This window comes from Salvia hispanica, chromosome 5, assembly GCF_029641045.1.
Source record: "Salvia hispanica isolate PSC_SH4W2 chromosome 5, Shi_PSC_v1, whole genome shotgun sequence".
Taxonomy (NCBI): Eukaryota; Viridiplantae; Streptophyta; class Magnoliopsida; order Lamiales; family Lamiaceae; genus Salvia; species Salvia hispanica.
This window is the reverse complement of record NC_142696.1, coordinates 42463706-42535586: the sequence shown is the minus strand read 5'-3', so window position 1 is coordinate 42535586 and position 71881 is coordinate 42463706. Positions and strand designations below refer to the sequence as shown.

Sequence of the window (71881 nt, the reverse complement as noted above, 5' to 3'; positions counted from 1 at the left end):
CTATCAGGCATATCGAAAATGAGTGAGTGTTTGAAGTGGCATAAAAATTCTGGACTTTTTTAGCGAACAACACAACTATCAGTCAATCAAAATACACCATTGTGCTAATTAGATGACAAATTAGACAAATCCATCTTAAACCATATAGAGAATTTAGAGACAATATTTTTCAATTGGATACAAATTAGGAAGGTCAGATTAGTTAGGAAAAAGGGTCCATTGCTATTTGCTGTAATAAACCACATGATGTTGAATTGAATATCAAAGTTCTATTTTAGCAAACACTCAAGGATATGTATACTTATGCTAATATAAGGCTGGAAGCAAACAAAAAATATTCCAGAACAATCGAACATTCAAGCAATTTCTGGTCAAGCTACTGCCACAATCTCATTCTCGAGTCATTCGCCAGAATGTACCCAAACATGTATCACGGTCCTCAAACATATTTGCAACACATTTTCTAATATATTTATTATTTATTTATTCTCTAAAACACATTTGATATCTTATATCTAATATTTTTATTGTCGATATATTCTCCTGAAAACATCCCATAGGTTATAGCTATGGAAAGCATAAATTGCCGTGACAGTTGACACCAATAATAGAGAAATCAAACGGCCATCTCTATAAGACCTGGGAACACATACAAGCAACGCAAGGAAACAGAAGCATAAGTCTTTACTTGATAAAAGTGGATGTTAGTTAAGGTGAGAAAATATTACTAGAACTATTCAGATTTTCCTGATTCAAGATATAATGGGTGCATAAGATGATGATGTCTAAACTAAATGAAATAGTATGTTATATACATTCACCAAATACCAACTCAAGGAGGGTGGTTGCGAAGTTCAGAGACACAGACAGCTGACCTTTTTATCGAGATCAATCGCTTGGCTACAATCTGCTTCAGCTTGGATGTAGCTAAATAAGATGAAGAAACAAATACATAAATCACCAAGCAAAATAAACAATGAAAATGCCCATTTCAACTCATACCTTCCAATTTCCAAGTAAGCTGCAGCCCTGTTACTATAATAAGTTGCATTAGTACTATTGAGCTTGATGGCTTCTGTATAAAATCCAATAGCTCTCTGCCATTGTTTATCTTTGAATGCTTGATTGCCCTAAGAAAAGAGAAAATTAACAAGATGTCAGATTGCTTTTTAAATATAAACCAGATGTATAGGCAAGAGACTTGAAATTTATTCTTTACCAACCTACAAAGATCACACAGAAGCAAGAGAGAATAAAAGAAGACCCTCAATCCAGTTTGCCAAGAAAGTGAATTTATGGATGACAAATGAGGTTGGCAGAGGTCATGGTACAAGTTAGAAAGACATATCCGAACAAATTCATGCAATGGGTAATTAACAAGACTGTAACATATACAATTTGGTAATGACGTAATGCTAGTAACATCAAGCGTGAATGTCTGTTCTCTATCAAAAGTTCAAATCAAAAGACTTAGCAACAGATCGTCTCTCTAACATGCTGAAACCCATCAGATGTCTGATTTTTTATGTAGACAAGAACCAAATTACCAGTTTCCCTTCGGACTGAAACCAAACTGTCATTATTGACTATTTTTTGTTTTGAGTTTGGTTCAGGAACAGCCAGTTGTGGCAGTTTATTTATATTACTACCTCCATTCCACTTCACTTAGCCTATGCCATTTCAGCTCTAGTGTAAAGGTGTGTGTGACCCACATATTTAATGTAGTGTAAAGTGATTATCCAAAAAGGAACCAGACCAAATGTTATGGGACAGCTTGAAAAGGAATTCCGGCCAAGTGAAGAGGGATGGAGTATTGCGTTTCCTATATCTTTTGTTTAGACTTTCAACACAACAAATAAAATTGTATTATTTGAGACTTCTGAGTAAAACTTAATGGAATAATTTAATAGGTTTGGCAAGAAATATTTTAACTTTAGGATTAATATTTATTTGAATCGGCAGTTATGAAAAATGGTCACTTCATATGCACCACTCATATATGACGATCAAGTGATCAACAATCCTGGCCACAAGTAATCCAGCAGTCAAACAACCGGATTTCAGAATCCATATTTCAAAAAATTAAACATAACTAACCCCTCTGTTAAATGTCCAACGCATGGCTTCTAAAATGCTCAAACCATAAGCAAACCTAGTCCAAAAGATTCCCATAAGTTTCAAATGAAACTATGGTCAATGGTTTCCTAACTATTGGCCACCGCTGGGTTCCACATAGAAGGAACACCAGCTAGGAGTCAATTGAGCAAAAGATTGCAGCATCTCTCACCTAAACAAATACAAAAACTATCTTCTCAAGACTTTTGGAAGGTCAGATAAGAAAAGTCTCATCAACTTATAGAAATACCCAAGGAGGGCCTCAAATTCACAAACAACTTGTAAAGACAGTTAATGTTAGCATATAGCATAGTGTTTATTTAGGATCTACCTTTTCTTTGGCAATATTAGCAGACTCTTCATTTGTCATAGCTTTACTAGATACTTTAGGCTTTGAAGCTGTATCAAGCTGTTCCTGTAATGATGTATACATAGACTGTAGTGTATCTAGCAGAAACCTATCAGCCCCATGTCTGGCAAGAAGCGACAAAGAAACTGGGCACTTTTCATGGATTCCCAGTGGTACTGCAACCTAAAATGACAACAAAAACTCAATGCGACTAGAATCATATGCATGCCAAATTTATAAGAACCTAAAAAAGAGATGAGAAGATTAACCTGACAACAGCCTGACATACTAGCTACACTTGACAGGGTAGTCGCCTGAATTAAATATTCCTTAGAATAATTCTCCTTGGCTTCAAGTTTTGGAGGAGGCCCAAGGGCAGTAGGAATAACTAATATCCCGTCATCCTGTTTAGAGCATATATTTCAGGCAACAAGCATCAGAGGGTCAAGTATAAGTATCAAGATGACAACTCTTATCTTGGAAAGTTATTGACTAGAGAAATCATCTCTAGATTGTATCATAACAGCAACGACACTTGTCATTTCAAGAAGAACAAACATAGTTAGCTCATTATGACAGTATCAAGAAGACGTAAAAATAGTTTTTCATTTTTGTGTTGATACTTTGTTTATTTTTAACAACTTAATATTGTATGTGTATTATTGGCTATATCTACAGAAAATTAAGCATGGGTAAGAAATTATTTCAAATAGCCAGGTAAAGAAGAAAACAAAAAAAGGAGAGAAAAGAATATTAGGGAATTGTTCTGCAATATTCCAGTTGCAGCTATGAATATTAAAATGATCACCAATAAAATTATACAATGTGAGACAATTCTTAAGCCAGTACCTTTACAAGGGCATCTATAGCAGAACGTAATTCGATCCTGATTGTGCGACATTTTTCAACGTCGGCATCAGTTAAATCCGATGCTTCCCGTAATTGTGCTGAGATAACAGGATCCAGGGTAGGCTTTACTGAGTTGATCCATTCATTATGATTTTGCCTGAACTCATAACTGCGTATAAACAGAGTACTTTATTCAGGCCAAAAGGAGGATTGCCAGAATTGGTCCCGGTGGTATCAAGTATATATGTAAACCAAATAATGCAAACTTCACAACTTTCATACACTCCATCCTGAGATAGAGATATTAAGTACAAATAACAAGGTAAGCAGGTAACAAAGGCAACAAATTAGAGACCTTCTGACTCTTTAATGACAAACTAGAAGGCACACCAACTACAGAAATTAAAGATTTAAATCTCAGAGAGGGCATAATGTGAGAACAAAAGGACATCAGGCACAGAAAAGCACACTGAAATCGATAACATTGTTTATTTTAAAGCATTACTTCCTCCGATTTTAACCTTCAATAGCTACAATGGAGGAAAGGCTATAACTGTCCCTCAAAAATGTCCACGTGAAAAAGAAATGAAGTAAATAATCTAAAATAAGAAATTTTTCAGTGGTAATAACTGAAACAAATTAATTCAAGGTAATACTATCTCAGCACTGCTGATAACCTCACCATTTAATTATCTGCATGGCATTTGCTAGCATTCCTAATGGAGAAGATTTCCCATCACCATTTGATTGGCCGACACTGAATGTTTTTAGGCTTGGAACCTTCAATTTTATATAATCGCCTAGATTTTCATGCCGCAGAACTTGTCCTGAAACGTGAGCCGAATAAGCAATCCAGTATAACCATCAAAAACTAAATTACTGAAATAATTCAAATGAAAAACCTTTAAAACAGTTGTTAAGAGGAAAAGGACATACTTCCATAAAGCTTTTCGATGGACTTTATCACCACCTGAGTCCGGTCTGCAGGAAGCTTGGATAATTGAAAACAGTCATCAGCAATGACAAAAGTCCTTGGCTTGCGCTGTGCAGCATATGGGACCTGCAGCAGCACATGACCAACACGACGAAGTACACTAGGATCCTTTGCAAACCATCCTACGCGAATAACAAAAAATCAAGGCACTTAAATGCATTAGAGGAACTCTAATCTCAGAATACAGACTATGTCCTGAATTAAGTCCTATGCTTGAAGTCATGTGATTTTTCCATATCAACAACAATATAAGTCAAAATCTTATATAATGAGCCACACATAAGTAGTGCTCTTCAAACTTCACAGAGAGAAACTCTGATGCTCACAGCACAAACTATATCATTAAGTGAGTCTTGAACAGTATATGTATTTTATCATATTGACAATAATAGAAGTGAAAATTTTGTATGAGGTTACAGAAGTAATGCTCTTGAATGATATTAAGCAATTATAAGAATGAGAAATATTTAGCACCAGTAAATACAAAAAAACTTCACCAGCAGGAAATAGTTCTTACTTCTTACTAAATACTAACTTCACAATTCACATCAAGCCAGTGCCAGCATATTAAGAAATTAGAGAAAAATTATAAATTGCGGTGTTACATATCATATTAACATGTCAATACCCCAACCCCATAAGTGAAGTCACTTCCAGGACTTTTCTGCCAGTTTATCATTCAAACTAAGCCGCTTAAATATGCTAAAAGAGAAGGGCAAGAGCATTACTTCAAACTTCAAAGATGTAGAAAAGGAAAATTTTCAAATAGCCATATGTATCTGGGGATGACAGTGAATACATACCAACTGTGTCAAGACTTTCTGAAACAGGAATCACCCCAGAAAGGGAGACAGTCCCATGGGATGGTCGAAAGCCAACCACGGCACAGTTTCCAGCAGGCAACCGCACACCACCATCAGTATCTATGCCTGTTATTTTTCAAAGTTAAATATGCACATTATTCTGACAGACTTTTTTACATAACATTCAAATAGTACATGAGGAGTCAAGCTTATGACATCAACATTATCTGTATTTGTGGTAAAATATCATCCATAAACAGTAAAAACCCACAACAAAAATAAATCCACTAATCTAACTGCTCGAAGAATTAGCCTATCAAACTTTGTACGCATCCCTGGAAATTGCAGCATAATCACACCTGTAACCAAAGAAAAGCAAAAGTGTAGCGCTGAAATCCAAATTTCTAATTTTAAATTATCCATACATAATAACCTTCGGTGCTTACTTTTTAGTAAGAAATCATGTAATTATGTTCACCAGGCCAACTAGCTTAAATTCAAAGAAAATTAGGAATGATTAATGCTAGTTGAACATTAAACAATAAGACTAACGTACATGCCCACCGACATACTAATAGGGGAACCCAATCAATAACTTTTAATGGAATGAACTATCATCTCACCTAATGAAAAATCAGCAAGCTTAGCAGCAACAGCAACAGCAGCACCACTCGAAGCTCCACCTGGTACCCGTGCAGGTGCGGCAGGATTAGTTGGTGATTCGTAATGCCTGTTCTCTCCACTAACACTATTTGAACAGAAGAAGAAATGGTATATTAAAAGGAAAGGAGATAAGTAGTCATAAATCTGAATATAACAAGTGTAATAAACAAACCCTAATGCCATGTCATCCACGACAGTTTTTCCAACACATGTAGCACCTCCATCAACAAGGGCGGCAACCACAGGACATGTCCGAGTTGCAGGTTCATGAGTCCTGGACCAGTCTGGATTGCCAAACCCAGTTACAAGCCCTTCAACATCAAATCTGAAAATTAAGACAAAGATTCAAACTTTTGGGCTTCATGTATCGTATCGCATCCAAATAATTCATATGCTATCAGCAGCCACCAAAATTTTGCAAGAGAAAGGAAACAAACCACAATATTCAAACGTGATCATGGTAATCTTCAAACCACCCCCTCTTTACATTGCATCTATTTCCAACTACACATTAGTTTTTGCTACTTATAAATTACTATTTCAAGTCCCTTCTACTACCAACCTTAAACCAAATGAACTAAACAGCACAATTCAAAAAAGATGTAACACACAGACATATATGTTCCTATGTGTGTGAGTGCTTCATAGTCAAGCTCGTCAAAAGGTAAATATCAGTGTTATCCAAATCATCAACTCAAACCTTTGTGAATTAAAAAAATATAAAACCTAGCTAGAATGAAGTAATCTAAAGATGCTCACACATCAGAAACCGCAAAAGATAGGCCAGTGAGAGGGTGGGGAGCTTTGGGAGGGAGGGGCTGCGACGGCGGCAACAGCTGTAGGCGCTCTATAAACGCTCCGAAGTCAGCCCTCACCGCCCGCTTCAGCTTCTTCGTCATAATCAGTATCCCCGCAATCCCAAGCCCCAATAAAACCCATAAATTCGGTGATGAAGACGCCATTCTTGCAGAATGATCGATTGCTATTGTATGCTGAGAACAGCCCACCAAAACAAATAAATGGATTAAAGAGTTGAGCGAGGATATAGCAGGGAACCAGAGTTTAAGTACGAGAATTTTCAGGTGTTTAAAAATTTTGAGGTTACAATTTTGCACTGGGGTTTATCAATGGCTTCCAAGATTTTGTTTTTATATACAACTTCACTCGCATTTATCCTCTTTCGTTGAATGTTTTTTTAATATTACTGTAGTACTACTAGTAAGATTTAGAATTCGATAAATTATGCATTTTTTATTTTATTTCGATCAAAATTAATATAATTAAATCAGATATATGATTTTAGGTAAAACGATATCTTTCTATTTAAAACTATTAATTAAAAGACATCAACGATGTGATTTTGAAGTATATCATATATTTGACTTTACAAAAATTTCTAATTAAAAAATCTTTAGTAATCCCATGGTCGTCTTCAAAGTCAAAATTGTAAAAAACTATTAATTAAAAGACATCAACGATGTGATTTTGAAGTATATCATATATTTGACTTTACAAAAATTTCTAATTAAAAAATCTTTAGTAATCCCATGGTCGTCTTCAAAGTCAAAATTGTAAAAGACCACACTATATTTTATACAATCGTCCGGTGTATAGTCACCTCAAACAATCATTCAACACAATGTATAGTCGTCTTTAATGCACCCAGCTACTACTGCACGGCTTTAAACATATGGTTAGTATTCTCATAAAATTGTTGGCATGCATATTCATCGATTTCTTAAATACGTAAGCGATTCTACAACACAGGACTATAAGATATTCATTGATTTCTTTTCAATGAATTCCAATAATTTTATTGTGAGTTAGTTAAGACTCATTCGAAAACCAATATGCATTCAATATGCACACAAGTGAGTTTGTAAATAAAATAAGGATGTACATGGATCATAAAATATTAGACATTATTATAGTATACTGCGCCCGATGGCCGATCTGGATCTTGTATACCCGATGAACAACTTAAACATATATACGAGCAATCCAAATAAGGAAAATTATACGGCTTTGCACAAAGTTTATAGTATAAAATACACAAAATTCTTATGTGTTTTATTTATAGTAATGTTGATCTTGTCCGATACCAAGCAATGAACTTTATAATTTTTCTTTTTTTCACTATATATAGTTATAGAGGAATGATTAAGGTTTAACTAATTTTAAGTATATAACTAGAGCATAAATCTCAGCCATACATCTTGTTACTCCAAATTAATCCTATGGCTTAAACAAATTTTCAAATTTTTATAAAAAAACACTTGTCCAAGGGCATTTTGGGAATTCAATATCTCAACATTAATTCATGAATAACATCTAATCATCGTCGTGAATCCAATCTTACCAAATTCATGCGCAAATCAGAGCCAAATTTAGCTTAGGATTTCTTCCAAAAATATGAGATTCCCAATCGAATTAGTTCACGATAATCAAGCATGAATTACTGCGAGATTTCTGAACTGAATTCTTGCGCGATTTCTGAAATCTGAACCGAATTCAGCTTCCCGATCCAATTCATTCACGATTGATCAGCTACGTTTTATTCAGCGCGAATTAGTTCATGATCGATCAGCGTGATTTGATTCTGATTGAATTCATCTCAATTGATCAAATTCGCTCACGATTGATCAACGCAATTTGATTCATTCTTCACGTTCATTCCCTCATCGCGACGTCTGGATTCCTTATCACATGGGTTCAATTCCAATACATTCATCGGAAGATTATTTCGATTTTGATTCGTCTTCATCGGAAGAGGAAGGAGAAACTGAATCTAAAGGTAATTATTAATTATTATCAATTAAGTGTTGTTGCTCAGCATTATTAGAGTGTGTATGATGTGAAAAGACATTAGAGTGAAGTATATGTGACGAACAGTGAAGTAAATATGCTCAATATGCGTTGTAGTGTAGTAAATATGCTTTATAGTGAGTAAATATGTACTATCTGTATTAAATATACTTTAGTGAAGTTAATATTGTTTGTAGTGAAGTATATTATGCATTTAGTGAGCTATTTTATGCTCACAATGAAGTATATTTTTCTTACAGTGGTTTATGTACCAAAATGCCCCGATGATTTGAAACCAAAAGTTGAAAGACAAAGTTTCATGACCCTTGATCGTGCATTGGACTTCTACTACAATTATGCTCCATATTTTGGGTTTGACACCCGTAAAAAGGGATCGAAAAAGGAAAAAGATGTCATTACTTGGATTTATGTGGAGTGTAGCCGAGAAGGTACAAAGCAAAGAAAGAATGAACAACATGAGGTGAAACGCAAGCATTTTTTTATTAAGTGCTTTCAGTGAAGTAAAATGTGTTTAGAGTGAAGTATTCCATGGTTAGAGTGAAGTGTTTTGTGATCCATGTTTATGTGCACTATTTTATCATTTCAGTGAAGTAAAACATGCTTAGAGTGAAGTATTCTAGTGTTAGAGTGAAGTGTTTTGTGATCCATGTTTATGTGCACTATTTTATCATTTCAGTGAAGTAAAACATGCTTAGAGTGAAGTATTCTAGTGTTAGAGTGAAGTGTTTTGTGATCCATGCTTATGTGCACTATTTTATCATTTCAGTGAAGTAAAACATGCTTAGAGTGAAGTATTCTAGTGTTAGAGTGAAGTGTTTATGATCCATGCTTAAAGTGCTTTGTTTTTCCATTTCAATGAAGTAAAATATGATTAAATTGAAGTATTCCAGTGTTAAAGTGAAGCGTTTGTGATCCATGCATATAGTGCACTATTTTATCATTCAGAGAATTAAAATGTGCTCAGAGTGAATTATTTAAATGATTAGAGTGCAGTATTTGTGATGCATGCTTATAGTGCACTATTTTATCGTTTCAGTGAAGTAAAATGTGATTAGAGTGAAGTATTTCGTGCTTAGAGTGAAGTGTTTGTGATTAAAGTATATTCTGCATAGTGCTTTTAATATGTAGGTACTGTATGATATTTGCTCATTTTATGGGCAAGGATAATCATGGTTGCCCTGTGACATTTGCTGCTTGCCTTTTGTCCAAGGAAAATGTCGACTCCTATTGGGCAGCCATATATTTTGTGTGTTGAAATATAAGTTTGTTAAGTTGATCGACACACAAAAGAGAGCATTGATCGGGAACTTCTATGACTCACAAGTTCCCAACTTAATTGAAGTTCATCCTCCGGATATTGTCAGTACAAAGGGAAGTAGAAGTAGGAAGATTTCAAAGAAGGAGTCAGCAGTGAGGTTATCAATGAAACCAGGTCAAAAATGTGGAAACTACCATGAGATTGGACACCATGATTCGAAGAATTACAAAAATGGGAATGAGAAGGCAAAACAGAGGCAGTAAGGATTTGGACAGAAATAGTTCACTTTGTAGAGCACGTATGACTCATTTTTAGTACACTTTTGAGTGATTTTTATTTCAATTACATGTTTTGGTTCATTTATTGTGAACTTATAGTTACAGTGAAGTTGAAATATTATGTAGTGTAGTAACTCTTGTGTACAGTGATGTAAAACTGCTCTATAGTGAAGCAAATATGCTCTGCAGTGAAGTAAATTAATAGTCAACAGATGAGATTTATATTGAACTAAATGACACATATTATGAGCTATATCAGTTTCATACAAATGGCCATGAACGCTTGAAGTTTACAATCATTTTTCCACATCTATCTCCATGTTATTGCTACATTCTTGATGATGTTGTCGCCAAGTTTATTCAATGACTCATGGTTTGTTTCCGACAACATTAATGCGCTGCAATACTTTGCTCTTAGCCTTTGGAGTATTCCCTTGCTGCTTCTTTTAGGCAAATCATTTCCAATCTTGTTCCTGCTCACCATAGTAACAGTCATCATATACTTCACTCTAAGGTCTATACATTTCACTGAAATCAGAAAACACAAAACACTATAAGACATGCATTGTATATTCGCTGCAAAGTAAAACACTTCATTCTTAGCATTTATTAGTTCACTTTAAACTCTATACACTATAAGAATTGATCACAAACACTTCACTTTATGTATGGAATACTTCACTTTAAGCATCTTTACTTCACTGAAATGATAAAATAGTGCACTATAAGCATGGATCACAAACACTTCACTCTAAGCATGAAATACTTCACTCTAAGCATGTTTTACTTCACTGAAATGAAAAACAGTGCACTATAAGCATGCATCACAAACACTTCACTCTAACTATTGAATACTTCACTTTAAGCACATTTTACTTCACTGAAATAATAAAATAGTGCACAATAAGCATGGATACAAAAACTTCACTCTAAGCATGAAATACTTCACTCTAAGCATGTTTTACTTCACTGAAATGAAAAACAGTGCACTATAAGCATGCATCATAAACACTTCACTCTAAGCACATTTTATTTCACTGAAATAATAAAATAGTGCACTATAAGCATGGATCACAAAAACTTCACTCTAAGCATGAAATACTTCACTCTTAGCACGTTTTACTTCACTAAAATGAAAAAATAATGCACTAGAAGCATGTATCAAAAACACTTCACTCTGACCATGGAATGCTTCACTATAAACATCGTATACTTCACGATAAATTGCATATACATCACAGTAAACAACATGTACATCACTATAACCATAATTTACTTCACTCAAAGGCCAAAATAGTGAGTGTAAGACCAAAACCGTACAATCACTGTAAGCACAATAATATAGTCCACTATAAGTATTGTATACATCACTATAATCATAATATGATTCTATGTTGAGTTAATATACTTTACTCATATGTCAAAACAGTACACTTACATTTCTACATTCTAGTTCATTGTAAACTGAAATGAATAGGCATAATGCGACTCTATTGTTAACTGAGTACATCACTATAAGCATAATATGACTCAATCGTTAAAGTGAAATGCAATGAAAATCGGTTAAATGAATCGTTCCTCGAATAAATAAGTCGACGAACTTATGTTTATGAATTGAAGGCATTAGATATGTTGAATCGAAGGCGACGACGAAATGGGCAACCAGATGGAGACGACGATGGAATGAGCAACCAATGGAAGCGACGACGGAGTGAATCAAATGAACTTTAGGCCCGGTGAAGAAGGCGACGACGATGGTAGAGAATCACTGTTTATGAGTGAGAATTGGTGGAGAATTCGAGCAGAAGAGGAGAACCGGTAGAGAATCGATGAAGAATTCGAGCGGAAGAGGAGAATCGATGGAGAATTTGAGTGGAAGAGATGACGAGCTGAAGAAAAATTATCTAAATGAGAGAAATTCATGTTTTACCCAGCTTTGCTTGTTAAATGACTATTTTACCCCGTCTACTTATAGTGAATCAATTCTTGTTAGTGAAGTAATTTTCTGGATCAATTTCAAAATCCCAAGCTGAATTTCAGCCCTTCATTTCTTAATCTTGTGGTTGAAATTTATTCTCTAGTTATATTTTTAAGGAGTACTTGCCCTATATCACTACTCTATAGTTATATTTTCATAATTTTCACGGACTTAGCAAATTTATAACTTTTCTTCAAAAGCCCTCTATAGTTATATTTTCATAATTTTCACGGACTTAGCAAATTTATAACTTTTCTTCAAAAGCCCATTATTAGTACTTAGGAGTTAGGATTCATTTACAGATTTCCCTTCAAAAGCCGTTTTCTAAAAATGTATATACAGATTTCCCTAATACAGCTAATAAAATATTTTAAATAGCAAAACGTAGCTTAGGATTTTTTATTCATAAACATAAAACTTTTATTTGTCAAAAAAGAAGAAAAAAATACAGTACTTTTCGTAAAAGCAAAGAAAAGCCTTATTAGATTTTACTGCAAATCAAAAAATCAAAACACTATTGAAACATTTTAGAAATTAAGCACTGTACATTAATATTTAATCAGTGAATTATTTAATCGAATATAAAAAAAATGAACAATTGAAGTATTGACCATATTTGTTAACAAGCAGCTGTGCTACGAGGAAGTGTGTAGCCGGTTGGTGTGTGAGGATCGGATATTCCGGCGAGAGTGATGTCAGTTGAGATCAAATTATCTCGATTCAACCGCATCTATCGCCACGGCGTCAGTCCTTCTCCCCCTCCAATGTGTATATTTGTGTGGATTAACTATTTGTCAACTCATCTATGGTAATTTGTTTCTCAACTGAAGGAACTGCTTGAAGGAACGATAATCACGACGTTGAATTCTTCTATTTCCTACCAATCTATTCGCCTCACACTTAATGGCACTGTCAATTTGCAGGTTTTCATTTTTCTCTTATTTTAATTCTTCCTATTTCGATGTTTTCCTTAATGCTACCGATTTCAGCTCCTTAATTTATTTTAGAATACCTTATTGCTTTTAAACTAATCTTTTAGTTAGAATTTTGAGGAATTTAAGTAGAAATTATTATGAATTTTAGGTCCGTGGCGGATCAGCTGGAGTTATTGAGTCCCTGTACGGTGTTATCAAGCCAATTCCAATTATGTAAGCCTCATCTTCTTATGTTTTCAACTCAATCTCATTTAGCTAAAACTTAGTTTCAGTAGTTTCCGTGGACTTATTAGCTTCCTCTTGGGTGTAAAAGTTGCTTGTTGAGTTACTCCTAAATTTTGAACCTTGAGGTACATGGTTTGTACATTTGTATTGACTTCTTGGTTCATAGATTGTGAAATGGAACTTCGTTTCGGTCATGAGAAGTATCGTTCACTAAATTGACCACTTAATATTAGTACTTTTCTGCCAGTGCTATGCTTTAATTATTGAATTCATCATGCCTGAGCAGGAAGAAGGTTGTTGATGTCCGATCATCTGGAAAGATAGGATCAGGTACGACTGAGGTATGATGAGGGGTGTATCACATCACATGTGGTCTTGCATAATTTTGAAAGCTCTATCTGAATGTATACATGGTGAACCACTTCTACCTGTGCTACTGCTCCATGAGTGTAAAAGCCTGTAGAATTTTCTTGAAAATGGCATAAAGACCTCAATTATCGTGGAAGGTGGGAGTATTTTTTAATGAAATTCTACTGTAAATTACCGTTTTGTAGTTAATTTCGTACAAGTACAATGTGCACTTTTAGAGGATTACGCTCCCAACATGTTCTTGATAATGATTTTGTTAATTCTCTCAAATAAAAGTGTGATGTTCATTTGTTAAATATTTAATTTTGTTTTCATCTTTCTAGATACCATTTTCTGTGATCTTGAAAGATCCTAAAGAGAAGAATCTTGGGAAGTTTTATGAAACCTTTCATGGAGGCAATATCAGCATCCAGGTAATAATACTGAATCTTTTTATGTGATTACTTTTTACTGCATGCCTAATTTGTTTAGTTTGTTTCTTTTGATGGTAAAAAGATATTCACATGCATATGTGTAACAAATGTCATTGCAGTATCTGGCAACTGTTGAGATAGCGAGAGGATACTTACACAAGCCTTTGTCAGCCACAATAGAATACATTGTTGAGAGTGATAAAGGTTCATGTTTATCCCAGTGCTTATGTGTTTTTAACCTACACTAGCCCGTATGTGAAGTTGTTGATTTGTTTTTTTAATTCCCTGTCTCAGACAATCTTCCACAGAATCCAATTCCCCCTGAAATGGTCATCTTCTATATTACTCAGGACACCCAAAGGCACACATTAATTTCTGAATTGAAATCAGGTTCCGTCTTTATCTCCACTTCAATTTATTTTCTACGTCACGCGCAGGTGCTTGAATATACCATTCATGTATAGTTTTCCATCCTTTTGCTAACTCTATTTTTGGATGAATGGCCTCGTCCGAAGATTTTAACCTTACTTCAGATGTTCATATACTTAGCTTGGTTGATGCATGTAACTTTTTTTCACCTGTCATTTACTGTTTCTTGACAAGCTTCTGATTTCTAGTGTCCTCAGTTTAATCTATGAAAGTAGTAAAAGTTACTACTTTGCTAACTATAACTTCTTTTGCTGAGTCAGATATAAATATGAATGGAAAATTTGAAAAAAAATTGGAAAGGGATTTTGAACTAACTCTTGTGAATAAAACTCAATTAAGTGAGACTTTCTACTGAAACATAGCTCTCTATGTCAATATTGAAATCTAATATCGATCTAGGGATTCCACTTTCACCTTCTTATCTTTTTTTCGTTAGGTAAAACTGCATTGAAGCATTATATTGTTTCTTTAAGATGCCACTGAGCAATATTTGCATCTCGGTTTTGTCAGAAGTTAACGTATTTGTAACTCTTATTCACATTTACTAATCTAAATAGGCGGTTTCCGGATTACTGGGCGAATATGTACACAATGTTCTTTATCAGATCCTATTAATGGAGAGCTAACTGTTGAAGCTTCTGCTGTTCCTATACAATCCATTGACATTCACTTGCTTAGAGTGGAGTCAATTTTGATTGGAGAAAGGATAGCAACAGAATCATCTGTGATACAAGAAACTCAGGCATTCCGCCATTCCCTTCAATTGATTTACTTATTTGTTGACGTGCCTTATTAAGGATTTTTTCTCTTGTTAGATAGCAGATGGTGATGTTTGTCGTGGCATGAATTTGCCCATTTACATCATCCTTCCTCGTCTTTTAACATGTCCGAGCATTTTGGCTGGGTGAGTATTTAAATGCAGTAATTTCCTTACCGTTGATGTTTGATTTCTCATTGCGAATGCAAGCGTGCTAATCATATGCTGTTGACTGTCAGTATAGAGAAGCACAAACAATGTAAATCGTAAATTTATATTATTCTTTACTTATTAGTATATCTTAACAAATGGAATCTTGAGAAGAGTGTAAGATGTAGTACATGGTTTTTATTTGCTACTGTTGCCTTATTCATGCTCAATCCCATGCTTTAGAGCAATCGGAGCTGTTATGCATTATAAAATCTGAAAACCGGTCATCATTTAACATCCTTATGCTGACAAGACCAATCAGGGTTCAGGAGGGTTTCTCAATTCATAAAAGTATGAACTTTAAGGAACACCATTTTACTTATGATATGAAAGATATGTTTGTTTATGCGTCTCCGTAGTTGTCTGATTATATATATATGTATCTCCTTTATATTTCATTGTCTGATGAGTGGACCAAGTGGTTGAATTCTGCAGTGCACTATTGGCTTAATATATGTTGGTATCAACTAGTTTCAATAAGTTCTAGGTGCTTGCTCATGTAAAATCCAGAATAACAGGCGATATCCTGGATTCCGCGCCATAGGTCTCTCTTTATTTGTACTCCCTCCATCCAGCAGTTATCAGTTAATCTTTAGCTTGAATAGAATTAAGCATATTTGCATCCCATTTACCTACCAAGCCATGAACAAATATGGCAACTGACTATTGTAGTTACTAACGGAATTCCTCTTTGCAGTCCATTCTCAATAGAGTTCAAGCTGAGCATTGTGATAACTTTCAAATCAGATCTATATAAGAAGCCCACAAAAGCTGATCCAGTATCTATTAAACCATGGGTACGCACCTAATTGTTTAGTATAACTGCTACAACTCCATGTTTTGTTTTCTTTATCAGAATGTTCATCTTTTCCGCTCCTAATGTGTTTCCGTTTTCCTTTGTTTAAATTTAGATGGCCACTGAAAGCGTGCCATTAGAGTTGGTTCGCACAGCTTGAGATTGGTTTAACAAGGTAACTTTATTGTTCTCCGTATCACCCCACCACGGTGAACTCAGAAGCAGTCCCTTGAACTAAGTGTACTGTTTCTTCTATTTCTGATCAATACCTACTCGTTTTTTGTGAAAAGATTGGACCTGTCGAATTTTCGGGGACATGGCTTCTTCAAATGTGTTGAGCAAGAGTAGCTGTCAACGGGCAACATAGGAGGTCGAAGTTGTTCAACACTGTTACTATATTTTAGGATGGTTGATGGAAGATGTGACTAGTATTGATTTTGTATAAATTAGTACGTCTTCTGATTAAAACGTCGAAACTACGACACAATGGTTTGATCTGCAAAAGATTACTGAAATGTTGTGGTGTCATCGTTTTAAAATTTGTCTAAAGTCGAATGAAAATGAAAGTTGTGATTTTTCTGGCAATTATAGTGTAAAAAGTATAGATTTTTTTGGCCTAAATAAGCTAAGTGCTTATTATCAAATTTAATTTCTCCTAGTCACATGAATCTCAAACACCATATCTACTTTTGCCAATTTAAATTAGCTAACAATATTTACTAGTATACTGTAATAATTTTTACTAAATTTAATATAGAAATATTGAAACATGAAAATGATAACTTCAGATCCTCTAAATTAGGCTTGCCGTATAAAAATTTAAAAGTTACGAAAATATAATTAAGCTAAGCAAAATCTGCAGTTGAAAAATGTCAAATTTGATCACTCAAATCCCAATGAAAAAGTAGAAGCCATGTGTACTGATGTACTTATTCAAGTATTTTTAGCATAACTCTGATAATGATATTGTATAGATACACTTGAACAGACGTGGCTTACCCTACTCGGTTGAGAATTCAAACAGCATACTGTGATTGTACTTCTCTCCCGGTTGGACGACAACGGAAGGGAAGTTCGGCTGGTTGATGGCGTTCGGAAATCCCTGCGTCTCCAAACACGCAGCCGACTGCTTTCCATACACAGCACCACCTTTACCAACAACGCCGTTCACATAATTTGCAGTGTAAAACTGCATACCAGGAGCATTGGTCCACAGATCAAGAGTCCTTGAGCTAGCAGGATCCTTCAGCTTTGCAGCGTGCTTCAAGCCCGATTTCTCCTCCCCGCAGTCGATAACATAGTTGTGGTCGTAGCCTAGACCAACCTCGGTGATACGGCTGCCAATCTTGTTTGCAGTTGTGAAGTCGAAAGGTGTGCCTTTGACAGGCATGATCTCACCGGTTGGAACGGTGTACTGATCGACGGGAGTGATGTGATCCGCCCATATCTGAATAGTGTGATCTAGAACTGTTCCAGATTCGTGACCGGCTAGATTCCAGTAGGTGTGTTGTGCTAAGCTGATTGGTGTTGCCTTATTCTCTGGCACACCTTCCATGTCAAGCCTCATCGTGGTCTTGGATGTCAGAGTATAAGTCGCGGTGAAAGAAACATCACCAGGATAGCCTGCATCATAGATGATAAAATAAGTGAATATATGGTGAAGGGGTTTAGCGTAGTCGACTGTAATGCGTTCGTTACCTTCTTCCCCGTCGTGGCTGCGATACTTAAAGGTGATTGATGGAGTATCACCCTGTTTATATTCAGCAACATCCCAGATGACCTTGTCATATCCCTTGTTCCCACCTTCAAGGAATATGATTCAGAAGCAGTATCACGAAAAAAAGAACACAATTTTTTTTTTGAAATAGCTAGTTGGACTAAAGGAGAGCCAAGTTCTATAGTAACTAATTTACAAATTCTGTTTAACCAGTATAAATACAACTACAAAAACGCCCATATTAAGGAGGGAAAGGAATGGGGTTTCTACTTTCTAGTCTTAGGTTTGTTTGGATAACATCTTATAGGTTCTAAACTCCGTATTTTCATTTACAATCCATATAATTATGAAACATTACAAAGGAGCACCACAAAGATTATCATATTCATTGTACAAATGGCATAAGAGTCCTGCACTGAGGAACCCGAACCACCTGCCAGAGCATGGGACGAGAATTCGTGCAATTTTATTGATCGTTGGCAAACAGAGAAGCATAATAATAAGGTGATTCTGCAAACGGTACATGCCAATCAACAACAACAAAAAACATGCTATAGAACATTAACTCATATAGGAAATTCATAGTGAGGAATGACTTTAGCAAAATACATGGTCACGTCCTCTTTAAAATGGTACGTAACAGCAATTCCTGTGATTTTGTGAAAGACAAGAATTTGCAAGCTACAAACTAAATCAAAGAAAAGTCTTAGAGAAGTGAACAATGGCATACAAACCGGACGTTTACTCCTTATATTTGTACTCTTCTTATCATTAGTTCTTAATCGAGACTAAATTATGTTAACTGTGGTTTCTTTATTATTGTTGCCACAAAACAAACTTCACCAGTCATGCACACTGAGGTGCATACAAATTGTGTTCCAGTACAACTTTGAGTTCCCAACAGAACCTTCATCTTTAACACTAAAACTCTTCTCACTTCTCAAACTTATACGAATAACACATAGAATCAAAATGATACAACATCAAATTTCGAATTGCTAAAAAGGCTCGGTAAACAATATGCAAGGAGGACATCTGTATGTGAAGAAGTGAAAAATAAATCAACGACAAGGATAGATACCATGGAGACTGTTGGGTGGCTTGTTAATAGGCAATGAGTGCTCAACTCCATTCAGTGTAAACTTCCCATCTCTGATCCTATTCGCCACCCGACCCACAATGCACCCAAAGTATGGAGCAGCACCTTTCTGCACTTAACCAGAAAATAACAAGAAGAGCCACACAATGTAATGAACATATCTCAATTGTGATTAGTAAATTCTAATTGGGATAATGAACACATCATAATTGTATTAGTAGTAAATTCTAATTGGGATTGATAAACTATAATTAGAGATTAATCAATCATAGATTCTCAACCACATAACAATAATAGGTTTCTTCAAATCTATGATAGCAATATAGCATGCAAGCATTCGAAAATCCATAAGCAGAGACAGAATCTTGACAATAGTTAAAATTAATCGAATTTGAACAATATAACTTGTAGTAGTATAAAATTGAGTTACCTGATATGGCTCAATTGTGTCGAATCCAAGAACGACATCAGCCAATTTACCTTCAGAAATCCAAAACCAAATCATCAATGCAGAAATACTTGAAAAGCAAAAAAGATTAGATTTTTATTCGAAGTGAAAGAAGATAGTACCATGTTTGTCTGGTACAAAGACTGAGGTGATGGTGCATCCATAATTGGAGACGATTACACGCATAGTGCCATTGTTAAGTTCAAAAAGCTTGGCCTCCGCCATTAGAGTGCTGCTAAAATTCTTCTTTTTTGTTTGTGTTGTTTTTGCTGCAGAAAATTTAGAGTTTTGCAGTCAGATCCAGCAGTGTGATCCGTGACGTGGGATGTGATAATTAATAAAGACTAAATAAAAATACTCATATAAAATAATTTGAAAATGGAATAACAAGATTTAATGCATCGGTTATATAGGAAAGTCCGCAAATTCAGTCAATGATATTCATGATTTGTCATGACCGTTTCTTAAGAAAACGATTTTCTGAACTCCCTCTCCTGTTCTGTCTTACACGTGTCAATATTATAAATTGGGCGAAATGCCATTACTATTTTTGCCTTTTTCGAATTTTGGTTCATTTGGTTAACACGTAATTACAAATTTGTTTAATACAGGCATATACGTTAAAATGAGCTAAAAGGTATTTTTTTTCTTTGTGGAATTATGTTTTCTGCAACTTAAGTTTCTGTCGATGCCAGCAAGATTCAATGCCGAAGCACTTGCAAACGAATGCAATAATTTCGAATTCTACGGCATAAAATATTTTGGGATATAGGCGCCAAATAACATGAACCTTTCCCAAAATTTATTTTTTTTGACTAACTTTAATTTGATATATAATATCATGAATTTAAAGAGTTGTTGAATTTTTCACAACAATGACAAAATCCGGCTACAATAAAATTCATGATGTTAGGCGTTAATATGCCTAATATATTTCATGCATTGGACGGTCATGGAGAATAGTTTGAGCGGAGACAATTCGGTTTCAAGCCGTGAACCATGAATTTGTTACTGATTTTAAAATAGAATTGTCTCTGCTTACAAAGTGTCAATAAATAATTGGAAGAAACAATCGATCAATGGTTTATGATTGAATCACCAGGTTATATTAATTCAAAAAACGGTTCACAAGTTAGTGATTTTATTGTACAAGCATAACTAGCCTAATTGCCTGATTTTTAAAACATTGATGTAGGAAGTATGAAATATACCTTAAAAGCCGAAGTCTTAATTTGCCAGGCCAATATTATTTTATAAGATAAATTAATTTTATTAAAAATAATTATCATTTTCAATTACATGTTCACATTTTTATCAATTTTTTTATCCATTATAAGAGCATCTCCAATGCAAATAGGCCAGCCATAGGTCAGCCACTCTCTCTCCTTGCCACGTCAGCAGCACTAAAAAATCCACCTGCCACATCAGATTTAGGCCAGCCATAGGCTAGCCATAGGCCAGCCGCAATAAAAATAATTCAAAATATACTACATTTACGGAATTAAAATTACGATTAAATTACCGAATTAAATTTACGAGACATATACGGGAAAATTCATTAATTTTATTTAAATAAAAAAAATACATTAACTTAAAATAAAAAAAATTACTCCGTACATAATAAAAAAAATCCGGGCTTTCACACACGAGCCACCGCTCCACTCTACTCCTCACTAATTTATTAAAAAAATACATTAAAAAATGTTAGTGTGCCTTGAATCTGTTATAGTTTGCCGCTAGCCGAACGGGGGTCTTGTACAGAAATTTAGAGATAGAGAAAATCGCGTTTATATAGTTTTTCAAAAATTAAAAAAAATTTAAAAAAAATTAAAAAATAGCGCTGGCCAATCGGCACGCCACAATGGCGGCCAGCGCATCAGCCAGCGCCACGCCATCGGCTAGCCCACGCCGAAATTTTGGCCGATTTCCCGCTGGCCTACTCCAATGGTTCGGCTAGCCGGTTGGTTAGCCGGCATTGGAGATGCTCTAACATTAACCTACAATCACTTTAATTCTTTCAAAGTATTACTACTTTTATAAAATGGTCGGGAGATTATTCAGGCCAAAGTTCGCTGTGATTTTACAAAAGAGTTTGTTATTTTTTGTATTGAAAATGTGGATATATTAAATAAACTCCACATAATTATAATAATGAAATTGGTAGTGAAAAACGGTATTGCCGGTGCTTTGATTGAAAAGTGTGCAGTGCAAAGGCCTCGATTATGGACCATGTAATATAATTCTGCAGCACCACCAGGAAACACATCATATGATTCTTGCACCAACTCATTTCTTTTATTTTCTTTCTCTTGGGCTACAAATATTGGATTCCCCCCTCCTAGTCCTCCAATGTACAATTACAAACCATCTCCATCTTCAGCTTACCTCAAAAAGAATAAAGTCTTCCAACATTAAATTTCATTCACACACTTGTAGTCCTAATCAAATTTGACACTTTTCCCATCCCCCAAAGAAAAACATATCTTCACTTTCCTCCTTCCCCCCCCTCTCTCTCTCACACACAAACACATCACACACATTGTGATGTTGAATCCAGCAAATCATGTTGCGCCACAGCCTTCATCTCCCACTAATTCGTCCCTCTCCTCTTCTGATCTCGACACTGAGGTACTACAATTCACAACATTTTTTTGTGAACTTTTACATAAAGAATTGATGGAATTGATAATTGTGTGTGACAGTCAACAGGCTCATTCTTCCATGACAGAAGCACCACGCTAGGAACCCTCATGGGCGTCACCGTCCAAGCCATAACGTTCCGGGCCACCTCCCAGCACCGCCAGCAGGAGATCTCCGGCTCCGGCGGCGTCGGCGGCGCCCGGAGGAGCAAGAACAGCCGGGCCGCCGCGGCCCGACAGAGGCGGCGGTGGTGGCGCCTCTGCAGGGACGAATGCGACTCCAGAAGGGCCTCTCTCGGAGATTATTTGGAGGTGGAGAGGAGGTTCGGTGACGGCGGCGGCGGCGGCGCGGTGGAGCTTGAGGAAGGGATGGTTCAGGAGATGCAGCCGAGGAACGGGCGGGCTTTGTTTGCGGATGGGATGGTTCTGCCGCCGGCGCAGGTGGTGGAGGATTTGGATTCGTCGCCGTCGGTTGCGGCGGGGATTTGTAGATTCTCGGCGGTAGAGCGGTGGTGTAATTTGGTGTAGTTTAGTGACAGTTTGCTTGTTTATTGAGTAGTGACTTTCTTTTTCTTGCTTTTTCTGTGGTGTTTTGCAGTTTTGCCTTTTCTTTTCGTTTATATTTTTTAATTGTTTATTTCTAAATCTGGCACCACTGATTGAACATCATATGATCTGCTTTATGGAGTTGAAAATGGTCAAGTGCTTTTTCTTTTCAAATTGGACCCATGTTAATAATCAATGCGATACTCAAATTATACTGTAAATGTGTGTTAAATCAGTATTCAATTTGAACTTAATAAACACGTTTCAAACTAATACTGCAAGAATAAATTTGTAGACGTGAATGGAATGCTAAAAAGTGAATCATGCAGTGGTGAAACGTGATTAAACGGTTATTTAAATAGTGAGCAAATAACGAGTTGAATCGTTGATTAGTTGTTGTTGGCGAAACCTAAGCTAACACGTCTTAAACAATAGGCTAAGCGAATGGAAAATGTAGAATACATATACGTATTTGGTTGTGAAATAGGCTAAGCGAATGGAAAATATGGAAAATAAGGAGTAAGATAGTAATGGATTGAGTCAAACTTCAATGGACTATTTGAAATGAAAATGGGCTTGAAAGTTTGAGAAATTCAATTATATAGGCCCTTATTACCCGACGAAGCACAGTAATGAGAAGAAACTGTTTAGTCAATAGTTTTCCAGTTTCGTAATTATGTGGATCTTAATGAGATTATGGCAACAATATGAAATATGAATACAACAATAATTGTTCTTTATATCTTATTTATATCTAAAGGAAATAGTCATTTTGAGTCGGGTTCACGTAATTCCTTCATCTACCATCTATTTATCACATTATTTTAAAACTAATATACATCCAACATTTTTAATCTTCGGCATCACATTATTCATTTTAAGATCTTGAAATGAAGTAAAACGATCAAATAATGAAGTTCGTATAAAATGAAGTAAAACGATCTAAATATGAAGTATATTTGCTTGATTGATTTTATCCACTAGATTAAAAAATGAATGACTGGAATTTGATTTTTAAAATTAATTTAACATCGAATACAAATATACACTCCTACATTAGTTTGTTATATTATTTTTAAGTTCCATAGATTAAGTATAGTAAATAGTAATGATAGGTTTCTATAGTTGAAGAATTTGAAGGCAGTAGTTTATCAAATAGTACTCCACTAGATACCAAAAGTTTAAAAATACGAAGTACTTACTAAGAGCATCCACAATAGTCATCGGCTAGCAATAGTCTAGCTAAAACTCCTCCTGCCACATCATCATGCCTTTCCCACAACCTAGCAATAGATTAACCAAACAACAGCCTAGCCAATACCCCAGCCCTTCCAAGAAAAAAAAAACACAAAAAACAACAACAATAACAAAATGAATTGAAAAAAAAAACACACACACACACACACAAAAAAAAACAATGGCAATAGGATATTGTAGGAAAAATTAAAAGAAAAATGAAAAAATAAAAAAATCAGCTAGCTGATCGCTCGTCCACATAGTAGTAGACTAGCGATCGGCTAAACGTGCTAGTCCGCGCCCGACCTCTCAATCGTCGCCCGCTCGTCCGTCGCGTTAGCCTAACGCAATACCAATTGCCGGTGGCTAGGTGTGTGTATGCTCTAAATTGTTTGACATTTGAAGATACAGTTTTCCACAGAAATTTGGCAATCAATTGCTCAAAGTTGACACTAAGGCCACAGTTCTCCGTAACACGCTCGTTGTTTTATTCTTACGCGCTTGGGCGCCAGTATAGTATAGGCAAAATTTTTCAAACTCATCTAGCTAGTAAGAGAGAGATGGCATATGCAGCTGTGATTTCTCTGAAGCAAACTATACATCGCCTTCTTAACTCTTCTCACACTCCCATTCCCTCTTCGAGTCGAGAAATCCTTGAGTTTGCATCCACAGAGATCACATGTTTGCAAGAATTTCTCAAAGAATTCTACCACGACAACAGCAAGATATGGAACGCTTTGGATGCCGAAATCAGAGAAGCCGTACAAAAAGCAGAAGATGCTATCGAATCCAGTCAGTTTATCGAATCGAGGCGAGAGATACATTCCTTGAGCCAAACCACGACGAAGATAAAGAAGGATTTCACTCCGTCATCACTCGACGTTGACGAAGATGATGATGATGCAGCTGTTTCACCAACCAACGATGTCGGTTTTGAAATGGTAGGATTATCAAACGAATTAGCCGAAATGAAAGAAGACCTGCTCAAACCACTGAGGCCCTATGATTTCGGGGTTTACTCCTACGTCGGAGAGATAGGCTCTCTCAGAAGCATGGTCGCAAAACACCTTTTCGACGATATATTCGTCGCAAAAGAAGTGCCCTTCGATTGTGGCGCGTGGGTGACCCTAGGCAGAAACTACCAAATCACTGAAATTCTCACAAATATCATCGCCCAAGTAGATGATCAAGCGCGATTTGATCATCGTGATATGGAGAAATTGAGGAATGATTTGTATGCGAGGTTGAAGGGTCGGAGATACATGATTGTGTTGGATGATGTTGACGACGTTGAGGTTTGGGATGAGTTGAAAAACTCATTTCCAGAGCAACACAACGGCAGCCTAATCTTGCTGACCACAGGGCTCATCGAAGTTGCCCAATTTGCAAATAGTTTTTATATTCACGAAATGGGGAGACTAAGCGGTGAGTTCATTTGGGATTATCTTCGAGTGTTGATGTTTGGGTGCGAGAAGGAGATCGATCCAGAAATGGAGAAAGCAGGGAAGAAGATTGCTGAGAATTGTAGAGGAAGTCGAATTGCGCTTGCTAGAATTATCCTCTTCCTCTACAAAGTCGACATGACTCCACATCAGGAAAGCTGGAACAAGCTAGCTGCGGATGAACAACACTCCATATTCGTCGCCCACGATGAACTCTCCGAGGTACTTTTTTCATTCATACACCATCTCATCTCACATATAAAATTCTCACTGATTCATCTATAAGAACGCCTAGATTGATCGATTTCATACCATAGTGCTGTTTTAAGATACAAAATGATGTCTGATGTCTGATGCTCTTTCTATACATACCTTAGTGCTGTTTTATGCAAAAAAAAAGTTGGGTTAAAAAGCACACCAGAATCCTAAATTTTAAGATGTAGCCAAAGAGTAACGAGTCTTGCATTTTGTCCTTTTTTCCTACCAGGTTTGTAAAATAAAAGAAGATTCATCTGTGCATACAGCCGACGAAAAGAATACGATCAACTCTTTATTTGACATGTCTTCTTGTATTAAACTAAACAAGCAGTATCTTTTTCCCCGAAAATACTTTCCAAAATCAAATATCACGTTGATCTGTGGGATGGCAGGTATTGGAAAGACTACTCTTGTTAAGAATGTTTTCGAAGATTCCTCAGTTTCGCATCACTATGACCACCGGGTGTGGGTGGCTCTCGGCCCAAGATATAAGCCAGAGGAAATCTTGATCGATATTCTAGCTCAGATATATCCCCACATCGAGAGAGAACATGTCAAAAATGATGCAAAATTAGCTGCAGATTTGTGTATGGAAATGGAATTATCATACAAGAGATGCTTCATTGTGTTAGATGATATGTGGAAGCCAGAGCCCTTATACCACTTAAAAACTTTATTTCCAAACATTAGAGCTAAAATCTTTGTGACAACCCAGCAACCTGTGATTGGTCTAGGGTTTGGGCCAGATGATGGGTATTACATAGTGCGCTTACTCAATAAACAAGAAAGTTGGGATCTTCTTTGTCACAAGTTGTTTGTTGGTGTGTCATGTCCTCCTCGACTAGAGGAAGTTGGCAAGAAAATTTCTAACAAATGTGAAGGTCTTCCTCTCTTGATCCTCACAGTTGCCAATCTCTTGTCAAAAGCTGAGAAAAAGCTAGAGTATTGGAGAATGGTAGCAGAGGAAAGAAATTCAGTGTTCAAGGATGCATATGATCATATGCATAAGGTGTTAGTTCCCAGCTATCAGTACTTACCACAACATCTGAAAGCATGTTTTCTGTATATGGGACTTTTCTCACGCAACGATGAGGTCCCAGTGTCAAAGCTCATTGATTTGTGGGTTGCAGAGGGATTTCTTGAGCCAGATCCTTGTCAAACTTTACAAGATTATGCTCGAAAATGTTTGATGCAGATTGTTAATCGAAGTCTAGTTATGGTCCAATGGATGGACTCCGATCCCGACTCTAGTAAGACATGTAGACTTCATTCTGTGTTTTGGCATATGTGTAGCAGTGAAGCTGAGAAGAGCATGTTTTTCAATGCTTATACTGTACAAGGTTTAAAGGTGGAGCAAAGGAGAGTGTGCATTCGTAATAACATTTTGTTAGGCATCAAACATGAGCATAACTCAATGCTATACACACGTTCTCTCTTATGCACTGGCCCATACCATCAGTATCCAGTACCAATACCTTTTAGGTCGAGGTTGCTGAGGATAGTGGATGCTATGTCAATCCGTTTATATGAGTTCCCAATTGAAGCTGTGGAACTCATTCATCTAAGGTACCTCACCCTCACTTGTGACGGGAGGATTCCTGCTGCTATATCCCAACTCCGCAACCTAGAGAAGTTGCTTGTAACAAGGCATTTGAGCACCAAGTCACTTGAAGATTCTTCAATCTTGCCCATGGAAATTTGGGGTATGAAAGAATTGAGATATCTTCGGGTTGAAGGGTGCAACCTACCTAACCCTAGTAGTGATGAGGTTTTAGCCAACCTCTCAACACTATTAGATGTGAACATTAATAGTTGCACTAAGGAGGTCCTAAGAGGCGTTCCAAATATAAAGAGGTTAGGAGTCCGGATCCAGCTCGAGCTGGGAGATGATGGAAAGTCCTTCCATCACTTGAATAACATATCCAGTCTAGGCAAACTGGAATCATTTACTTGTGTGGTTGTGAATCCTGACCTAAGTCAGGATACTATCACTCCACCTGCTCCTCATTCCATGTTTCCAGTGTCTCTTAAGAAGTTGAGTTTGAGTGGGCTAGGATATCCATGGAGTTACATGGGCATAATTGGCAGACTACCCAATCTTGAGGTGCTCAAATTACGTTGCTATGCCTTTCAAGGACCACTATGGGAAACAGATTATGCCAGTTTCAACGAGCTTAAGCTTCTCTCCCTCGAAGATACTGATCTAGTGCTGTTGCGAACAAGAAATGCCAGCTTCGTTTCTCTTAAGTATCTTAGAATTAAACATTGCTATAACATAGAAGAGCTCCCTCCTTATTTGCCTTACGGTCTGCGGATGCTTCAAGTAGCTGACTGCAGCCTTTCAGTTGTGGCATGGGCAGAAAAAATGAAAGAAAATGATAGGGAGAATAGAATAGAAAAGCTAACGATTGATGTCCATTCTTCATGGGATGATGAGGATCTCGACTTATGACTGACAACGTGCTTACAAAGGTTAGTCTCTTAAATTCAAATTTCTATTTTCAATAGTATCATAAACAGTTCCTATTATGTGTTTTTGTTGATAGTGATACATACATATATATATATATATATCTAATGTTTCCTCTACATGCCCCTACTTGATTTATTATATTCTTTTGGAGATGTTGATCTATATTTTTTGCTAGAAACTCACTTCCCCAGATCCCTAAAAAACACATTTACTGTACCTCTATGAAATTGGTTGAAGTTGATGAATGTAATTTTGATGTTATGCATTGGGCAGAGGGCAGAGGAAATGAAAACAGGGAACTTACAAGAAACAAGGCGCATGCAGACTCATGGGATAACTTTAAATAATGACTGTGAGTTGCTTCAGAACTAAGCCTCAGTATTAGTTTAAACCAACTAAAGAAGAGAAAAACCAACTGTGTTTTTTTTGTACTCCACAATTTATGGAAAACTGCAGTATCAGTCCTATGAATATAGGGTGGTTGCAATATTGCCAAGTTTTATTTTAAGGTCATTATCTCTGTTCCTCGTGGTTATGTTGTTGGGCTTTTAGCGTTTAGTACTTTATGATAAACATTATAAAAATCCAATGATTAAGCATAGTAGATAGTAATGATAGGTCTATAGTTGAAGAATTTGAAGGCAGTAGTTTATCAAAATTATGATAGTACTCCACTAGATACCAATAGTTTAAAAATACGAGCTATGTACTTACTAAATTGTTTGACATTTTCAACCGGATCAATATTAAGAATACTGAAGAGTGAAGACCAAGTTTTTATTTAAATGTTTTCCTTGGAAATTTGGCATAGTTGATACGAATCAATTACTCAAAGTTTCTCCGTAACACGCTCGTTGTTTCATGGAGTATTTTAAATATTGGTACTACTTCATTTTTAATATTGAGAATCATTTCAAATACAGTCAGGCAATCACATGCTAGTGCTAAAAAATTAGACTTTCGTTGTTAATTTATTACTATAACTAGTAGTGGCGAAATCACAATACTAATATTAATAAATTTTGGAAATCTAAAAACGTAACTTCTCTATCACTTCCTTTCCTTGTGTGCCATATATTATGCATTAGTATAGTGTAGGTAGTATTTTTTCAAACTCATTAAGTTAGCAAAAGAGAGATGGCATATGCAGCTGTGATTTCTCTGAAGCAAACGATACATCGCCTTCTTAACTCTTCTCACACTCCCATTCCCTCCTCAAGTCGAGAATTCCTTGAATTTGCATCCACAGTGATCACATCCTTGCAAGAATTTCTCAACGAATTCTACCACGACAACAGCAATAGATGGAACGCTTTGGATGCCGAAATCAGAGAAGCCGTACAAAAAGCAGAAGATGCCATCGATTCAAATCAGTTTCTCGAATCGAGGCGAGAGATACATTCCTTGATCGGAACCACGAACAAAATAAAGACGGATTTCACTCTGTCATCACTCGACGTTGACGAAGATGATGATGCAGCCGTTTCACCAACCAACGATGTCGGTTTTGAAATGGTAGGATTATCAAATGAATTAGCCGAAATGAAAGAAGACCTGCTCAAACCAATGAGGCCCTATGGTTTTGGGGTTTACTCCTACGTCGGAAAGATAGGCTCTCTCAGAAGCATGATCGCAAAAACACTTTTCGACACATTTTCGTCGCAAAAGAAGAGCCCTTTGACTGTGGCGCGTGGGTGACCGTAGGCAGAAACTACCAAATCACAGAAATTCTCACAAATATCATCGCCCAGGTAGATGATCAAGCCCGAATTGGTCATCATGATATGGAGAAATTGGGGAAGGATCTGTATGCGAGGTTGAAGGGTCGGAGATACATGGTTGTATTGGATGATGTAGACGACGTAGAGGCTTGGGATGAACTGAAGAAGTCATTTCCAGAGCAAGACAATGGGAGCCTAATCGTGCTGACCACAGGGCTCATCGAAGTAGCCCAATTTGCAAAAAAGTTTTAGTATTAAAGAAAGGTCGATTCTGAGGGATGACTACATTTGGGATTACCTTCGAATGTTGATGTTTGGGTGGCAGAAGGAAATCGATCCAGAAATGGAGAAAGCTGGGAAGAAGATTGTTGAGAATTGTGGAGGAAGTCGAATTGCGGTGGCTAGAGTTTTCCTCTTCCTCAACAAAGCTGACAAGACTCCAGAGATTTGGAACAAGCTAGCGGCAGATGAACAACACTCCATATTCGACGTCCATGATGAGGTCTTCGAGGTACTTTCATGCATACACCATCTCATCTCTCATATTTTCATTTTACATATGTTGTCTCACATTTTTTCAATTTATGGTGACTAATTCCTTCCATGGTTATGATAATGCGAGTGGTGTTCTATGATTGATGATTCAACATTTAGATCTGTTACATTTAGATCAAACTTTTTATATACTGTACTATATAAACTTCTCGTTGATTATTCTAAAAGAAGACTTGGATTGATCGATTTCACAAGTCACTGAAAACAATATTGCTTCTTTAGCTAGCTACAGAATGATGCCTGATGCTCTTTCTATACATACCTTAGTTGGGTTAAAAAGCACACCAGAGTCCTTAATTTTAAGTTGTAGCCAAAGAGTAATGAGTCTTGTACATTGTTCTTTTTTCCTGCCAGGTTTGTAAAATAAAAGAAGAATCATCTGCGCATACAGACAACGAAAAGCATACGGTGTCATCTTTCTTTAACTTTCCTACTTTGGTTAAAATCGACAAGGAGTATCTTTTTCCCCAAACATATTTTCCAATATCAAATATCATGGTCATCTGTGGAATGGCAGGTATTGGAAAAACTACTATTCTCAAGAATCTTTATGAAGATTACTCAGTATCGAATTACTATGACCACCGGGTATGGGTAGCTCTTGGCCCCAAATATAATCCAGAACAAATCTTGATAGATATCCTAGCTCAAATATATCCCAACATCGATAGAGAACATGTCAAATATGATGCAAATTTAGCTGCAGATTTGTGTAAGGAGATGGAATTATCATACAAGAGATGCTTCATTGTGTTAGATGATATGTGGAAGCCAGAGCCCTTGTACCACTTAAAAACTTTATTTCCAAACATTAGAGCTAAAATCTTTGTGACCACCGGGCAACCTGTGCTAGGTACATCATTTGGGCCAGATGATAAGTTTTACATAGTGCGCTTACTAAATAAACAAGAAAGTTGGGATCTCCTTCGTCACAAGGTGTTTGTTGGTGAGTCATGTTCTCCTCAACTAAAGGAAGTTGGCAAGAAATTTCTAACAAATGTGAAGGCCTTCCTCTCTTGATCCTCAAAGTTGCCAATCTCTTGTCAAAAGCTGAGAAAACACTAGAGTATTGGAATGGTAGCGGAGGAAAGAAATTCAGTTTTCAAGGATGCATATGATCATATGCATAAGGTGTTAGTTCCCAGCTATCTAGAGCCTTGGTTTTCGAACTAGGGTTTTGAATTCCGTTGCGAGGATTTTGTCTGGTAAATCGAGATGTCTGCTCTGAACGTGAAGGTTGACAAATTACCGGGAGAAATAGTTTTGGTTTATGGCAGATCAAGATGCGATCTCTGCTGAAGCAGCAAGGTTTGTGGGAGCCGCTCAAAACAAAGAAGACTACGGAGGATGATAAGGAGTGGACAACCTTAGACGAAAAGGCTCACTCGACCATCATATTGAGCCTGTCTGACGATGTTATCATCGAAGTTGCGGATCAGGAGACGGCTGCTGTTCTTTGAATGAAGTTGGAGAGTCTATGACGAAGTCTCTAACCAACAAGTTGATCTTGAAGCAACGTTTGTTTCGGTTACGCATGCAGGAAGGTACGTCCCTTCGGGATCGTCTGAAAAATTTGAATAAAATTTTGCTAGATTTGCGTAATGTTGAAGTTAAAGTAGAAGACGAGGATGCTGCTTTAATTTTGCTTGTGTCTCTGTTTGAATCTTACGAAAATTTTGTTGAGTCTTTTATGACTGGCAAGGAAACTCTTTCGTTCGAGGATGTTCGATCTGCTCTCCACATCAGAGAGGATCGTCAACATGCAACGAGTTCAGCCACAAAAGATCTGCCATCAGGATTATCTGTTACGGGTAAAGGACAGAAGAAATTCGGACAGAAGAAGCAGAACTCAAAAGGTTCAAAAGGGGGGTAATTACATCATACATACAAAATGTTTCACCGATGTTTCAATTTAGTACAAAAAGTTTTCAGTTAACATTTTGCATACAAAAAGTTTAAAAAGAGTTCTAACTTAATACAATTCGTCAAATATGTCTTAACACCGTTAAATCTCTTCTTTTATCCTATTCACTGCCAAATCATAGCATCCATAATCTCCAATCCATATTCCATAATCGGTATCTCATTGCTGCTGCAAAACGAGCTCAGAAACCATAATTAACTCAAAATAAAACTATTCAATTAATAACAAAATCTTCAGGTGATTATCATTGTTCTCTATTCAAAGAAGGTGCATTCGGTAAAAAGATCTGCCAACGTAGTCCAAGAACACAACACCACAAATATCACAAACCATTAAATAATTAGCTACACAACTAAAACTTCTCCGCCAATTCATCACCATTTGCTCTAAAAGCTCAACAGTCGACAAGATAAATTAATTACGACACAAAAGTTTGTAGTATGCAAAGATAAACTTGGAAGTTTCTCAATCCACAGCTCGAGATAACACTAATTTTAGTAGTACTTCACAAAATGAAGCACAAGTGACGAGCAGGGATTACATAAATCCCAAGTTAGTGTCCACATGAGGAATAGTTTCAGGGAAACGCGCTACTACAGTCTACAGGGAGAGCGTACTGGATCATCGTCCTCTACCGGGCTTCTGTCCTCTCTACTAAGGCTGGTGGCCATTTCCTCATAAGGACTCTCCTCCTAGTTGCAGGACTATTGGACTACGGTTAATCTCCTTTGGGCTATCACTATTGTAGGGCATAATTTGGGAGTGAATAATAGGATGAAAAGAGCAGAGAAGCAACGGTGTTACACACATTTGACGGATTGTATTAATTTAGAGCACTTCTTAAACCTTTTGTATGAAATATGCTAACTTAGAACCTTTTGTATTAAATTGAAACATGGGTGAAACATTTTGTATATTCCATGTAATTACCCCTTCAAAAGGTCCTAAAGGCCCTAAGCCAGATGACATCAGCAGATATTGTAAAGAACCAGGACATTGGAAGGCTGATTGTCTAAGGATAAAGAAGAAATTGGGCAAGAAGGAAGATGCTAACGGTTCTGCGACTGTGGCAGAAGCTGATGACATAAATTCGGAAAAAGAATTGGCCTTGGTTGCGGATGAACAACCACACTGTAATGATGTGTGGATTTTGGATTCTGGAGCATCATATAATCTCTGTCCTCACAGGGAGTATTTCAACACTTATGAGCAGATAGATGGAGGCAATGTTACCATGGCCAACAGTGCTGTCTGCAAGGTGGTTGGCATCGGCTCAATCAGGATTAGGACTCATGATGGGGTCTTCTGCACCTTGAACGATTTTAGCATGTTCCACAGATGACGAAGAATCTGATATCCCTGAATACATTTGATAGTAAGGGGTTCAGTTTCAAAGGTGAAGGTGAAGTAATGCGTATTTTGAAAGGTTCGAAGGTGGTTCTGACAGCTTTGAAACGAGGTACCTTGTATGTTCTGAGAGGTTCCATCGTGGAAAATTCTGCTGATATTGCATCTTCCGAGGTTGCAACCAAGGATATGACCAAGCTGTGGCATATGAGGCTCAGTTATATGGGAGAACGTGGCATGAGAATCATGTCGAATCGTGATTTTCTTTCGGGCCATAAGGTGCAGAAACTTGATTTCTGCGAACACTGTGTGTTGGGGAAGCTTCTTCGCAGCAAGTTTCCAAAGAAGGGTGTTCATCGAACGAAGGGGACACTTGACTACGATCATATGGATTGTTGGGGTCCCTCACGTGTTGAGTCTATTGGAGGACACAAGTATTTTGTGTCGATGATTGATGACTACTCAAGAATGACTTGGGTGTTTATGATGAAACATAAAGGTTAGGCATTCGAGAAGTTCAAAGAGTGGAAGACTCTAATTGAAAACCAGACTGAGAAGAAGATCAAGCGATTGAGAACAGAAAACGGTCTGGAATTTTGTTCGTGTGAGTTCGATGAGTTCTGTAGGAGTGAAGGGATCGTTCGCCATCACACCGTTAGATATACACCACAGCAAAATGGTGTGGCAGAACGCATGAATCAGACGTTGTTGGAGAGAGCAAGATGCATGCTCTTCTAAGCCGGTTTGACTGCAAGACATCGTACGAGGTATGGTTTGATTCATCTGCAGATTACTCTATGTTGAGAGTTTTTGGGAGTACTTTTTACTATCATGTGAGTGAAGGTAAATTGGAGCCAAGAGCTAAGAATGGAGTATTTGTTGGTTATAGAGATGGAGTTAAGGGGTACATAATTTGATCATCTTCAGAGGGTAGAATTATTCTCAGTCGGAATATGGTGTTTGATGAAAATTCTATGCTTAACACTACTGTGAAGTCTATTGCTACATAGGATTTGGATGGTGTTGATGAACAGGTGGAGCTGCAAGTCACTCACAATGTGAGTGAATCACAACTCCAAGGTGGAGAAGATCAACACACTACTGCTGAAGCCGCTGATACTTCTAGTTCGGATGTTCATCCACAAGCTCGTCAGAGAAGCATCGCTATTGACAGAGCCAAGAGGACAGATGTGAAGCCTCCGTTGAGGTATGGTTTTGAGGATATGATGGCATATGCATTGCAGGTTGCCAATGAGGTCGAAGATGAGCCTTCGGCAGATGAACCACCTAACTACAAGGAAGCTGTTTCTTGTCAGGATTGTCAGCGTCAGCAAACATTAGTTTGATATTGTCCGCTTTGGGTCAAGCCCGCACGGATTTGTTTTTGGGTCACTCCCAAAAGGTCTCAAACTAATTGGGGTTGGACAGGAATTATATACACCTTCCAACATCCCTCAAATATCCGATGTGGGATAGGTTTGTACTAACAAACCTCCCCCTCAAACCGAGACCACATCGAAACACATAATGGGCTCCGACTCAGACGGATCGCCGGCCCCTCTCAAACATGGGTCTCGCAAATCGGACTAGAACCGACGCCAACCTGGCTCTGATACCACTTGTCAGGATTGTCAGCGTCGACAAACATTAGTTTGATATTGTCCGCTTTGGGCCAAGCCCGCACGGATTTATTTTTGGGTCACTCCCAAAAGGCCTCAAACTAATTGGGGTTGGAAAAGAATTATATACACCTTCCAACTTTCCTCAAATATCTGATGTAGGATAGGTTTGTACTAACAACAAGTTTCATTTTAAGGTCATTATCTCTGTTCCTCGTGGTTATGTTGTTGGGCTTTTAGCCTTTAGAGCATCTCCAATGGCGGACGTCGTGGACGTCCGACCGGACGTCCGCCGTAGTGAAGACGAAGGGCGGACACGCCCGTCCCATATGCCCGTCGGATGGGCTCGGACGTCCGACCCATGGGCGGGCGGACGTCCGAGTTTTAATATTTAAAAAAAAAACTCTATAAATAGGGCTCGTTGAACATCATTTCGTGTCGATATTTTAATTCCGTAAATTTTAATTCCGTAAATTGAATAATTGCGGGAAGTCCTAGTGGGAAGTCCTAGTGATGTGGCAGCAAAATGGGAAGTCCTAGTGATGACGTGGCATGAAGTTTTTGTGGGAAGTCCTAGTGGAAGTCCTAGTGGGAGGTGTTGGGGTTTGGTGCCCCTTGCACAGCGGAAGACTTGTACAAAACAAATAAATCAGATACGGATCTATTTGACCGATTATGCGATTAATCAATTCACATGTTAAACAGATAATTGCATGCTAGAACGCAAATAATTCATGCTCATAGAAAATAAATCCTAAACATGATTTCTACGGTTTAGAGTTACCGATTTGATTCTCCAAAGAATCGACGATTGCTCGCGTCTTCTCCACGTAATGATCTTCAATACTAGACCACGGATCTTCTCTCTGGTTCCCGAACTGTAACTCGATATCAGGGTGGGCTGATCTTATCAAAATACTAGGACTCGAATAAAGAAGACAGAAGAAATCCTTTTGGGAATAGGAGTAGAATTCGAAATTCTCCTCAGCTGGAGATTTTCAAAAATTTCAAAAATTACAAGAAATAAAATTGTGATTGTTCTGTCTCCTTTATTCTCCTATTTATATTAAGTTCCTTATGGGGCCCAGACATGGATCTATGGAAGGTTTTCGATATGGGCTCCCCCAATTAGCTTTTTACTAATTAAATTGAACCCAAATACAAGCTTATATTGGAATATTACGAGCAACCACTACAGAAGTAATATTGAACTCTCCCCATCCAAATCCGAAATTACAAGTAATCCGGGTTTTCGTTGTTTATTATTTATTTCCCGCGCTTAAGATATGAATGGCCATTAATTAATTAATGTCTGCTATGGACTTAATTAATTAACATCTTATTAATTCCAAGAGTGGACTTAGCAAGAAATATTTATTTATTATTCATAGAGTAATAAAACTCCAACTGACCAGTTTTCCGAATAATAAAACCTTGTTCGAGCTCCTCTTGTGGACATTATCAAACGAGACTCACCTCGCGCACGATTCAACATAATAGCAATCCTAGCACCGCTAGATATTAATCACCACTACCCAATATATCAGGATTATTGGATTGCGAAAAACCCGCACCATTTGATAAGTCAAAGTAGTGCATAATCAATACCGTATGCTCAATGCTAACATATGTAGATTAAGAAATAGTATTTTATCAAGACCTAGTCTTTCAGAGATAGCATAAAGACACGTCTTGCTGTTAGATCCGTTCAGTGCTATACCACACCAATGTCATCTTATTTCAGTAAGGCTTAGAAATATGCGGACTGACATTGCAACCTTTCATGATAGGTAGCCAAAGCCTATCTAGGTTGTGAAATTCTTCTTTTTCTTTTGCAAAGCATTGCATAGATCTGACCGTGTTACCTTAAAGTGGACGACGCCCACAACCGGTCTACTAGGCAAAAGACTTAGACTTTGTTTACTTCTTATGCATTTAAATGTTTGTAAAACATCTTATAAATGCACAAGCAAACACAATGTAATAATAATAGTGATTCTATTCGTGCGAGGCTGTTCGAATAATACTGAATCGGGTTAAAAGTGGATTGTAGAGTTTTACGTATACAAGCAAGATTCTATTTGCGCCAAACTTGCTCGAAACATGCTTTTCAGTATACCAAACCTAACAATCTCCCACTTATACTCAAAACATGCTTTCGAGTATACCCACTGCCAAAAACTCTCCCACTCATACACAAAGCAGGTATTGATGCTAGATATATCGAACTACCATTCATTTCATAAGGTGAAAGAAGAATCTGCTTGGTTGTTCTCTGATTATATCTTTTTCACCATAATGTCTTTGCTGCGTACTTGATCTTTAATTAATTTCATCCCCATATGTGATTGCTTAGCTTAATAAACTCGTGTGTCCCTTGAGTTAGCCTTTACTAGAGTAATAAAAAAAATAATACTCGTAGGCGTACTCAAACTTACGATTAAAGCTATTATTCCTAAGGTAAACACATATTCAGAGGATGACTTACTCGATCACTGATTAGTCATAAAACTAAGACAGTGTAACCCCAAGGACATTACATGAATGACTGGTAAACTAGAATATAGTTACTAGTCTTTCTCATGCACTAGGGTATATTCATTACCTCAATCAAAATCTTTTGCCATGGTTAATATATATATACTTGCTATGCATAAGCACAACTAATATCAAACTTAGTACACATTATAGCATACATGAGACAACTATCTCTGAAACTAGTCTTATAATTCTTGATCTCACTAAGCGTCAAACGAAACTTGACTAGAGACAAGACAATTCCATCTTGAGAGGTATAAACCTTTTCATGGAATTTCTAATGCTTAAATATTCCAAGCAATGTGTAGATATAGGATTCCTAAGAGAATCTCAAAATTCTTTCTAGCATCTTAAAAGGACTTAGATGCTAAGAATGTAATTAGTTTCTCTTAGATCATTTATCTTAAACTGGGTCGACAACCAGTTTCCTACGCCAGATGCCAATCTTAGTTGTTTGCAACTTTTGTAGATTTCATCATCGTACAGTACCAATAATACCATACGTAATGCACTTTCAACTTCCTTGTGCTTACAACACTGTTAAGGACACAAGTCAAATTCCAAATATTTGACAATTTTGATAAAACACATATACTCTGATTTAGATGCTTGCCTAAGACCACGAAGGTCTATATAAGCTTCCAATCATGCGTTTCTTGCCCTTAATCACATATCCCTTTAGAATGTTCTAGTAGATGATTTCCTTAAGACTTCTATTAATAGAAGGCTGTCTTGACAATCATAATACATACATTCTAATTTATGTAAGTTCTAATAGACATTATGATCGAATAAATCCTGGCACAACGATAGCGAGAAGATAATTCTTTTTGGGCATAACCCATTGTCATTGTCTAGCCATTTGAGATCCATATTTACACTTGCAAAGATACTTGCTCCCACTGACTGACACAGCCTGTAGGTAGTATTGCAAGTCTTGTAAAACATGTTGTCTATCTTAGATTGTAATATGGAATCTATCACATTCTCAAAGATGATTATCCAAATTAACCAATACTACATTGTAGTTAAAGGGATTATGTTCAAGTTAATCTAAGACTGAGTCTTACGACACTCTTAGACCCATGAACTTGTTGTGTTCCTAAGAACGCTCCCACTACGACCTGGTTCTCACAATCATAGGTCATGAAGTTGATTTTATTAGTGCAAAAGTTTCCAATGGTATAATTCTTTGGTAATGGAAAATCCGATATCTCTCTCTTTATCTTGAGAGTTATCATGTTGTTAGGCTTGTAGTTCCTCTCTTGATCTTCATACAGGAATTCTATCTTTGAAGATTACAGAACTAATAACCTTACATCATTTGGGACAAACCTTAAAACATGCCTCAGTGCTCAACTCCAATTTCTTGGACACTTTTCCAACACGTGTTGGAACAACATTACACCTTGAGATGTGCTAGACTAGAGACGCTCTAGTCCACAACTCGTGTTTTGTAGAAGGTTTTCTTTAATGTTTATCCCACCAATGATAAGATTTTAATGAGTACAACTCATCGCACAATCAAACTTGTCTTGGAAATATTTCGATTCCTTCTTACATAACTATCCCATTCATTAGATGAATGCTTGTATTCGTTAACAGAGATTAGACTCCCACTACTTTGCTCGTCTTCTTATGGTGTAAACCATTAAGACTCGCTAGTCTTTCTATGTTGCACTTCTATAAGTGTTCTGAATCAAACGATTCTAACTCATAGTGCATCAAACAGATATTCTCAACTTTCAAGCTATTTAACAAACAAATTGTTAAAATCTTGATAATCTAGATCAGTTCGAACAATTTCTAAGTATTTTCTTGGCCTTAAGGCTAAGAGCCATAAATACTTTATCATTCAATGATTAAGAAGTTGATGTGTTGTTGAATACTCAACCTTGTCGCACTTATATTATTTTAATACTATGATGCCTTAAGCATCAACCATAAAACAATAGTTGAGCATTAATAGCTCCCACTGCAACAAAAACCTAACTGGATCAAGATCTCTTACTTAGAAGTTGCATTGTCATGTAAGTCATTGTCCTTCCATAAAATAGGCCAATCCAACTCACAAAGCATCTTTTCTCGCTTTAAACAAACTTTGATGACAATTCAGGCTCTCCCATTTCCATATCTAGTCTTTTGTTCAAATGAACTAGGACTTAAGAAAAATGCAGCCTTTATGAATTTGTCATCTATCATGTTACTTTCCTCTAACAGTAATGTAACGACTATTATTCTGAAGATTTTCAACTTTTCAGTTAAACCTTCTTGTAGTCATTTCTTATTACTTTAGGCGATGACTTGTGTCAGAAACTATTTGAGTGATCAAAAGATCCTCAAAACATTCTGTCACTCTAGGATATTCCAATCGAATCATCTTGACAGATTCTATTGATATCCATCTTTCATCGTCATTAACCAAGACTTGTCGAGCTACTTAAAGGAAAATAGCTTGACCTTATTCCTCAAAGAGCTTGTCAAGTACATGCATAATACATTCTCGAACATTCTTCGTGGAATTATGTCGAGGAAATGGAGGACATGAATCATTGAGTATAAACTCCAAGCTTTCAGCAATGAGAATCTTATCCATTTTCGTTTCCGGTCTACATAATTTAGGCATTCGGGTTTTCTTTCTTTAAGGATCGCAGACAAATATTAAATGACATAATGAAGATTTGGCAAATAAACTTATTATCACATACTCATGCTCAATACATAATCACAAATAACCACAAAACAATTATGTATCTTACAACAACAAAATTAATAAATTGTATCCTCCTCTGGAGGTTAATACGCATTAAAATTTTGACAATTTTACTGGTCACAACACCGACGCATCAATTGCTTCCTCCTCTGGAGGTTGATACGTCTAATGCTGCCTAAGCACGCCATCAGATTTAGCATTACAGAATTTTATTTCTACAACACACTCCCATAACAATGTTCATGTGCTGTCAACAAAACCAAGCTCTCTCATAAATTCTGATTGAACCCTGAAACTCGCAGTTCCTTAGGATTATTGTCCCCACTCTGCAGGTGGCAATAATATTGGGAACCACTTTCTAGTTCATTCTATTTATTATGTGAGAAGTCCGCCCTTATGAACTTGCTGTTTTCATAGGATTATCATCCCTACTCTGTAGGTGACGATAATATTAGAAAATCAGCTTCACAAAATTTGGCAGACCAACCGATGGAGACCGTATACAACGCACTTGTTGTAATCATCACTTAGATATTTTGTATGGTTTTTGCATAATTATCACATAAGCAGATAAAGCAGATAATCCACTTCAAATAGATAAACACCAAATAAACAGATAAATCCATTTAATGCATGACATTTAAACACACATAATAATTATCAACAATTATTTAATCTAGTCAAGGGAGAATCAATTAAATAATTAAGTTTTATCTTGGATAATAATTATCCAAATTTATTTAGGATTTATCAAGATAGAGTTAACTATCTAAATCCATTTAGGACTATTCAAGATTTTATTTCGATAAAATCAAATCCTACAATTCAAAATAACGTTGATCTAGGATTATCATTATTTAAATCGTACTAGGATATTACTAGATATAAACACTTCCATCATAATCCATAAGATAAAAATAAAATCCAATCAATAAAGATTTTTACAAATCTTAATTCTATTTAGAATAGACATCTAGAATATATCAAACATTACTTAGGATTTCTTAGATAAATAAATTTATCTAAATCCAATTAATTAAGGATTTCTTATATATCATCTTTATCCTAATCTATCTAGGATATAAATCCAAAAGATAAGGATAACTTGGATTAATACTTATTTTAATCCATCTAAGATTTGTCTCAATAAAATTAAATCTATTGAAATCCATGGGATAAAATAAATTAATATAAATATTTATCCTAATTCATCTAGGATTTATCTTGGAATAAATCCATGTAAATCCATAGAATAAGATAATATTATATTATAATTATTCAAATATATCCAAGATTTATCTAGGAACAAATCCATATAAATCTATAAGATAAAAATAAAATATTATATTATCACTATCCAAATCCATCTAAAATTTATCTATGAATAAATTCATATAAACTCATAAGATAAGAATAAAATAATATAGTCATTATCTAAATCTAACTAGGATTTGTCTAGGGATAAATCCACGTTAATCCATAGGATATAGATAAATATTAGATTGTCATTATCTAAATTTAACTAGGATTTTCGTCTAGGAATTAAATCTCTACAAATCCATAAAATAAGGATAAAATCTATAATTAATCCATGATTTAATATAAAATCAAATCACATATAATATATAAAATCCACCAAAGATATATTCCAATCTTATTTCTAAATTTAATCTTGATTTATTTTCGAAATTGAATTCAAGGATTTGAAAATCCTAATAACTTTTGGAAAGAATCTTGACCAAACCTTTCATGGCTAGGCTTGACTCCCTTTGCTATCCGAAGCCGCTCGTCTCCGGCAGCCTCTCGGAATTTCGCTGACACAGCAAGCCAGACAGCACTGCTGCGTCGCTGTCGTGACGTTGTCAACGTGCTGCTGTATCTCCGGCGCTGCAGCTGCGTCGTCATCGCTGCTGCGATGTCGACTTCGCAGCTGCCCTGCTGCTGCGTTGCTGTCCGTATGCTCATGAGGGCTCCCAGCTAGCTTCGACACCGGCTGCTCACGAAGGGCGCTGTCTTCTGAGCCCGGGAGCTGCCCCGAAGGGCTCCCACTCGGACCGCCATCGCTGCCGCCTGTCGGCATCGTTTCTGCGGCTGCTGCTGTTCCAATTTTCCTCCATGCATCAAGCTGCTGTTACTATCCGTCGGGATCAGCTGCTCTTCTTGCGCAGATAAATCGATTCACGAACAGCCGATTTGATTCTCCAACCAAACGAATTGATTTTACGCAAATCAAATCTTAAAGTAAACGCAATGACTAATTCACTTAAAGAATCAATTCTCCATGCATAAACTTTAATTCTCCATGACATGGTTGAGATTAATTATAAAGTTGGGAGTTAAGAATTGATTGGAGAAATAATTCTCCCAATTCGTTGAATTTGACTATTCTAGCTTTTCGAACTATGCATATTATAAACCATATAACAAGCAACGAAAAACACATGAGTTCATGCTATTCACATAACATAAAATTAATCCACATAATCAGAGCAAAAAAATTGGCTCTGATACCAATTGTTGGGGTTTGGTGCTCCTTCCACAGCGGAAGACTTGTACAAAACAAATAAATCAGATACGGATCTATTTGACCGATTATGCGATTAATCAATTCATATGTTAAACAGATAATTGCATGCTAGAACGCAAATAATTCATGCTCATAGAAAATAAATCCTAAACATGATTTCTACGGTTTAGAGTTACCGATTTGATTCTCCAAAGAATCGACGATTGCTCGCGCCTTCTCCACGTAATGATCTTCAATACTAGACCACGGATCTTCTCTCTGGTTCCCGAACTGTATCTCGATATCAGGGTGGGCTGATCTTATCAAAATATTAGAACTCGAATAAAGAAGACAGAAGAAATCCTTTTGGGAATAGGAGTAGAATTCGAAATTCTCCTCAGCTGGAGATTTTCAAAAATTTCGAAAATTACAAGAAATAAAATTGTGATTGTTCTGTCTCCTTTATTCTCCTATTTATATTAAGTTCCTTATGGGCCCAGACAGAGATCTATGGAAGGTTTTGGATATGGGCTCCTCCAATTAGCTTTTTACTAATTAAATTGAACCCACAATTTAATACTAGCTTATATTGGAATATTACGAGCAACCACTACAAAAGTAATATTGAACTCTCCCCATCCAAATCCGAAATTACAAGTAATCCGGGTTTCCGTTGTTTATTATTTATTTCCCGCTCTTAAGATATAAATGACCATTAATTAATTAATGTCTGCTATGTACTTAATTAATTAACATCTTATTAATTCCAAGAGTGGACTTAGCAAGAAATATTTATTTATTATTCATAGAGTAATAAAACTCCAACTGGCCAGTTTTCCGAATAATAAAACCGTGTTCGAGCTCCTCTTGAGGACATTATCAAACGAGACTCACCTCGCACACGATTCAACATAATAGCATTCCTAGCACCGCTAGATATTAATCACCACTACCCAATATATCAGGATTATTGGGTTGCGAAAAACCCGCACCATTTGATAAGTCAAAGTAGTGCATAATCAATACCGTATGCTCAATGCTAACATATGTAGATTAAGAAATAGTATTTTATCAAGACCTAGTCTTTCAGTAGATAGCATAAAGACACGTCTTGCTGTTAGATCCGTTCAGTGCTATACCACACCAATGTCATCTTATTTCAGTAAGGCTTAGAAATATGCGGACTGATATTGCAACCTTTCACGATAGGTAGCCAAAGCCTATCTAGGTTGTGAAATTCTTCTTTTTCTTTTGCAAAGCATTGCATAGATCTGACCGTGTTACCTTAAAGTGGACGGACGCCCACAACCAGTCTACTAAGCAAAAGACTTAGACTTTGTTTACTTCTTATGCATTTAAATGTTTGTAAAACATCTTATAAATGCACAAGCAAACACAATGTAATAATAATAGTGATTCTATTCGTGCGAGGCTGCTCGAATAATACTGAATCGGGTTAAAAGTGGATTGTAGAGTTTTACGTATACAAGCAAGATTCTATTCGCGCGAAACTTGCTCGAAACATGCTTTTCAGTATACCAAACCTAACAGGAGGGACGCCACCGGAGATGCTCTTAGTACTTTATGATAAACATTATATAATCGAAAGTGGAAAGACATAAAAAGGCTTCAACTCGAATATAAATCCTTGGATTCTTGTAGACTCACTTGAAACAGTGATCGTATCTGCATAGTGCGATGAGAGCCGATGATCCTTGCTTCCCTTTTCTCAGCCGTGTGATCCATCCGCGCATACGTGATCACCGTTCCTGGAGTTTCAACAGCGCCCCCCCCCCCTCACTTCAACTTCGGCTGTTGAAAGTATATCATGCAGGGGCTAAATATGTTTAACGGCTATTTAAATTGTGAGCAAATCACTATTTAAATTTTTGTTGACAAAACCTAATGAAAACATAGTACAGTTTGTTTGTTTATTGAGTAGTACAGTAACTTTTTTTTTTCTTGCTTTTTCTATGGTGTTTTGCAGTGTTGCCTTTTCTTATTTTAATTAGGCATAGACAAGCAGTGCCATATTACCCAATGAAGCACTATAATGAGAAGAAAACTGTTGAGTCCAATATATTTTTTTTTTTGAATAAAAATGGAATTAAAAATGCGTAAATAAAGTACAAGCAAACTCGGGTATACCCGAGGGGGAAACATGCCAACTAGCCGAAGCTAGAGGGCCGATGGGGGGGGAAGTGACTATGGGGGCAAACCCCAAGATAGAGAGTATAACATACATCAAAATATGCCTAACAAGTACACGATTCAACGAAGATCAGCCACAAACAGTGCTGCATCAGCTCCATCAAAGTAATTCAATATCAACTATCCATCTCTTAAACCGTGTGTCTTCGTGGTCCCCCAAAAATATGATGTTTGTTTCTTCGCTCACTCCCACCCCATTTACCTCCAAGTGGAGAGAGGTAGGGCCTCGTTAAAACCTCTTAGGGATAAAACCCAATGGGAAAAACTCCCCAAGAGGAAAAAGAGTACCCATGGGGTAAAGAGTAAGCCCTAGACTCCGAGATGCTCTTGAACGAGCTCGTGCGGGAACAAAGAGTACAACGTAGAGTACGTAATCCTCTTCACCTCAAAAATGACGTGCTTTGGTTCAAAAGGTGCCCGGTCAAAGATAAGTGCGTTCCGAGCTCTCCACATAAGGCTGAGCATAGTGATAAGTGCCAAGCTCCTCACCTTTCGGATAACTGCCACGCCACTTCGCTCCTTGAGTATCCACTTAATAGCGCTCGGTATGGTAGTAATAATTCTCCTCAAACCCAGCCATGTCTTGATTTCCCTCCAAACCTCCCTCGTTTTGTCACACTTAAAGAATAGATGTTCCACGGACTCCGTGTATGACAAACCAAGTGGGCATCGCTGGTCAATGTTCTTGAGTCCAATATTAATATTAAGCATTGTAGTAAATGTTTTATTTATGGAGTATTTATAATTTTCTCTCTGAATAGTAGAAAGGAACTCCCTAGAATTTTTGTTATCTTATTCTTAGAGCGAATAAAATATTTACGCCTTTTTTTTTTATTTATGGATATTTTTATTCTAAGCATGTATTCACGTCGTTCATGTACTTAATCTATCCATTCTATAACATTTAAGATAAAATATTATGTTTAGTAACTTGTCATTTGTCATCATAATGCATGGGAAAGATTTACTATTACATAAATTAAATTGTGAAATGAAGTTTCTTTCAACAAAATCATCACAATTAGGTAGATGATTGTTTCTTATGATAGATGAAAATCTTATAATTCTACTCACCATAATGTTCTTTAACAATTCGGAATAGTTTAATAAGAATAAATTGTTGACAATGTTCATTTTATTTAAGTTTTAAAAAAATAAAATAAAACAACTTGGTTAAAAATTTGTATTTAAATAAGTTTATAATAACATAATCATGATAAATATGATTATAAAAATTTATAACTATAATACTTGTACTACATTTGTAAAATATTTTGAATTTAAGTAAAAAATATAATTTGGTCTGCATATATATTTGTTATATTTAATAATAATGATATATCAAATCTATATTTCTTTGTGTTGATAATGTAGTTTTTAATGTGCATGCTATTACCAAGTTGACTAAAACATATGCAAATTAATATACTAATAAATAGTATATGAATTATCAAATAGATTATGCATAGCAAGGGTGAGATATTAGTGTATAATATAAGAAGGGATACATGCATTAAAAATTACTAATATAGTTTGAATGGATAGATAAAATAATCCAAGTCAAATTATACATACGTATGGATTGATGGCTTGAGTTTGAATTTGCTTAACCATATCTTACTTTTATATAACGCAATTTTGACATTTCCAAGCAGAGTACTACGTCACAGATGAAAATTTGGAGATTCCGAAGAGAAACTTTTTAATTAAATGTTTTTCTTTGAATTTAGTTAGTTTACGAATCAATCTTCCAAAGTTGACATGAAGGCCACAGTTCTCCGTAACACGCTCGTTAATTTCATAATTTCAAAGACAATTAGGCAACCATACGCTAGTTAGTGCAATAAAATAAACTCCATATTGCCACATCTATACGTCAGAGCCACACTAACGTTGCTAGTTTATTACTACTACTACTACAAAAGATAAATCTTTTACATTTTCTTTATTTTCTTCTAATTTTATTTAATTACCTCTACTTCATTTATTACCTTTCTAAGTTAATAACAATGAAACGAAATACTCACTTCATCTCTCATCTCCACCGAGCCACTCTTTTTGAGCATATGATTTAAGAAAATGTTGTTTAGTAGTCGGTAACTAAAGAGGGAATGAAGTATAGTAAAGAAAAAAAAGTAAAGAAAGAAAAGTGGATGAAAGAATCAAGTAAGAAAGATAAAAAGTTTTAACTGCTAAAAAAAAAAATGCATTAATATAGCTTGATGTGTGATGGCTTTTGGCAATCATCTTGATTTCCATTATACGCGCTTGTGCGCAATATAGAACTCCAGTATAGTACTACTACTACTATTTCATATACAGAAATTTTTCAAAGTCAGTTAGCTGTTAGCTACAGAGAGATGGCATATGCAGCTGTGATTTCTCTGAAGCAAACAATACATCGCCTTCTTAACTCTTCTCACACTCCCATTCCCTCCTCAAGTCGAGACTTCCTTGAATTTGCATCCACAGAGATCACTTCCTTGCAACAATTTCTCAAAGAATTCTACCAAAGCAACAGCAAGAGATGGAACGCTCTGGATGTCAAAATCACAGAAGCCGTACAAAAAGCTGAAGATGCCCTCGAATCCAATCAATTTCTCGAATCGGAGCGAGAGATACATTCCTTGATCGAAACCACGACGAAGATAAAGAAGGATTTCACTCAAAATCACTCGCCACTCGACGAAGAAGAAGAAGAAGAAGATGATGATGATGCAGCCGTTTCAACATATAACGATCTCGGCTATGAAATGATAGGATTATCCAATGAGTTAGCGGAAATGAAAGAAGACCTGCTCAAACCACTGAGGCCCTACGATTTCGGGGTTTACTCCCACGTCGGAAAGAGAGGCTCTCTCAGAAGCATCACCGCAAAAGCCCTTTTCGACGATATATTCGTCGCAAAAGAAGAGCCCTTCGACTGTGGTGCGTGGGTGACCGTAGGCAGAAACTACCAATTCACTGAAATTCTCACAAATATCATCGCCCAAGTAGATGATCAAGCGCGATTTGATCATCATGATATGGATAAATTGAGGAAGGATCTATATGCGAAGCTGAAAGGTCGAAGATACATGATTGTGTTGGATGATGTTGACGACGTTGAGGTTTGGGATGAGTTGAAAAACTCATTTCCAGAGCAACACAATGGCAGCCTAATCGTGCTGACCACGGGGCTCATCGAAGTTGCCCAATATGCAAATAGTTTTTATATTCACGAAATGCCGATGCTATTCGGTGACTTCTTTTGGGATTTTCTTCGAGTGTTGATTATTAGGTACGGGAAGGGGATCGATCCAGAAATGGAGAAAGCTGGGAAGAAGATTGCTGAGAATTGTAGAGGAAGTCGAATTGCGCTTGCTAGAATTATCCTCTTCCTCTACAAAGTCGACATGACTCCAGATCAGGAAAGCTGGAACAAGCTAGCTGCGGATGAACAACACTCCATATTCGTCATCCATGATGAAGTCTCCGAGGTACCATCGCCAACCTATTTTCGCTCTCTGTTTCACTACTTTTAAGTAAATACATATACAACTGGATTGATCGATTTCAATATTAATTTGAACATCTTTCTCTGTATATACCTTAATGCTGTTTTATGTACAAAAACATGGGTTTAAAATAACACCAGAATCCTTTATTTGAAGATGTAGCCAAAGAGTAATGAGACTTGCATTTTATCTTTTTTTCCTGCCAGGTTTGTAAACTCAGACAAGACATATATGAGCTTACTGACGAAAAGAAGTTTACGATCACAGCTCCACTTGAGATTTCTGCTGCTCTTAAACTAATCAAGGAGTATCTTTTTCCCCGAAAATACTTTCCAAAATCAAAAATCTTGTTGATCTGTGGAATGGCAGGTATTGGAAAGACTACTCTTGTTAAGAATCTTTTTGAAGATTCCTCAGTTTCGCATCACTATGACCACCGGGTGTGGGTGGCTCTCGGCCCAAGATATAAGCCAGAGGAAATCTTGATCGATATTCTAGCTCAGATATATCCCCACATCGAGAGAGAACGTGTCAAAAATGATGCAAAATTAGCTGCAGATTTGTGTATGGAAATGGAATTATCATGTAAGAGATGCTTCATTGTGTTAGATGATATGTGGAAGCCAGAGCCCTTATACCACTTAAAAACTTTATTTCCAAACATTAGAGCTTATATCATTGTGACAACCCGGCAACCTGTTCTAGGTCCATCATTTGGGCCAGATGACAGGTATTATACAGTGCGCTTACTCAATAAACAAGAAAGCTGGGATCTGCTTTGTCACAAGGTGTTTGCTGGTGTGTCATGTCCTCCTCAACTAGAGGAAGTTGGCAAGAAAATTTCTAACAAATGTGAAGGTCTTCCTCTCTTAATCCTCACAGTTGCCAATCTCTTGTCAAAAGAAGAGAAAACACTAGAGTATTGGAGCATGGTAGCAGAGGAAAGAAATTCAGTGTTCAGGGATGCATATGATCATATGCATAAGGTGTTAGTTCCCAGCTATCAGTACTTACCACAACATCTGAAAGCGTGTTTTCTCTACATGGGCGTTTTCTCACTGAATGATGAGGTTCCAGTGTCAAAGCTCATTGATTTGTGGGTTGCAGATGGGTTTCTTGAGCCAGATGTTTCTCAGACTGTAGAAGATTATGCTCTTAAATCATTGAAGGAGATTGTTAATCGAAGTCTAGTTATGGTCCAACGGAGGGACTCTGATCCCAAATCCAGTAAGACATGTAGACTTCATTCTGGGCTTTGGTATATGTGTAGCCGTGAAGCTGAGAAGAGCATGTTTTTCAATGCTTATACTGTACACGGATTAAAGGAGGAGCAAAGGAGAGTGTGCATTCGTAATAACAGTTTGTTAGGCATCAAACATGAGCATAACTCAATGTTATACACGCGTTCTCTCTTATGCACTGGCCCATACCATCATTATCCAGTACCAATACCTTTTGGGTCGAGGCTGCTGAGGATATTAGATGCTGTGTCAATCCGTTTGTATGAGTTCCCAATCGAAGCAGTGGAACTCATACATCTAAGGTACCTTGCCCTCACTTGTGATGGGAGGCTTCCTGCTTCTATATCCAAACTCCGCAACCTGGAGAAGTTGCTTGTGAAAAGGCATTTGAGCACCAAATCTGTTGATGATTCTTCAATTCTGCCCATGGAAATCTGGGGTATGAAGGAACTGAGGTATCTTCGAGTTGAAGGATGCAACCTACCTAGCCCTAGTAGTGATGAGGTTTTAGCTAACCTCTCAGCTCTATTAGATGTGAACATTGATAGTTGCACTGAGGAGGTTCTTAGAGGTGTTCCAAATATAAAGAGGTTAGGAGTCCGGATCCAGCTCGAGCCGGGAGATGATGGCAAGTCCTTCCATCACTTGAATAACATATCCAGTCTAGGCAAACTGGAATCACTTACTTGTGTGGTTGTGAATCCTGACTTAAGTCAGGATACTGTCACTCCACCTGCTCCTCATTCCATGTTTCCAGAGTCTCTTAAGAAGTTGAGTTTGAGTGGGCTAGGATATCCATGGATTTACATGGACATAATTGGCAGACTACCCAATCTTGAAGTGCTCAAATTACGATGCTATGCCTTTCAAGGACCAGTATGGGAAACAGATTATGCCAGTTTCGGCCAGCTTAAGCTTCTCTCACTCGAAGATACTGATCTAGTGCTGTGGCGAACAAGAAACCCAAGCTTCTTCTCTCTTAACTATCTTAGAATTAAACATTGCTATAACCTAGAAGAGTTCCCTGCTTACTTGACTTGCAGTGTTCGAATGCTTCAAGTAGCTGACTGTAGCCTTTCAGCTGTGGCATGGGCAGAAAAAATGAAGGAAAATGATTTGGAGAATAGAATAGAAACGCTCACAATTGATGTCCATTCTTCATGGGATGATTAGAATCTCGACTCATGACTGTGTGCTTACAAAGGTTAGTCTCTTCACTTCAATATTCTATTTTGAGTAGTATCATAGACAGTTCTTATTATAGGAGTATGTGATTTTTTTGATAATGATACGTATATACTATTTCTTAAGTTTTCCTACACATGCCCCTACTTGATTTATTATATTCTTTTGAAGATGTTGATCTACATTTTTTTGCAAGAAATTCACTTTCCCCAGATTCCTAAAGCTCTTATTACTATCCTATGTTAAATTGATTGAAGTAGATGAGTGTAACTCTTTTGTTATGAATTTGGCAGAGGAAAGTAAAACAGGAACATGGCTGGCAGCTTACAAGAAACAAGGCATTTCAGAACTAAGAATTGATTTATTGTTAGCTTAAACACAGAAAAACCAACTGTGTTTTTTTTAGTTGTACAATTTATAGAAAACTGCAGTATCAGTCCTGTGATTATAGGGTGGTTGCAATATTGACAAGTTTCTTCTAACTTCTAAGGTCATTATCTCTGTTTCTCTTGGTTATGTTGTTTGTCTTATGTATTTTGGGCGTTAGTCTTTAGTACTTTTTGATAAACATTATAAAATCGAAAAGTGGAAAGACATATAAAGGCTTCAACTCGAATCTAAATCCTTGGATTCACGTAAGACTCACTTGAAACAGTGATCACATATACATAGTGCGATGAGGGCCGATGATCCTTGCTTCCCTTTTCTCAACTGTGTGATCCATCCGCGCATATGTGATCACTGTTCCTGGAGTTTCAACAGCCCCCCTTGCACACTTCTACTCTGGCTGTTGAAAGAATATTATGAAGTGCTAAACATGTTTAACGGCTCTTTAAATTGTGAGCAAATCACGAGTTAAATTGTTGATGAGTGTTGACAAAACCTAATGAAAACATAGTACAGTTTGTGTGTTTTTTCTTGCTTTTTTCTTTGGTGTTTTGCAGTTTTACCTTTTCTTATTTTAATGAGGCATCTATATATCTATATATATATATATAAAAGCGGAATACCAGCCAATCCATTTTTCCGCCCACTTTCATGAAATGTTGATAAGCATATTATAAAATTGTATTAGCATATAATATACAATATTAATATATGATTGATTTGATATAGATAATAAATGAATGTCAATTAGTCAAATCGGGTTCTTTTGACCATTGGGTAAAAATGAGATCAAGTGGTCTCTCTCTCGACCAATGAGATTATGTCATTTGTTACAATCTCATAGGTCAATAAATATTTTATTTATTATTCAAATATCTTTTATATATTAAATGAAATATATAAAAACATTATACCAAAATTCGTATTTTTTCATCCTCTACAAATTGAGATCACATTTGCTATGGTTCTATTAAAAAAAAAATCTCTATTTCTCTATACATGTAATCTTTCTTCAATTTTATTATTTCATTGGCATATAATATACTATATTAACATATGATGGATATGAATATATATGACATAAAGAATTGTCAAATCAGTCAAATCGCACTTATATATATGTAATTAAAACAATAAAAACTAAAAACTCTCTTGACCGATGCATAAAATGAGACTAAGTGGTTGAGGAATATATGTTATTTATGCCATTTGTTACAATCTCATAGGTCAATAAATATTTTATTTATTATTCAAATATCTTTTATATATTTAATGAAATATATAAAAAAATTATTCCAAAATTCATATTTTTTCATCCTCTACAAATTGAGATCACATTTGCTATAGTTCTATTCACAAAAAAAATCTCCATTTCTCTATACATGTAATCTTTCTTCAATTTTATTATTTTATTAGCATATAATATACTATATTAACATATAATGGATATGAATATATACTCCATTAGTATTTTGTTTAATATTTTATCATTGCAGCAATGGTTTATCATAAAGAAACATGGGGTCATAATAAAGGGAAGTCAGAGTAGTCAAATCTCATTGATTGAGGCTCTCAAGCTACAAGGTAAAGACTTGGAAACAATTAGTATTATGTTATTACCCAATGAATAAAATAAAAATTCTTTTAATTGTTATCCTCTTAAATCTGATAAATAATACTGGTGGCATTTTAAAACCTATCAGATAAAATTCTAATTCAGAAATTATGGTGACTCCTCATTTTCTATAAATACAAGTTCAAAGAACTTAATTCAGTTTGCTCATCATACACTGCTGCTAATCCTATTTAGTAAGTTCTTCTCTTTCTTTATGAATGTTCAAAGTATCATTTCTTTTTTTCATTTGTTATGTATTTATTTTGTTATTGATTGTCGTTACATTGTTAGAGTATTACAAATGGAATTAGAGATGTAACAATTTTTATCTATCTCAGCTACGTATCTTCCTCTTTGCTTGCCATCAAAGTGAGTTGTAGTGTTACAAAAATTACTGCACCAGAAAAGATAAAAAAAAGTGAATTGCATAAAAAACAAACAGAATATATTGATTATATTTGTTACTTTGATACAGGTATTTACGGAAGAATGAAAAAATTAACAAAGTCTACAAGAATAAATCCACGAAGCGAAAATTCAACAAGTGAGTTTTCATATTTTTTATTATAGCACATGCAATTAATGAAAAATTTTGAACATCAAATCAAAAGTTGGAAATAAAAAACCGTATGAAGTCTAAAAAATAAAAATATAAGTAATTAACTACAGATCTATCTAAATCTGCAATTTTGAACATCAAAATATGAGTTTGAAATAAAAAATCATAAGTCAAAATAGGAAGAAAAGAGAAACGATCTTTCGGCGTGAATGGAGACGACGCCGTGCGGCTTTGGCGGACGGTAGTGGTGGGGTCGTTATGTAGAGAACAAGGGAGAGGGAAAAGTAGGCGGTAGCTTAATAAAGGCGAAAACACGACGGCGGCAGCTAACGGAGGAGAAGCGGGAAGATCCGGATGGAATGAGAGGCAGATGAGAGCTGAACCCTGGAGAAAAGAAGGCGGCGCCGGCGACAATTGGCGGCGGTGGAATGGTGCAGAGCGGCGGTTTCTTTGTAATATTCATCTTCTCATCTAGATTTAGGTAATAATGAAGATGAATATGACTTGGGGGTATATATACTTGGGCTCTTCTTTTTCTTTTGGACTTGAATTTAACTTAATTGGGCTGTGGGATATACTAAAGGTCCAATTTCAAATTAAATCTCCTTATTTAATTTAGTGAATGAGGCCATATAATTGAGCTGGTATAGAAAGGATGTTTTAGTGATCTGTACTTATTTTAATCTCATTTAGTTTAAATAATCTTCTATTTTTCTAAAAGCATTCTTCACTTATTGGGCTTTATTGTTTTATTTGTTTGCCACTTCAGAGATGTAATATTTTTTAATAATGAGTATTTGTTTGTCGTTGTGTTTCTTTATACACCACTGTGCATGTTTTACTATTTTTAAAAAAAATAGTACTCATTCTTTTGGAGATGCAAAATACTTATGTAATTAGCTCATCGATGCAACTTTTTTGTAGATGAGCCATGTGCAAAGATTCGTCGGTCAAGCTTTAATTATCATACAAACTTCACAAAGGTTTCTTCGTCCACAGATGGTTTATCGAAATCTAGCTCATCATCTATGATTAGGGCTGGGGAAAAATACCGAAAAAATGATATATCGCTCGTATCGTATTGAAAAATATTAAAAAATTATCGAATTTTCGATATATCATATTTTTCGATACGATACGATATCGTATCGTAAGTATTCGATACGATAACGATATGAATTTCCTTATATCGCGATATATCGTTTTATATCGAAAATACGATATATTTATATCGAAAATACGATATATATCGAAAATACGATATATATCGAAAATTTTCGATATATCGATATTTTCGATATATATCGATATTTTATTTTCGATATATATCGATATATATCGAAATTTTCGATATATATCGATATTTAACGATATATCGAATTTCGGTACGATATATCGAAATATCGATACGATAACGATATGAAATTTTTTTATATCGAAAGTTCGATATATCGAAATTCGATATATTGAAACTTTCGATACGATAACGATATGAAATTCTTTCATATCGGTATTTTCGATACGATACAACGTTTTCGATACGATATATCGTATCGACCCACCCCTATCTATGATAGGTATAAAGCTAAATATTTAAATAGTCTTTTTACGTCATTGTGCATGATTTATAATTTTATTTAATTTCAAATAGCATTACTCATTTTTTGTAATTAGCTCATGAATATAACTATTTTGTAGATGAGTCATGTGCAAATATTCGTGGGTCAAGCTTCAATTATAATACAAACTTCACAAAGGTTTCTTCGTCCATGGATGGTTTGTCGAAATCTTGCTCATCATCTATGATCGGTAAAAAGTTAAACATTTAAATAGCGTCTATTTCATTCAAAATTTAACCTATAAATAAATATTGTTTTGTCTTACTATATTTCTACTATGCACTGATTTATTGAAATAAATATGTTTGACATATTTTTTATAGATCATGAAATTGGTGGTATTGATTGTTTAGTGAAACTTAATAATTGTAATAAAGATGCATATAATTCATCATCTTTGGTTGAAATAGTTGATAATATATCAAATTGGGCCACTACTGAATGTAAGCATTTTATGTTATTTATATATTATTTGTTAGTGGTTATATATTAAATTCATAATAAAATATTAATCTGTACTAACAGTAAATCTAATTTTATGAAATTTTTGTTGTGTTTTTAAATAATTAAAATTCATACACATACATGCACAGAATTTTCATCTTGGTTATTGTTTTAATTTTGTAGAATATTGGGACATCGGTGATGCTTCGTATACGTGTTCACATTGTGGTGCACTTTTTTGGTATGAAGAACGACTTGGAAAACCAAAAAAATTCAAACTTCCAAAGTATTCAGTGTGTTGTATTCATGGTAAAATTCAAATTCCTAGGGTTTGTATACTAAAAGATGCTTCGAGCGTACATACCTTTGTACAGTCAGCTTGTGCATGTATACGAGAAACGCCACGTCCACTTGTTTACCTAATTATGAGAATAAATAATATAATATAATGGTTTATTATTGAAATATGATAAACAAGTCTAAGACTTTTTACTAAGAAGGTCAAGTAGGGAAATTCGATGAATCTCCTCATGAGTTTTCCAGTAGGGGACTTGGCCAGATCTAGTAAGAAGAAAAACGTATTCACAACCTAGATAAGCTTTGGCTACCTATTGGTACGGTTGCGGTGTTTGTGATAATTCTCTCTTACCTAAGAAGAGATTAGTAACACCGGTGTGGTAAAGCACTGAAAGGATCTAATCCGAAATGTATTCTTTGTTGCTATCTACTGAAAGAATATATTTCAGAAAGTTTTAGTATTTTCTAGTCTATGATATTAATATCAATATTGTTTATTCAATCAAACGCCACTTTGACTTATCAATATGTGAGAGTTTGTACGTAACCCAAGTTCATGATATCTTGGGTGGTAGTAATTGAATAACATGAAGGTATTGGAATATTATTTCATAGAATTCGCGTGCCCAGTGTGGTATGATTAAATTCCTAAGGGGTGATCCCCAAGAGGTGTTTGAAAAAAGAATTTATTATTCAGAAAACTGCGCAGTTGTAATTTATTCCACGAATAATAAATAAATAAAGTTTCAAACTAGAAAAACTCTTTGGAGAATTAATTTAATTCTAGTCACATAGCAGACAAAAGAATTAAATAGACGGATCAAGATAATCTTAAACACGGGAAATATTATAAAATAAAATGGACCCATGTTATTTGTAATTTGGTTATTTAAGTGAGAGTGCAATATTATTCTTTAGTGGAACAAAATAATATTCCATTGATAATATATTAAATCATGGGTCATTTGATTTAATTAGTAATTCATCTAATGGGTGAGCCCAACACTTAAGTCATTCCATGGATCCCCATCCTAGCCCAACAAGTCCATGCTTATAAATAGTGTAGAGATGGGAAACCCTAGTAAGCACTCCACACATCACAAACCCTAACCCTAGCCGCCATAACCGGTGCTCTCTCTCTCCCCTCTTGCCTCGGTTTTTGTGCCTTTGCACGAGGGAGATTAGGGTTTTGGTTTTTGTTCTTGTTCTATCCTAATTCATAGGATTAGATCAAGACAATTTCGTGTTTGTGTTGGTTTTCCCTAGATCTCATATCACTTTTATTTGGTTCTTCGAGATCCGCCCACACGGATGGAGAATCAAGGACAAGGGAATAGGTTGGAAGATTCGTGGTCGATAAACCAAGGATCTCCGGGTGGTGCAGCTAGCAACGTCAATCCAATGATGGATTATGAGGTAACAATCGAATCTACATCGAATATGCATGATTATGTGTTTATTTGATGTTATATTTATAGATCTATGTTTATTGCATGAAATTGGAGTCAAATGCATAATCACCTAAATAGATCCGGTAAAGGACCTGTTTGGTTTCCGTGTCTTCCGCTGCGGTAGTCCCAACAACTGGTACCAGAGCCAATTTTTAGGCTCTGATTACGTATTTGATTAATTGAATTTTTCGAAAATTATAGTGTGGAAACTTGGGATTTTCGAAAATAATGCAATATGTGTTGGATCTATGTTTTTCTTGATTTTATTTTTGGATCTATGATATGATGTTCTAGATCGATGAAAGAATATTATGAATCTTGAATTTTATTCAAGTTTTTCACAAAAATATTCTAGATCTATGATGAACATCATTAGATCTATATATTCTAAGTAATATGTACTAGATTATATGTTAATTGATTACATATATGTATGTGTTTAAGTGAATATATGTTTTGAATCAAGAAATAAAGTGGTCCATGATTGAATACTTGGATCGATGAAAGAATATTATGAATCTCGAATTTTATTTGAGTTTTTCACAAGAATATTCTAGATCTAAGCAAGTATTCATAGATCTATAGTTTTATGTTCTTAATATGCAAGAATAATTTAAATTGCTAAAATGCTAGATGTTTAAATATGCATATTTGATAATGAACATAAAAGATTGTTACATATTAAGAAACGATTAATTAAGATTTAAGATCGCGGTCAAGCGTAGCGACCGCGATGAATCAAGTTAATTAATCGAAAACGAATAAATAAACACAAGGGATTAAACCCTAGATGTGTTCTATAACCGGGCTGCCTTCGTCAGGGATCCGAGATCCAGATCTGGTGAGAAAAAGGCGGCGGCGGCGGCGGCTGGTCGGAGATGTCAGCGGGCAGCAGCTCCGGCAGCGACTGCATCGTCTTCAGGCAGCAGCGCCGGGCAGCGGCTGCACAGTCACGTGACAGCAGCGAGCTCCAGCAGCTACGTCGTCTTCGGGCGACGATGCAGGGGCTGACCAGCGGCAACAGCAACAGCCACAGTCAGCGGCTGCGCTGTCTTCGGGCAGCAGCGGCAGCCGTGAGATCTGCAACGTCGGAGGCCGCGAGGAGCTGCGCAAGCCGCTCCGGCAGCGGCAGCGACTCCAGGCAGCAGCAGCAGCAGCTGCGTCGCCTTCGGGCGCCGGCGGAGGAGTTGTCCTCGTCGGACAGCAGCTTCTCCTCCGGGCAGCAGTGACGCTGCAATGGCAGCGGCGTCCGCGACGCCGGATTCTTCGTCGCTGGACAATGGTGGCTGCTCCAGTGGGAGCGGCAGAGGAGTAGGCGGTCAGAAGCGGCGACGCGGCAGTGGGAGCAGCGCCGGCAGCCGCGAGAGGCGGCGGAGATCGGGCGCGGCAGCAGCGGCTGCTGCGAGGCCCGTGGCGGTCCAAACCCTAATTAGGGTTTTGGGTTGCGTCGTCTCGTCGTCTCGTTCTTCGTTTTTCGTGTTTTTGTTTCTTAAGGAACAAGCTATTTATAATTGTGGTTTAAAATCCTAAACCTAGAATAATTAAAATATATTGTGGAAATTAGAATGATTTTGCAATTAAGTCAAGATCTAATTTAAAAAGAGAATATTTAACTTCTTTGAATTTGCCAATTGGAATAATTAGGTCAAATAAATTGATTTAATTTGTTAATTAGTTGATTTTGAGGGATTCTTTCCATCTAGATAATATCATGATAATTAACATAAGGGAATTCAATTTTGATTTATCTAAATTTTGGCTTTTCCATAATAGAATGGAATTTTAAAGAATATTCTCACTATATGCTTTCATGTTTTAATTTTAAGGTTTAATTGAAAATTGTCTATATTTTAATTGGTGTGTTATGGAATTATTCCTAGATATATACCTAAGGAAAAGACATGAGTTTTTCAATTGTTTTAAACCTTTAAAATTTTCGAAAATTACATATTTAGTAATTGGATGGATTTTAATTGGAATCCTATTCCTAGTTTGAATTTTGTCTTTAATATGATGTAGGTGAATTTTATTTCATCTAGATAACATCGGTTTAATTAAAGAAGTGAAAAATTCATTTGGCATTAACATGCTACTTAAATCCTAAATTATTAAAGTGTTAAATGATTAATTGGATTTTAATTGGAATTCAATTCCTAGTTTAATTTGGATTTTATCTTTAATTTTGATGAAGGTGAATTTGTTTCATCTAGATAACATCAAATTTGATTTAAAGGTATGAAAATTCATGGTGCATTAATTTTGCTATTAAAATCCTTAATTATTTATTTAAGTTGAATTTTGTCTTTAATTTTGATGAAGGTGAATTTTATTTCATCTAGAAAACATCATTATGAATTAAAGATGTAATAAGATTCTTCTTGTCATGTGATTTTATTTGAAAGCTATGAGAATTTTAATTCTCGAATTTAATTGGTGTGTTTTAAATGGATTTAGTCTTAATTGGATAAATGCAGATTTATATATCCAAGTGGGCATTCTAAATTGAGACTTATCTAATCTTTTATGATATACACCTAGACATTAATTTTAGGATAAAGATGGATTAATTCTATCTAAGTAATTCCTAATAGTATTAAAAGGTAATTCTAATAATCAAGATACGTTATTTTAACTAATAATGTATGATTGTTTAAGATTTGACTTAATGTCTAGATAATCTTGTTTATGTGAAGATGAAATTTTAATTCTATCTATTTATTTTAGATGCTTAATTAAATGATCAAGTTTCGTCATTATATTTATGTGAACCTTTTGTAAATGTGTTTACATGTTTTATTGATGATTGATGAATATTTAATTTGAGTTATGATTTTATTTGTTAAAATCTAGTTTAACTCGTGCATCGCCTATGTACATAATGCCTTGCATGCATAGCTAGTACATGTTTAATTATTCTTTGAGTGTGGATACCTTCCTTATCTGCTTAAGTGATAATTGAACTATTAAAACCACCAACAAGAAAATATGAAGCGATAATTACAACACGTTTGTATATGGCCTCCATAAAATTGGTCTTAGTGCGAAGTAGTGACCGGCCTGTCTTTACAGGAGGAACATTACCAGTTCGTAAGTTTTGACTTCTCTAGATAAAGGTTATTACAATCGTAAAATTAGTTTTTCAGTAATATCGCGACTGGTCTTTACCGGAGCAATATTGCTGCAAAATTATAAGGATTGTATTTTAATAATGCTTAGAGGGAGCTATAGGAGGAGGTGCTTGTCCGGTTCGACCTTTCTTTAGAGGAGTTCACGCACAAGTAAAGAATCCTTAGTGCTTAATTTTATGGTTATACGCTTTAGCAGTGTTAGTCAGCCATGCCATTCTTATGGTCTCTGGACTATCTGTCGACATTGTGACCAGTAAAAATAATGAATTTCTTGCATGAATAAGACACGGCTTCCTAGTAGAAGAACGTTTGTGCTTGATTTTTGTGGATGTAAAATTGATGAATTGTTTTGTGGTTATTTGCAATTCTTTGAAATTTTACATGTTTATATTATTGGTATTTATTCTCAGCTTGAACGAAAGATGATTGATACTTGGGATATTTACTATGCCATACTTAGTTCGAGGAAGCATGACTCTGAATTTTTTAAGGAATGGAAAAGTAAGCTTGATGTTGATCGTTTGATCAATTACTTGAGGTTGATTCTCAGCAAGAATCGTCCGCCCACATACCATCTACAAGGAGAGGACAAGGAGTTTCGTGATCAGTGGCATACCGCGGAATGTCATCTCAAGGGCTTCGTTTTGGCCAATGTTGGCAATGCCCTTGAGAGGTTTGACAAACCCAAAAGGCCGTTGGTCAACAAGCCCACGTGGTTTGAAGAAAAGTCCTCTAAGATAAGAGCTGGTATCGCTGTGAAGCATTTAAGGCATGATGTATTTGAAGAGGGCCAAGACGTGGGGGTATATGCCCTAGTCATGCTTGGCTACTTCAATAAACTTCACTTGTCGGGGGGGAAAGTTGGCCCAGAAACCCAACAGATAATGATCTTTGATGAGCTTCCAGATAGCTTTAATAAAGTCAGAAATGAAATTTTGTTTAGCAACAAAAGGTTTTCGTTTTTGGAGCTTTATAACAAGCTTGTGATTGCTCAAACAAAGATGAAAAGAAGGGGTGGACTTTTGAGATGATCATGTTCAAGTCAGAAGAGTTTATTTTTGCTTTTATGTTTACATTGTTGAATTTTAAGAGTTTTTGATATTGTTTGGTTTTGATATCATATGGATTATTGATGTGGAATTTTATTCCTAGACTATCAATTGCGTTTTTGGATTATCGATGTCATTTTATAATGCTTGCATTATTAGATAAATGAAGTTTTGATTATCCAATTATTTATGACATCAAATGTAACATGATTAATATCAAAATGTTTACTTGTAATTAAATTTGTTGATTCAATTATTATAAAGTTTTCTTCTAGAAATATTGATTATTAAGTTTCTTTAATCCTTAAGTCTTTTGAACCATTATTTTGTTGATGAGTCAATAGAACATTAATGTTCGACATGGATTCAATACAAAATAAAATGATCTAATGATCGCGTTTGTTCACATAAAGGTGTAAGAAAAATAATCACAATAGTTGATTACAACACAAGTAAATTAAAATTCAACTAGAAACAAGATAAGTATTTATTATAAATACTAGAAATTCTTGTGTAGTAAATATAGTGTGCACGTTAAATTTGTTTTAATGTTCCAAGCCTAGAGTTGTCTATTTGATTAATTATTGTTTTATTTATTTTGTTGTGAAAGTGATAATTAAAATAGTGGGAGCTTTTCTTAATGAATAATTAAATTCTAAGTGTTTAATAAGAGCGTCATGGCTTGTTTTATTAAACTAGGATGAATTTAACTCCAAGCACTATTTAAATTGTTTTAATAGCCTTAAAGAATATTGAGACTAGTATTTTTCTACTTTTAAAAGTGGGAGCTAAATTTTGTCTCATAGAATATTCATAAATGGAATTAAGGTAATGTTTGATAGAGTTAAAAGGGTTCACACCCTAGAATGAAAGAAGTGATGAATTGCACACTTTCTAAGACTCTAATAACATTAAAAGACATTTCCAAGTTAGCTATTAAAATTAGAATTGCTTTTGGATTTCCAAAGAAAGTATTTCTAAAGATCACAACAAATGGTTAAATAAATGAACTCTTGGAATTTATGACTATAAAACAAAGAATGCAATCATTCGGTTTTATTTTGTCATGAGGTAATTATGTTCATGCATAAATTTACATCACAAGTTATATAGCAAGGATAATACCAAGTTAGGTTGGTATTATATAATTAAAGTTTTGGGAATCATATTCGACATGATTAAAACTTTATATTTGCTATAAGTATTCTACTTTAATCAGTAGAAATTCAGAAGGATCAAAATAGTGGATTTTGATAGAGGAATATGTATAAGTGCACTTGAGAAAGGCACATAAAATTATTCCACTGGATCAAAGGGCCTAGAAATATTTTGATCAAATTATCGTGCTCCTTAGCAAGAATTAAGGTTATAAATTACAAGTATATTTTCGTTTTATGTACTCTAGAAAACTATGTTGGTAGATTCTTTTAAAGAATTATAGTTTTGAGTACATAGTGGCCAAAGCCTGCTTTGAGTATAAGTGGGAGAAAATGTGTGTGAATGTGTAGCACAAGGCCAATAAAGCGGTTGGTATACTCGAAAGCATTCTTTGAGTATAAGTGGGAGATTGTTGGGGTTTGTATACTAAAAGATGCTTCGAGCGTACATGCCTTTGTACAGTCAGCTTGTGCATGTATACGAGAAACGCCACGTCCACTTGTTTACCTAATTATGAGAATAAATAATAGAATATAATGGTTTATTATTGAAATATGATAAACAAGTCTAAGGCTTTTTACTAAGAAGGTCAAGTAGGGAAATTCGATGAATCTCCTCATGAGTTTTCCAGTAGGGGACTTGGCCAGATCTAGTAAGAAGAAAAACGTATTCACAACCTAGATAAGCTTTGGCTACCTATTGGTACGGTTGCGGTGTTTGTGATAATTCTCTCTTACCTAAGAAGAGATTAGTAACACCGGTGTGGTAAAGCACTGAAAGGATCTAATCCGAAATGTATTCTTTATTGCTATCTACTGAAAGAATATATTTCAGAAAGTTTTAGTATTTTCTAGTCTATGATATTAATATCAATATTGTTTATTCAATCAAACGCCACTTTGACTTATCAATATGTGAGAGTTTGTACGTAACTCAAGTTCATGATATCTTGGGTGGTAGTAATTGAATAACATGAAGGTATTGGAATATTATTTCATAGAATTCGCGTGCCCAGTGTGGTATGATTAAATCCCTAAAGGGTGATCCCCAAGAGGTGTTTGAAAAAAGAATTTATTATTCAGAAAACTGCGCAGTTGGAATTTATTCCACGAATAATAAATAAATAAAGTTTCAAACTAGAAAAACTCTTTGGAGAATTAATTTAATTCTAGTCACATAGCAGACAAAAGAATTAAATTGACGGATCAAGATAATCTTAAACGCGAGAAATATTATAAAATAAAATGGACCCAAGTTATTTGTAATTTGGTGATTTAAGTGGGAGTGCAATATTATTCTTTAGTGGAACAAAATAATATTCCATTGATAGTATATTAAATCATGGGTCATTTGATTTAATTAGTAATTTATCTAATGGGTGAGCCCAACACTTAAGTCATTCCATGGATCCCCATCCTAGCCCAACAAGCCCATGCTTATAAATAGTGTAGAGATGGGAAACCCTAGTAAGCACTCCACACATCACAAACCCTAACCCTAGCCGCCATAACCGGCGCTCTCTCTCTCCCCTCTTGCCTCGGTTTTCGTGCCTTTGCACGAGGGAGATTAGGGTTTTGGTTTTTGTTCTTGTTCTATCCTAATTCATAGGATTAGATCAAGACAATTTCGTGTTTGTGTTGGTTTTCCCTAGATCTCATATCACTTTTATTTGGTTCTTCGAGATCAGCCCACACAGATGGAGAATTAAGGACAAGGGAATAGGTTGGAAGATTCGTGGTCGATAAACCAAGGATCTCCGGGTGGTGCAGCTAGCAACGTCAATCCAATGATGGATTATGAGGTAACAATCGAATCTACATCGAATATGGATGATTATGTGTTTATTTGATGTTATATCTATAGATCTATGTTTATTGCATGAAATTGGAGTCGAATGCATAATCACCTAAATAGATCCGGTAAAGGACCTGTTTGGTTTCCGTGTCTTCCGCTGCGGTAGTCCCAACAGCCGTCTATACCAATAAGTTTGGATAACTTAATGTATTCCGAAGATGAGAAGAGCAAACACTTTTTGAAAAATATCCGTTCTTACAATGCCATGTTTGGATTTACATCTGTGGGAGGCAAGATTGATAACAGTTTGAATATTGGAAAATCTCCTCCAACTTTTCGTTTGCATGGACAAAATTATCAACTTATTGGCAGTTTAATGCCGTTGGATGGTGAAAAACCAAAGTTTGCCCAACTATATATTTACGATACTGATAATGAGGTTAATAATAGCGTGGAGTCAGTAAGGTATGTTTTTCTCCTATTGTTGTTGTAATAAAATGTTCGTTTTATTTGAGCTTTTATAATTATTATATTTCTTTTTATGTGAAAGAACGACGTGAATGAGCTTCATGTGGAAATTGTTGTTGATATTCAGAAGATGTTAGATGAAAATAATGTTTTAGTGAAATCTTTTCGAATGGCTAAGCAGATGATTGTCGAAAGTAACCATCAGAATGTCAATTTAAGATTGATTGGAAAACGAGGTAAAGATGGAAGAACCTATAATTTACCCTCTGTATCTGAAGTTGCTGCCTAATAGTTGGGGACTTTGATGAAGCTTTGGGTAACAGGGACATTATTGTTCTAACACAAACTGGTGAACTGCAGCGCATTGATGAATTACATCCCTCTTATCTAGGTTTACAATATCCACTTCTATTCCCTTATGGTGAGGATGGTTATAGAGAAGATATTGGTTTTGCAACTTCTAATAGTTCTCGCTCATATGATAGAAAGAAAATTAGTCCGAGGGAATATTTCTCTTTTCGTTTGCATGAAAGAGAAGATGAGCCTGCCACTATTTTGTACTCTCGGAGACTATTCCAACAATTTGTGGTTGATGCATACACAATGATTGAAGCTGGACGATTGAGGTTTGTTCAAACTCATCAAAAGCAATTGAGGGTTGATATGTATAAAGGTTTGGTAGATGCTGTATTTAGAGGAGAGACTGATCCTTCTACACATGGTAAGCGGATTATTTTACCTTCGACCTTTGTTGGAGGTGCGCGGTATATGATTCAAAATTATCAAGATGCTATGGCTATATGTGGTTGGTTTGGTTATCCAAATCTTTTTATTACATTTACCTGCAATCCAAAGTGGCCGGAGATTGTAAGATTTGTTGATATTAGAGGATTGAAGTCGACTGATCGACCTGATATTGTTTGTCGAGTCTTCAAAGTTAAATTGGACGGTTTTATAAGAGATATTCGACATAAAAAAATATTTGGGAATGTCCAAGCAGGTTTGTTTCTACTAATTTTCAATTATTTTTATCATATTTTTTAGTGTAAGGTATATCACACTAAGGTTTTATCAATAATTTTTTGTTGCAGTTATTTACACTGTTGGATTCCAGAAACGTGGATTGCCCCATGCACATATCTTGCTTTTTTTAAGTAAAGATGACATGGAGTTTGGTGTTGAGCAAATTGATAAATTAATTTCGGCTGAAATTCCTTCATTTGAAAATGATCCACACTATTATGCTTATGTTGAAGAATTTATGGTACATGGTCCTTGTGGCATTTCTTATCCATCATCTCCATGCATGTCAAATGGCCGGTGTAGCAAACACTTTCCTAAAAGGTTTCTTGATGTGACAACATTTGACGAAGAAGGGTATCCTGCTTATAGGCGCAGGGATAATGGTCGTGTTATTATGAAAAATGGCATTCCATTAGATAATCAATATGTTGTACCTCACTATCGTTATCTGCTCATGAAATATGGATGTCATATAAATGTTGAGTGGTGTAATCGATCGCGATCGATTAAGTACTTATTCAAATACGTCAATAAAGGGCAAGATCGTATTACAACCACTTTCATGGAATCAGGTATGGATGGGAATGAGAACAATATTGATGAAGTGAATCTGTATTATGATTGTAGGTACATCTCTTCTTGTGAGGCTATTTGGAGAATATTTGGATTTGATATCCAGTTTAAAGATCCATCAGTTGAAAGGTTGGGGTTTCATATTGAAAATGAACAAAGTGCTGTTTTTTCAGAATTCGAACCTCTAGATATTATGTTGGATCGAAAAATAGCTCATCAGAGTAAGTTTTTGGGTTGGATGGATGCAAATAAAAAATATCTTCAAGGTAGGGATCTAATTTATTCTGAATTTCCTACAAAATTTGTATGGAAAGAAGGTTGTTGGCAACTTAGGAAGAAGAAATTTGCTATCGGGAGATTGTTTCACATTGCTCCAGGATCAGGTGAATTATATTATCTTAGATGTATGTTGAATATAGTTCGTGGAGCTACAAGTTATGAAGAAATTAGAACTGTAAATGGTATTCAACATGCTACATTTCGGGATGCCTGTTTTGCTTTGGGGTTGTTAGATGATGATAAGGAATATATTGATGGCATTATTGAAGCAAGTTTTTGGGCATCTACAGATTGTTTAAGAAAACTATTTGTGACTTTATTGTCTTCTGAATCAATTTCTCGCCCAAATTTTGTGTGGGACAGTTGTTGGAAGTTTCTATATGAAGATGTTCTTTACAAACAACGAAGATTGTCCAATAATCCAGGTATTTTGTTTTTTTTTCCTAAATTCATCTTATAATTCATGTGTTTTTCAAATTATCAACTTATAAGTATAGAAATATTTTCAGATTTGATGTTGGATGATGATCAAATAAAGAACTTTGCTTTGGTTGAGATTGACAAACTCTTGGTAAATGTTGGGAGAAGTTTGCAAAATTTTGATGGTATTCCATATCCCTCCTCAGAGTATTTTCAGTGTTCTTATGATGGAATGATAAATAAAGAATTATCTTATGATCGTATAGTTTTATTGAAAGATATTATGAACTTCACATCGAAGTTCACTGATGAGCAACGACATGTATTTGATATCATTATGTTGTCAGTGAATTCAAGTATTGGTGGAATGTTTTTCGTCTATGGTTATGGTGGCACGGGAAAAACATTTTTGTGGAAATCATTGTCAGCGGCTATACGATCAAAAGGTGAAATTGTGTTGAATGTTGCTTCAAGTGGCATAGCCTCGCTGTTATTGCCTGGAGGAAGAACTGCTCATTCTCGGTTTAAGATTCCTATAAATCCAAATGAAGATTCAACTTGTAATATCAATCAAGGAAGTGAACTTGCCTTATTGATCCAAAGGGCAAAACTTATCATATGGGATGAAGCTCCAATGACCCATAAAGATTGTATCGAGGCTTTAGATAAGAGTTTGCGAGATATCGTGCGAAATGTCACCGAATCGAGTATGGAATTGCCATTTGGTGGGAAAACTGTTGTTTTTGGTGGTGATTTTAGACAGATACTACCGGTTGTTCCTAAGGGTAGTCGCCAAGATATTGTTAATGCTACTATTAATTCTTCCTATCTTTGGAAAAGTTGCAAAGTTTTGAGGTTGACGAAAAATATGAGACTTTTTGGTATTGCATCTGCCGAGGAAGCTTCGAAGTTGAAAGAATTTTAAGAATGGATTGCATCTATTGGAGATGGAGTTGTTGGGGATTCCAATGATGGTTATGCTAATATAATATTCCGAGTGACCTTTTGTTGAAGGTTGATGGTGATCCTTTAAGAACAATTGTTTCGAGCACTTATCCAAATTACATGAACCATGGTGAATTAAGTTCTCATTTGCATGATCGAGCTATTTTGGCTCCTACATTAGACATGGTGGATTTGGTTAATAATTATATGATTTCTTTGAATCAATCTGAAGTACGTGCTTATTTTAGTTCAGATAGCATATCAAAATCCGACTCGAACTTTAGTGCTTTGTCTCAAGTGCATGGTGTTGAATTTTTGAATCAGTTAAAATGTTCGGGTACTCCCAACCATGAACTATTACTGAAGATTGGTACCCCTGTAATGTTATTGAGAAATATAGATCCTTCTCATGGATTGTGTAACGGTACCCGTTTGAATATTTCACGATTGGGTGATCATATTTTGGAAGGAGAAGTTTTGAGTGGGCATAATATTGGTCATAAAGTGTTGATACCTAGGATGTCGTTAGTACCTTCTGATACAAGATTGCCGTTCAAGTTTCAACGTCGACAATTTCCTTTGATTGTATCATATGCAATGACCATCAACAAAAGTCAAGGACAATCTCTTGCTCATGTTGGATTATTTTTGAGAAAGCCTGTATTTAGTCATGGACAATTTTATGTTGCAATTTCAAGAGTTACAAGTCGTGAAGGTTTGAAGATTTTGGTTTGTGATGAGGATGATGTTGGTGTTGATTTTTATGTTAATGTTGTGTACAAAGAAGTCTTTCGAAATTTTTAAGACAATATAGTGGAGGATAATCTAAAATGGCTATTGTAAATTTTTAGAAATTGAATATGCATAAGCTCCAGTGAATGATGATCCTGCAGAAGGTCAGATTCGACAAAACAAACAAAATTTTTTTTCTTTTAAGAATCACGAGGATTTAAATATTTTGCTTACTTTGTTCAGGTGCCTTAGAAGTGGATGTGGAAATAAGTATTCAGGTTTTTTACACTTTTACATTTTTCATATGTTGAGCCTTTCTTTTGGTTTATGATGATGGTGGTGATATCAATATTTTTACACTTGAAATCACAACTTTGTCTTCATATTAAACTAATGTTCATAGTTCTTCACTTATATTCATTCATTTAATATCTATATATTTATTATAGAATGACTTTGCTACTCGGTTCTTCATGTTGTGGGAAGACTACATTTTTGAAGGCTCTTTCATCAAATTTGAGCAGATTACTTAAGGTGTCTTTTTTTTTTATATGTTTGAGCATTTCTTTTAGTTTTGTGATGATGATGATATTGTTTGTTGATGCTATTCAAATATTTGATTTTTATTCCCATAATTTTGGGGAGTATTTATTTGATGAAAGGATAGTTGATTGGAGAGGGTGTGAGTGATAGAGAATTGAGAGACAAATTAGAAGAACATTGAGTGAGAGAGTGATGATTGGAGGGTAGAAATTCCGAAGAGAGATGGTGAGATACAGGGTTTGACTTGGGGAACTACTTTTGGAAGAAGAGTAACAATTTCTATCTTATTGTTTGTGATGATAATGATATTAGTTGTGATGATGCATTTAATATTGTGTTGTTTCAACATAAGATCCATATTTTCAAAATACTGATCCGTGCATCGCACGGGTGTAATACTAGTATTATTAATTTTTGTTGACCTTTGTGGGTAGTATTGTAGTACTACTACATATGGAGTATTTATAATTTTCTCTCCAAATAGTAAAAAGGAACTCCCTAGAATTTTTGTTTTTTAATTCTTAGAGCGACTAAAGTATTTACGCCTTTTTTTTTTTTTTTTTTTTTTTTTAATTTATGGATATTTTTATTCTAAGCATGCATTCACGTAGTTCATGTACTTAGTCTGTACATTCTATAACATTTAAGATAAAACATTAAACATTGTGTTTTGTAACTTGTCATTTGTCATGACAATGCATGGGAAAGATTTACTATTACATAAATTAAATTGTGAAATGAAGTATCTCTTAAAAAGTCATCACAATAATTAGGTAGATGATTGTTTCTTATGAAAGATGAAAATCTTATAATTCTACTCACGATAATGTTCTTTAAAAATTCGAAATAGTTTAATAAGAATAAATTGTTGACAATTTTCATTTTATTTAAGTTTTAAAAAATAAAATAAGACAACTTGGTTACAAATTTGTATTTAAATACACATATTATAACGTGATAGTGTTATATTGCTAACTCAATACTTAATTGCTAACTATAATTAAATAATAGCTATTAGATATTTAAATTAAGGGCCTAGATCATCAACCCTGAAATGTCAATACAATCAACAAAAAACGTTAATAAGGATATTAAGGTCAATTTTACAAATTAGTTGTAACTAACTTTTGAACAATATCCCATAACTTTAAAACGTGATACGCTCGGATTTTGCACTGTTTTAAGGCCATTATTTGGTCCGTTTTTGATGTCAAAGTCACTCTACACGTCCATTATTTGCATATTTCATCTATTTTGGTATTTTGACGAGTTTTGTGAGAAATGTGCATAAAATTGAGCCGAAAAAGAGAGACAAAACGCAAAGTTTGGAAATCTGGAGTCAGACGGCGACCGACGACCGCCGGCACCTGGCGGCTAGAGCAATGCAGAGGCCTGCATCGGAAAATTACACTTGGAAGAGAGTCTCGCCTGGTGACCGCCGGAAGTCATGCGGCGGTACGTCGCCGAAGGAACAGAGACTCTGGACTCCAACGCGGCGACCGCCGGCCAAGGTGCGGCGGCCCACCGGAGAAAGGCGGTGAATCCGATTAGCCCTAGATCTGCTCCAAGATTTACCATATTTCTAAGATATTTTCCTTCTACAATGAGGATTGGCTTTCCCCTATAAATAGGACCTCAAGCTTCATCAAACAGAGAGCTTCTTTTTGCAAAATAATTCACAGAGATCAAAAGCTAGAGTACTTCAATTGCGCAAGGAGTTGAAGAAGGATTTCAAGAACATCAAGAACGACAAGGATTCAACATACGGTTTTTATTTGCTTTAGTTTTATGTTCAAATTGTCTTCCCTTCAATCTATGTGTTTAGCTTATTTCACTATGTGTAACTAAACTCATAGGTGATACGCTCGGATTTTGCACTATTTTAAGGCCATTATTTGGTCCGTTTTTTATGTCAAAGTCACTCTACACGTCCATTATTTGCATATTTTGTCTATTATGGTATTTTGACGTATTTTGTGAGAAATGTGCATAATTGAGCCGAAAAAGGGAGCCAAAACGCAAAGTCTGGAAATCTAGAGTCAGACGGCGCCCGGCGGCCGTCGGCGCCCGGCGGACAGAGCAGTGCAGCGGTCTGCCTCGGAAAAATACACTTGGAAGAGAAGTCTCGCCCAGCGACCGCCGGAAGTCATGCGGCGGTCCGCCGCCGGAGAAACAGACTCTCTGGACTCCAACGCGGCGACCGCCGGCCAAGGTGCGGCGGCCCGCCGGATAAAG

General features: G+C 35.8%; 6 protein-coding genes and 2 pseudogenes across 8 annotated transcripts in view; 6 read left to right on the top strand and 2 right to left on the bottom strand.

Moving 5' to 3' along the window:
• The window catches only part of LOC125200841 (translocon at the outer membrane of chloroplasts 64-like), a 7619-nt gene extending 717 nt beyond the window's left edge, over positions 1–6902 (bottom strand). The window contains exons 1-11 of one of the 2 annotated variants that reach the window (XM_048098637.2): positions 6533–6901; positions 5946–6098; positions 5734–5858; positions 5111–5236; positions 4250–4429; positions 3996–4140; positions 3314–3482; positions 2734–2868; positions 2447–2647; positions 1003–1130; positions 876–927 (exon numbers count right to left, since the gene is read on the bottom strand). In XM_048098637.2, the coding sequence (XP_047954594.1) occupies positions 876–927; positions 1003–1130; positions 2447–2647; positions 2734–2868; positions 3314–3482; positions 3996–4140; positions 4250–4429; positions 5111–5236; positions 5734–5858; positions 5946–6098; positions 6533–6735 (1617 nt within the window). In that variant the 5' untranslated portion in view covers positions 6736–6901. Of the gene's footprint in view, positions 1–875; positions 928–1002; positions 1131–1169; positions 2153–2446; positions 2648–2733; positions 2869–3313; positions 3483–3995; positions 4141–4249; positions 4430–5110; positions 5237–5733; positions 5859–5945; positions 6099–6532 lie in introns of those variants that run through there. The other variant, XM_048098638.2, reaches the window with a different exon arrangement.
• Positions 6903–12701: 5799 nt separating this feature from the next.
• Positions 12702–16832, top strand: LOC125187124 (Vacuolar protein sorting-associated protein 26). Its single transcript, XM_048083654.2, has 12 exons — positions 12702–12856; positions 12944–13036; positions 13197–13261; positions 13560–13614; positions 13966–14055; positions 14175–14259; positions 14350–14445; positions 15042–15226; positions 15300–15388; positions 16149–16248; positions 16363–16422; positions 16538–16832. Exons 1-11 carry the CDS (start codon positions 12806–12808, stop codon positions 16405–16407), a joined length of 954 nt encoding a protein of 317 aa, XP_047939611.1. The 5' UTR covers positions 12702–12805; the 3' UTR covers positions 16408–16422; positions 16538–16832.
• Positions 16833–17109: 277 nt separating this feature from the next.
• Positions 17110–19885, bottom strand: LOC125186739 (uncharacterized). 2 transcript variants are annotated; one of them, XM_048083183.2, is made up of 5 exons: positions 19634–19880; positions 19494–19543; positions 19046–19172; positions 17946–18050; positions 17110–17870 (listed from the first exon to the last, which is right to left on the bottom strand). In XM_048083183.2, the coding sequence occupies exons 1-5, from the start codon at positions 19734–19736 to the stop codon at positions 17248–17250; spliced, it is 1008 nt and encodes a 335-aa protein (XP_047939140.1). In that variant the 5' UTR covers positions 19737–19880; the 3' UTR covers positions 17110–17247. The 2 variants fall into 2 exon arrangements, with proteins under 2 accessions (XP_047939140.1, XP_088914328.1); XM_089058202.1 differs by having other exon boundaries at positions 17110–18050; positions 19634–19885.
• Positions 19886–21824: 1939 nt separating this feature from the next.
• On the top strand, positions 21825–22845 carry LOC125190463 (uncharacterized protein At3g17950). Its single transcript, XM_048087782.2, has 2 exons — positions 21825–22139; positions 22214–22845. The coding sequence occupies exons 1-2, from the start codon at positions 22056–22058 to the stop codon at positions 22676–22678; spliced, it is 549 nt and encodes a 182-aa protein (XP_047943739.1). The 5' UTR covers positions 21825–22055; the 3' UTR covers positions 22679–22845.
• A 1266-nt stretch (positions 22846–24111) lies between these two features.
• Positions 24112–28865, top strand: LOC148926879 (putative late blight resistance protein homolog R1A-3). The gene is made up of 3 exons (XM_089058574.1): positions 24112–25596; positions 25862–28104; positions 28379–28865. Exons 1-2 carry the CDS (start codon positions 24493–24495, stop codon positions 28082–28084), a joined length of 3327 nt encoding a protein of 1108 aa, XP_088914700.1. The 5' UTR covers positions 24112–24492; the 3' UTR covers positions 28085–28104; positions 28379–28865.
• Positions 28866–29168: 303 nt separating this feature from the next.
• LOC148926878 (uncharacterized) lies at positions 29169–32002 on the top strand (annotated as a pseudogene).
• Positions 32003–47517: 15515 nt separating this feature from the next.
• On the top strand, positions 47518–51632 carry LOC125186365 (putative late blight resistance protein homolog R1A-3). The gene is made up of 3 exons (XM_089058516.1): positions 47518–48718; positions 48943–51181; positions 51456–51632. Exons 1-2 carry the CDS (start codon positions 47600–47602, stop codon positions 51148–51150), a joined length of 3327 nt encoding a protein of 1108 aa, XP_088914642.1. The 5' UTR covers positions 47518–47599; the 3' UTR covers positions 51151–51181; positions 51456–51632.
• A 3860-nt stretch (positions 51633–55492) lies between these two features.
• LOC125197955 (uncharacterized) lies at positions 55493–69175 on the top strand (annotated as a pseudogene).
• Positions 69176–71881: the final 2706 nt, after the last annotated feature.

Bases quoted from the DNA above. Each gene is read 5' to 3' on its own strand.
- LOC125186365 (XM_089058516.1), top strand. From the start codon at position 47,600: ATGGCATATGCAGCTGTGATTTCTCTGAAGCAAACAATACATCGCCTT. The intron at 48,719-48,942 runs GTACCATCGCCA...TTTTCCTGCCAG, and splicing joins TCCATGATGAAGTCTCCGAG to GTTTGTAAACTCAGACAAGA.
- LOC125187124 (XM_048083654.2), top strand. From the start codon at position 12,806: ATGTCAGTTGAGATCAAATTATCTCGATTCAACCGCATCTATCGCCAC. The intron at 13,262-13,559 runs GTAAGCCTCATC...ATGCCTGAGCAG, and splicing joins ATCAAGCCAATTCCAATTAT to GAAGAAGGTTGTTGATGTCC. The intron at 14,446-15,041 runs GTTCCGTCTTTA...TAATCTAAATAG, and splicing joins AATTTCTGAATTGAAATCAG to GCGGTTTCCGGATTACTGGG.
- LOC125186739 (XM_089058202.1), bottom strand. From the start codon at position 19,736: ATGGCGGAGGCCAAGCTTTTTGAACTTAACAATGGCACTATGCGTGTA. The intron at 19,544-19,633 runs GTACTATCTTCT...GGATTTCTGAAG, and splicing joins CTTTGTACCAGACAAACATG to GTAAATTGGCTGATGTCGTT. The intron at 19,173-19,493 runs GTAACTCAATTT...GGTTAAGTGCAG, and splicing joins ACACAATTGAGCCATATCAG to AAAGGTGCTGCTCCATACTT.
- LOC148926879 (XM_089058574.1), top strand. From the start codon at position 24,493: ATGGCATATGCAGCTGTGATTTCTCTGAAGCAAACTATACATCGCCTT. The intron at 25,597-25,861 runs GTACTTTTTTCA...TTTTCCTACCAG, and splicing joins CCCACGATGAACTCTCCGAG to GTTTGTAAAATAAAAGAAGA.
- LOC125190463 (XM_048087782.2), top strand. From the start codon at position 22,056: ATGTTGAATCCAGCAAATCATGTTGCGCCACAGCCTTCATCTCCCACT. The intron at 22,140-22,213 runs GTACTACAATTC...TGTGTGTGACAG, and splicing joins CTTCTGATCTCGACACTGAG to TCAACAGGCTCATTCTTCCA.